General features: G+C 47.8%; 2 protein-coding genes across 3 annotated transcripts in view; both read left to right on the forward strand.

Annotated features, from left to right (window-relative positions):
* Nucleotides 1-12,307: 12,307 nt before the first annotated feature.
* On the forward strand, nucleotides 12,308-52,674 carry FLCN (folliculin). 2 transcript variants are annotated; one of them, XM_068243557.1, is made up of 12 exons: nucleotides 12,308-12,481; nucleotides 14,801-15,096; nucleotides 18,892-19,038; nucleotides 21,081-21,302; nucleotides 24,754-24,914; nucleotides 27,275-27,366; nucleotides 36,892-37,085; nucleotides 39,567-39,680; nucleotides 42,291-42,414; nucleotides 44,086-44,214; nucleotides 46,899-47,004; nucleotides 51,053-52,674. In XM_068243557.1, exons 2-12 carry the CDS (start codon nucleotides 14,848-14,850, stop codon nucleotides 51,252-51,254), a joined length of 1,740 nt encoding a protein of 579 aa, XP_068099658.1. In that variant the 5' UTR covers nucleotides 12,308-12,481; nucleotides 14,801-14,847; the 3' UTR covers nucleotides 51,255-52,674. The 2 variants fall into 2 exon arrangements, with proteins under 2 accessions (XP_068099658.1, XP_068099657.1); XM_068243556.1 differs by having other exon boundaries at nucleotides 14,804-15,096.
* A 15,609-nt stretch (nucleotides 52,675-68,283) lies between these two features.
* Nucleotides 68,284-71,896, forward strand: part of PLD6 (phospholipase D family member 6) — a 15,041-nt gene continuing 11,428 nt past the window's right edge. Inside the window, exon 1 of the mRNA XM_068246428.1 lies at nucleotides 68,284-68,786. Coding sequence (XP_068102529.1) covers nucleotides 68,399-68,786 — 388 coding nt within the window. The 5' untranslated portion in view covers nucleotides 68,284-68,398. The remainder of the gene's footprint in view (nucleotides 68,787-71,896) is intronic.

The following is a 71,896-nucleotide window of genomic DNA, read 5'->3' on the forward strand; positions in this document are numbered from 1 at the left end:
GAATATCTGCTTCAAAACCCTCTAGCGTTTTGCGGATCTGCTAGAGGTTTTTGGTGTGCACTGGCCCTTTAACTTTTATCCTGTGCTATATACATTTGTAAGGAGAACAATAATCTAAAAGCTTGAAACTAGTGTCGTTGCCATTGTGCATCAATTTTTCTTTATATTGGAACTTTACAGTATATTTGGCTGCCTTGAAAACGGGAGTTGGTAAATTTTTTGGTGAATGCTAATAAAGTTTACATGTTTTGAACTGACCTTTTTCTTTTTTCCTTCTGTGTGTCCCCCTCAAAGAATGTTTTGAATTACTTCTGGAGGAAGGCACCGCCTCATCGGTGGCCCAGCCTCCAGCCCTTGGTTGTGAGGGGTGTGGCACATGCGGCAATCACACCCTCCCCTTGTAGCTGATTGGAGGGGTTGTGGTCGTAGCAGGTACTGAAACCACCCACCTATTTTTTTTTTTTTCTTTTTAAATCGGTGAGGTCCATCGCTACCTGGTATTGGAGTAAGGAGCAGCTCTGTCAGATCGTTACCGTTTTCTGGGACATTGCATGGGGGGGGGGGGGGGGGGAATTGGGGGGCATATGGGGTTGTGGGAGGAAGTGGCACTGGAACAGCACGATTCAAGCCAGTGCCGCCAGGAAGATGATTGCATGCCATTGGGGGTGGAGTCTCCTCCAATCATTTCTGAAGTTGACGATCTTTGTAGGCAAGTCTAGAGTTGATTTTGGGGGTGGGGACGGTTGATGACAAGTAAATAATTACGAGTTGGATCAGAATTGTGCAAATCTTTTATGTAGCTTGAAAATGGACCCATGGAATTAACCTGCCTGGCGTTCTATTAAGATCGCCAGGGAGGCTGCGGGAGGGTTTTTTTTTAATTAAAAAAAAACTATTTCATGCAGCCAACTGAAAGTTGGCTGCATGAAAGCCCACTAGAGGGCGCTCCGGAGGCGTTCTTCCGATCGCCTCCGGCGCCCAGAATAAACAAGGAAGGCCGCAATGAGCAGCCTTCCTTGTTTTGCTTACATCGTCGCCATAGCGAAGAGCGGAGTGACGTCATCGACGTCAGCCGACGTCCTGACGTCAGCCGCCTCCGATCCAGCCCTTAGCGCTGGCCGGAACTTTTTGTTCCGGCTACGCTGGGCTCAGGCGGCTGGGGGGACCCTCTTTCAGGCAGCACACGCGGCTGGCAAAGTGCCGGCTGCGTGTGCTGCTTTTTATTTGAGCCAAATCGGCCCAGCAGGGCCTGAGCGGCAGGCTCTGGCGGTACTGGACGAGCTGAGCTCGTCCAGACCGCCCAGCAGGTTAAAGGGATACTGTAGGGGGGTCGGGGGAAAATGAGCTGAACTTACCCGGGGCTTCTAATGGTCCCCCGCAGACATCCTGTGTTGGCGCAGCCACTAATCGATGCTCCGGCCCCGCCTCCGGTTCACTTCTGGAATTTCTGACTTTAAAGTCAGAAAACCACTCCGCCTGCGTTGCCGTGTCCTCGATCCCGCTGATGGCACCAGGAGCATACTGCACAGACACAGACCATACTGGGCTTCTGCTATACACTTCTGGTGACATTGGCGGGAGCGAGGACACGGCAACGCAGGCGCAGTGGTTTTCTGACTTTAAAGTCAGAAATTCCAGAAGTGAACTGGAGGCGGGGCCGGAGCATCGGTGAGTGGCTGCGCCAACACAGGATGTCTGCGGGGGACCGTTAGAAGCCCCGGGTAACTTCAACTCATTTTCCCCCGACCCCCCCCCCCCCCTACAGTATCCCTTTAAGCCGCGGTGGGATTCGATTAGTCCATTTTCAAGCTAGATACTCTGAATAATTTGCATCTCAGTGACCATCCCTAGTGGGCATCACATTGTTAGGTATACACTGAAGGTGCACCTACATCATTTGATATTTTTAATTAGATGTTAGATTTCAATGTGATTTTTTTTTTTTTTTTTTTTTTTTTTTTTAAAGGGGCACTACAGTAATTTAGGCTACTGGGACAACCCTAGTCACATATTTGTAATTGTCAGAGCAACACATATTAGGCAGTGTGTCTGGTTACAGAGGTGGGCAGGATAGGATCATTTATAGCACCTCTTAAGGTAGCCATACAGCTAGCGATTCTGATTCCATCGACAAAGCGATCAACCATACTGAAGTCTATTCCTTAAAGAGAACCCGAGGTGGGTTTGAAGAATTTTATCTGCATATAGAGGCTGGATCTGCCTATACAGCCCAGCCTCTGTTGCTATCCCAAACCCCCATAAGGTCCCCCTGCACTCTGCAATCCCTCATAAATCACAGCCACGCTGCTGACAAACAGCTTGTCAGAGCTGGCTGTGTTTATCTCTAGTGTCAGTCTGCTGCTCTCCCCGCCTCCTGCAGAACTCCAGTCCCTGCCTGCATCCCTTCCCTCCCTGCTGATTGGAGGGAAGGGACGGGGGCAGGGACCGGAGCTATGCAGGAGGCGGGGGAGCAGCTGAGACTGACACTACAGATGTAAACACAGCCTCACAGCATGGCTGTGATTTATGAGGGATTGCAGAGTGCAGGGGGACCTTAGTGGGGTTTGGGATAGCAACAGAGGCTGGGCTGTATAGGCAGATCCAGCCTCTGTATGCAGATAACATTCTTTAAACACACCTCGGGTTCTCTTTAATAAAGTCGATCGGATGGACTAGTAACCCACACACTACCAGCGATAGCCTATACGATTCACCTTCACATTCGATCTGACTGATGATGCTTCTCCATGCTCTAAATGCAAAACTCGATTCAGAGTCAATCGAATGACATATGAACAGTAGCCGATTCCTGTGCGATCAACCGATATCTTGCTTCCTGCTCGATCGACTAAGATGGTCGATTCGACATGAAATCGGCCACTTTTCATCCATTGGGATTTCTGGAACACTCGATTCTCAGTTGATTCTTTAAAATGATTGAATCGAATGGTCTATCATACAGCCAAATCGCTAGATGCATGGCTACCTTTACAGATCCTGGTCGTCACTTAGAGAAAAGCGACGACGTCCTCTGTTGTAAGCTATTTCTCTTCTCTCTGTGTGTAAGATAAAAACCTGTTCTGTAGGCGGCCTCTGTCAGCAGCAAGTAGTATGGATATCTTAGGTTAACAGGAAGCTGCTTGTGTATTTACCTAAGATATCTGTACTTGCTGCTGACTGAGACAGCCGTCACAGATTCCTTCTGTCGTCCGTCGTTTGTACACACGCACTGACCACGTTGTAATCCAAACGACAGTCGGTCAAGTGGATCCGCCTGTTGGATCGTTCAGGAACGACTTTATCGCTCGACCTGTTGTCCACACGCCCGACTGGACGTTCAAACGACCGGTCTGAACGATAATCGGTAGAAAAAAATCAGACGTGTGTATGGGCCTTTACAGAACAGGCTTTTCTCTCACACACGGAGCGGAGAGAAATTACTTACAGCTGAAGAGAGAAGGACGTCGCATTTCTCTATGGCCTGGTGCACACCAGAGGAGTTTTTTTCTGAGCGTTTTGAGTTTTTAAATCTGCTGCTAATGTTATCCTATGTGTCTGTGCACACTGGAGCAATGAGGTTTTGTAAAAAAACCCATAGCATTACATTGGGAAGAGCTTTTGAAACCTCTAAAAGCTCTTCCCAATGTAATGCTATGGGGTTTTTTACAAAACCTCAATGCTCCAGTGTGCACAGACACATAGGATAACATTAGCAGCAGATTTAAAAACTCAAAACGCTCAGAAAAAAACTCCTCTGGTGTGCACCAGGCCTAAGTGACGGCCAGGATCTGTAAGAGGTTTTATAACCATTTACCGACATCCTATCGTATTAAAACGTCATGCTTACCGCTATTAACAGCAACATGACGTTTTAATACGTCGCGCATTCCCGCCGCTGCTACCGCCGTGTGCGCGCCGCTACTGCCGCCATTACCGTCGGGATCCCGTGCTGGGTGATTGGGGAAGAAGACCGAACGGTCCTCTACCCAATCGCAGTGCCTGGAGTGAATGGACGTTACCGCCAACAGCGGCTACGTCCATTCACATAAACAGGAAATGTAACAGTTTAATAAAGTGTAAAAAAAAAAAAAAAGTGAACACGTCCTATGAGTGTTCACTAGCGCCATCTTGTGGCCAAAAAGTATATTACACCTACAAAATACATACATTTTCAAGTATATACACATCATTAATAAAATTACACTTCCAACCCTCCCCCCCAAAAAAAACACTTGTAAAAAAAAAAAATCAGCTTAAAAAAAAATAAATAGTTGCCTTAGGGACTCAGCTTTTTTTATTCTATATTTTATGGGGGAAAATTAATTTTAATTTATTACATAGGGGCTTGTAATTATGGCCAGAACAAACAGAAAAATAACCACTTATATTTCAAGATAATATACTGTCGCCATACATTGTGATAGGGACATAATTTAAACGGTTTAATTATCGGGACCACTGGGCAAATAAAACGTGTTTGTTTTATCCACAGGAGAATGTTTAATTTTAAAACTATAATGGCTGAACACTGAGAAATAATGATTTTTTTTCTGTTTTTCTCATTAAAATGCATTTAGAATAAAAAAATTCTTAGCAAAATGTACTATCCACAGAAAGTCTAATTGGTGGCGAAAAAAACGAGGTATAGATCATTTTCTTGTGATAAGTAGTAATAAAGTTATTAGGGAATAAAAGGGAGGAGCACTGACAACTGAAAATTGCTCTGGTCCGTTAGGATAAAAACCCTTGGGGGGTGAACTGGATAAATTATCTTATCCTGCCCACCTTTGTAACCGGACACTCTAATGTGTGTTGCTCTCACTATTACAAACCTGCGGCTAGGGTTATCCCAGTAGCCTAAATTTCGCTGTAGTGCCCCTTTAAACAATATAGTCCATCTCCTCATGGGGGATTCTCAGGGTTTTCTTCATTTACAAAAGCACTTACTGAACAGCAGTTGCTCAGTCTAGAATAGTGTGCAGCAAATAGGCAGCTGGCTGCCATCTTTCCTATAGAGCCTTACCTGGATTCCTGTTGTAAAGTATAAAGGAAATGCTGAGAATCCTCTGTGTGGAGATGAATTTGTCCAAAACCTGTCAGTTTTACTCCCTTTTTCAAAGCTTGTTACACGCATTCAATTTTGATTGGCCAATCATTGAACAATTTTAGCACCTCCATGTAGTATGAGGGACATCAGATTTTGAATACTATGAACAGATTGTGTAGGTAAGTTTTTTTTGTTTTTTTTTTAATACTCCATGGAAGTGGTAAATTTGGCCAGTCAAAATTGGATGTGTATATGGAACCTAAGCGACAGTAACCTAGGAGAAAAGTAATTTACAGTGCAGTTTACTCTTGGAGAATTGTACTTCTTACAAGTATGTGTACGTGTGTATTTTACAGTTTACAATTATTTGTGATAGTGGCCAATTTAAAGTGTAGCTGAAGCCAACAAAAAATTAATACTTGACCTGACGTAGGCGTGGCTAACGCTGAAACGCGTCGTGACATCAGACTGCTCCACCGCGACCTGGCCCCACCCACCGCTCCACGCTAGCAACATCGCTCCCCGCTGCTCTGGCCAAGCGCTGGTGATAGGAGAGGACTGCCGGCAGGCCTGACAGGCGCATATACCCACATATACACCGTGGGTGTAACTTTTAAAGTGTGTCTATTTTAGTAAAAAGATTTTATTGCACCAGAGGTGCGCTCCTGTTTTCTTTTGAAAAAAATATTTACCTTAGTGGTAGGATACCTCTGGATGGTCCAGTCTTCCCTGACCACCCTGGGATCCACCGGTACCTGTGCAGTGCAGCCGTTGGTACACGGAGGGCAGTGTGGCCAAGCAGACCAGGTCCCAGCAGACCAGGTCCCAGCAAGCATCAGTGGGGTGCTTGAGGATTGGAGAAGTCTCTGGATCACCTTTACTGAGGTAAGTACCTAACTTTTTTTTTTTCTTAAAACACAGGTTTGGCTTGAAGTGAACCTCTGGACTAAAAATCTACTCAGCAGAACTGAAAAGGCCTGGTGTTTCTTTAACACTTTCACAGCATCAGAACTTTGTTTTTCTTACCAAAGCATCATTTTAGCTGCATTTTTAGCTAAGCTCCACCCATCAAAGAAAACTGCCCGGGCTTTTTTCCCCTGATGCTGTGCAAAGCATGATGGGATTTCCTGTTATTCACGTTGCCTAGCAACTGGGAGGGGTGATCAGCACACAGGACAGTTGGAACTGTGTCTCATGCTCCCAGTCGCCTTCTTCCAACCAAAAAGATGGCTGCCCCCATGAAATCAAACATTTGCCTGTTCTTTTAAAACAGGGTAGGTAAGAGTTCCTGAAGTTCCTCTTTAACCCATGTGGGACTAAAGACTGGACTCTTTAAGGACCAGAGGCTTTTTTTTTTTCCTTTATTCATTTACCGATCCCTGTGATTGGCTCACAGTGCTCAGGAGCCAATGAGAACCTGACCGATGCATGGCTGTCTGTAGACAGTGGAGATCAGTTGGTGTGAACGCTCTATTGCATCCTGTGCTGGGGAGGGTAAAACTGCCACATCAGGCTAATTAAGCAGCCACAGGTGCGGTGCGGTTTTAACTACCGGTTGTCCTGAGCCGGTTAAAGTGTAGCTAAGCCACAGCTTGGGTCAAGAGGGAAATACCTAAGGAGATGGGATCCCTGCATCCTGTAGAGGCTTCCACGCCATCCTCTGGTTATTCTGCTGCCGCTTGTGGACCCCCTGAAGATTTGTCGGTTATCTGATCGGGCTGAGCTCCTCGTCAAGCATGAGCACGGCGGTGCAGCGTTGTAAGCCGGAGCCACTTGTGGAGTTCTTTGCTGCTACACAGTTTCAGCCGCGCTGGCGTGTGTGCAGCACAACCGTGCTTGGAGGAACGCGGACCAGATTCTCTAGAGGTTCCTGTCGAGCAGGAGCGAGGAGGACCTGGAAAGCCTCTGTAGCAGTGATCTGCAAACTCGGCTCTCCAGCTGTTAAGGAACTACAAGTCCCACAATGCATTTGCCTTTATGAATCCTGACTGTGGCTGTCAGACTCCTGCAATGCATTGTGGGACTTGTAGCTCCTTAACAGCTGGAGGGCCAAGTTTGCAGATCACTGCGCTATAGGATCGAGCGGATTCTCTCTTCTTAGATATTTCCTTTTTGATCTGAGCTCCTGCTTGGGTTTAGTTAAAGGACAGCTGAATTGAGAGACAAACTGTGGCTGCCATATTTATTTCCTTTTGAGCAATACCAGTTCTATGGCTGTCCTGCTGATCTACTTGGCTGCAGTAGTGTCTGAATTACACCAGAAAAAAAAGCATGCAGCTAATCTCGTCCAATCTGACAATGTCAGAAACACCTGACATGCTGCATGCTTGTTCAGGGGTTATGGTGAAAAGTATTAGAGGCAGAGGATCAGCAGGATAGCCAGGTAACTGGTATTGTTTAAAAGGAAATAAATATGGTGGCTTCCATATCCCTCTCACCTTGGGTTCCTATTAAAAGGCAACTGAGCATCTGTAAGTGAAAATATATAAAAAAAACCTCCGTGTAAGGGAGCTTCATAATAGAGTGGTCCTCTACTCAGCCACGGATTACAGCTCCCAGCATGCATTGTGGCAGTCCTGGACATGGGACTTTGTGAACTTCAAAATTCAGCAGCTGCAGTCTGTGCTGGGGAGGAAGGGGGGCTCAGATGAGCAGCACCCTGTAAGCACTGACAATCAGCCCAACCCCTGCCCCTGTTCCCCCAACTATGCTAGCTACTATGAGCCTCCCTTGTGGGAAGGAGCTGATTATTTCACATGGGCTGTCACATCTAATCCAAATTAGCACACCGGATCAACAGGAAATCCCTGCAATTTGAACCCCTCCCTAACTGGTTTCGGAAACTGATGAATACTTTGTTAGGTGACAGGAGTCCATTGCTGGGCCTGAAAAGTCCACAGACTAATCAGCAGGGGTGTAGCAATAGGGGGTGCAGAGGTTGCGACCACATCGGGGCCAGAGGGGCCCCGAAGGGCCCTCCCTCAATTACAGTAATAGCTCTCCATTGGCCCTGTGCTCATAATAATCACTTCTATAGATACTTTGAATAGTAGTAATCATTAACAAACTGTTCCCCATCCCTTTCTTGCACCTCTGACACTGTAGTTGCCATTGGCAGGGATTGCTATGTATAGAGTGCTTGGGGGTAATCAGTAACAAGCTGCTCCCCATCCCCTTCTTGCACCTCTGACACTGTAGTTGCTATTGGCAGGGATTGCTATGTATAGAGTGCTTGGGGGGTAATCAGTAACAAGCTGTTCCCCATCCCCTTCTTGCACCTCTGACACTGTAGCTGCCATTGGCAGGGATTGCTATGTATAGAGTGCTTGGGGGTAATCAGTAACAAGCTGCTCCCCATCCCCTTCTTGCACCTCTGACACTGTAGTTGCCATTGGCAGGGATTGCTATGTATAGAGAGCTTGGGGGGTAATCAGTAACAAGCTGCTCCCCATCCCCTTCTTGCACCTCTGACACTGTAGTTGCTATTGGCAGGGATTGCTATGTATAGAGTGCTTGGGGGGTAATCAGTAACAAGCTGTTCCCCATCCCCTTCTTGCTCCTCTGACACTGTAGTTGCCATTGGCAGGGATTGCTATGTATAGAGTGCTTGGGGGTAATCAGTAACAAGCTGCTCCCCATCCCCTTCTTGCACCTCTGACACTGTAGTTGCCATTGGCAGGGATTGCTATGTATAGAGTGCTTGGGGGGTAATCAGTAACACACTGTTCCCCAACCCCTTCTTGTACCTCTGACACTGTAGTTGCCATTGGCAGGGATTGCTATGTATAGAGTGCTTGGGGGTAATCAGTAACAAGCTGCTCCCCATCCCCTTCTTGCACCTCTGACACTGTAGTTGCCATTGGTAGGTTTTGGTGCGCCGTATCAATTGTTATGTATAAAGTGCTTGGGGGGCCGCAATTGTAAAAGTTGCATCGGGGCCCATAGCTCCTTAGCTACACCACTGCTAATCAGAGTTTAGTGATACAGTCCTCTCTATAAACCAGTATATAGGAGACAAATTATACTGTCCACCATTTAAAGTGGACCTGAACTCTTGCACAGGACAGAAGAAAAATAGAGAAATGCACCCTGTATGTATTTAGTGCCTGTTCTGACTTGTAAACGCAAAACTCTAGCGATTAGCGCTGGTGATTTTACAGCGATTAATGTGGTAAAATCACTGTACACGCTTGTGATTTTTAAGTGGTCGCGATTTGCGGTTTTTTAGCATTGTAATCTCGATCGCTCGTGAGAAAATGCTGCAGGTACCGTATTTTGCAATCACCACTAATCGCGATTGCAGCAGTGAGATCACTGCCATATAGTTACTATTGCGATAGCACTTTACAAAGCGGTAGTGCTCGCCAGCGATTCGGTGATTAGCAGGAAACGCCTGCTAATTGCCTGAGTGAGAATTGCCTGAGAGAGTTTAGTCTAATTCCCCCTCATTTGTGTCTAATCGCTAGTTGTAATTTCATCTCTCCCCTGTATTATCTGACTGCTGCTGCAGATAAGCTAATTGGAGAGCAGGAAGTAGACACACTGCAGATTTATTGCAGGATTTGAATCACCTGTAACAAATAAATGTTTTTCTTCAAAGGTTATTATGCTGTTGCTTATCTTTTAGAGCAGAGAGGAAATTCTGAGTTCAAGTCAACTTTAAGGGCTCGTTTCCACTATCGCGAATCCGCATGCGTCCAACGCATGCGGATTCGCACATGTAATGCAAGTGGATGGGCCTGTTTCCACTGTAGCGTTGTTGAGGTGCGTTTTTTTCAGCGGTAAAAAAACGCACAAAAGAGCCAACGAATTCGCCTGCGAGTGGAATGCATGCGAATCGCCGCTAATGTATTTAATAGGAAATTCGCATGCGGCTATGGTATGCGAATTTTCATGCGAATTCGCATAGGTACCAATGTAATTCAAACAGGCAGTGACATGGTTAAATTCGCATATACCCTCACCTATGCGAATTCGCGGCAAAAAACGCGCAAAAATTCGCACCCGCATGCTATTTCATGCAATTTCAACAGCGGTGGAATCCAGGCGATTCTGCACCGCAATAGTGGAAACGAGCCCTGAGAATCGTAGACACATCCAACTTTGATTGGCCAGACCATTTGTACCACTCCCATGTGGAATAAGGGCCAACAGATCTTTAAAGGACACACCTGAGCACCTTCAAAAAAAAAAAAATCCACTTACCTGGGGTTTCCTCCAGCCCCTGCCAGCCGTCCTGTGCCCTCACCGCAGCTCCGCTCCCCCCCCCCCCGTGGCCTGGGGTCCCCTCCGGTGCAAGATGCCCACTGTGCCTGCGCGAGCGGCTCTCAGAGTCGTGCTGACGTTATCCGGACTGTACTGTGCAGGCGGAGTAGTTCTGTGCCTGCGCAGTACAGTCTGGATGACGTCAGTGTGACTCAGTGAGCCGCATGGTGAAGTGCAAGCAGAAGCCGACTTGGCGGGGTTGGCATCTGCACCGGAAGGGACCGGGAGCCACTGGAGCTGCGGCGAGTACACAGGACAGCTGCAGGGGGCTGGAGGAAGCCCAGGTAAGTGGATTTTTTTTATTTTTTTTGTGCTCGGACCTTCCCTTGAATACCATGAACAGATGTGTAGGTGAGCTCTCATCCAGTTTTACCAATTCCATGTACTGTATTATGAGAGCTGACCCACACAATTATTATTATTAATTTATATAATGCCAGGCAGCATCTTCCAATCTGTTCATAGTACTGTATTCAAAACCTGTTGGCTCCCACCCATACTACATGGACATACCTCCCAACTTTCTGAGATGAGGAGGAACCTCCCCTGATCATGCCCCTGTCACACCCCTACCACACCCCTAGTCACGCATACCATAAAGATTTCATAAGAAAAATATGTTGTTTTATAATTCAAACCACACTGGTCATTTCTATCCTGGTTCATTTTCCTTCATATTAAAGAGAGTCTGTATTGTTAAAATCGCACAAAAGTAAACATACCAGTGCGTTAGGGGACATCTCCTATTACCCTCTGTCACAATTTCGCCGCACCTCGCCGCATTAAAAGTGGTTAAAAACTGTTTTAAAAAGTTTGTTTATAAACAAACAAAATGGCCACCAAAACAGGAAGTAGGTTGATGTACAGTATGTCCACACATAGAAAATACATTCATACACAAGCAGGCTGTATACACCCTTACTTTTGAATCTCAAGAGATCATTTGTGTGTTTCTTTCTCCCTGCAGTTCTCATGCACAGGCTGCTCTTTTTTCTCCTGCAAACAGCTTTGCCCTTGTCTGTAATTCTTCAGTATGTGAAAGCCCAGCCAGCTCAGAGGACGATTTATCCAGCTTGTAAAAGATAAGAGAGAAGAGAGAAGCTGCTCGAATCTAAATAATACACAGGCAGTGTGCATAGAGGGGCCTGGAAGGGGGAGTTCATAGCAGAACCACAACACTGAAGAACTTGGCAGCCTTCCAGACACAGGCTGACAAGTCTGACAAGGGAAAGATACATTGATTTATTACAGAGACTGTGATAGCAGAAAGTGCTGCAGTAAGCCAGAACACATTAGAATAGCTTTTGGAACTTGTAGGATGATAAAAAACAGGATGCAATTTTTGTTACGGAGTCTCTTTAACACCTTAAAATTAGTAATATATCAGTTTAAAGGATGGGAATAAAGTTTAGAGTCAAACACATTTTTTAGTAGAGAAATACATATATTTACATAGAAAGAGGGACAAAGTCCTGAAAGAGGGACAAATGAGGAGGAAAGAGGGACAGGGCTTCGAAAGAGGGACAGTTGGGAGCTATGCATGGAGGTGCTAAAATCGTCCAATCAAAATTGGATGTGTGTGTGCACCCTAATTAAGTCCAAAGGCTCAGCGGCAGTCTATTTCATGACTGGTATATTATTTCCAAAACTACTATAGCTGCTTTCTCCTGGTATAATTATCTCAGTAATTCAGGCAGATTATTCCCTTTCCTGAAATAATAATAATATAAATGTGAATTAGTTACAGAGGGTATGCCTCCCCCCGCTCAGGGAATGGTACGCTCCGCAGTGAGTGATAAACATAGCTGGATGGTGACACATCGCAGCGTCTGCGGGGGGGAGGGGTTGTCACGCGCTGCATCAGCTGACTCGTCCCGTGCTGCTGAAACCTAAGCTGCGGGTCATACCATTCTCTCCCAGAAGATGAGGGGAGCCGGGATCCGCGCTCTCGTGGGTTATGCCGCCTCCTCCCCCCTCCTGTTTGATCGGAAGGGAAGGGCCATGCCGGGGGATGGAAGCGGGACACGCAGCGGTACGCAGAGCGGTCACATTCCCCTCAGCGGAGCCCGTGTGACGTGTGGCTCCCCCCGCAGTCAGGGGACAGTGGTATCACCCGGTGTGAAGCCAGAATCTGTCATGTGATGTAAACATGGCGGACTGACAGCTGAGGTGAGTGTCTGGGGCGGATGAGGGGAGAGCAGGGGGAGGGTAATGGGGGTCATACCAGTATGAAATGGGGGGTATTGCTGGGTCTTGTAGTTCCACCCCCCTCCACACTGTATCCTGAGGAGGCTGAGAACAGAGCAGAGCTAAAACTAATACAGTCCAGATTACAGTGAGGTCATTTCACCCATTATAGCAACTCCCTATGTCCCTCCCCATAAAGGACAACTGAAGTGAGAGGTATATGGAGGCTGACATTTATTTCATTTTGAGCTATACCAGTTGCCTGGCAGTCCTGATATATTTGGCTGCAGTAGTGTCTGAATCACACCAGAAACCAGCCTGCAGCTAGTCTTGTCTGATCTGACATTAATGTCAGAAACACCTGATCTGCTGCATGCTTGTTCAGGGGCTATGGCTAATAGTATTAGAGGCAGAGGATTAGCAGGACAGCCAGGCAACTGGTATAATAAATATGGCAGCCTCCTTATCCCTCTAACTTCAGTTTTTCTTTAACGCCCTGTTAAAGATTACCTCAAAGGAAAAAAGTGCCCAATTTGGACACTTTCCGTACATCTGACCGGGTGCGTGTCCCTTGTGTGTACAGTGTCGCTAGGACCATCAAGGGTATGTCATATTGTCATGTATGGAAACAATGCCTTTTTGAATAACTTTAAGTACTGTTTGCAATAAACATGAAAGAAGAAATGGCCTTAAAGAGAACCCGAGGTGTGTTTAAAGAATGTTATCTGCATACAGAGGCTGGATCTGCCTATACAGCCCAGCCTCTGTTGCTATCTCAAACCCCACTAAGGTCCCCCTGCACTCTGCAATCCCTCATAAATCACAGCCGTGCTGTGAGGCTGTGTTTACATCTGTAGTGTCAGTCTCAGCTGCTCCCCCGCCTCCTGCATAGCTCCGGTCCCTGCCCCCGTCCCTTCCCTCCAATCAGCAGGGAGGGAAGGGATGCAGGCGGGGACTGGAGTTCTGCAGGAGGCGCAGAGAGCAGCAGACTGACACTATAGAGATAAACACAGCCAGCTCTGACAAGCTGTTTGTCAGCAGCACGGCTGTAATTTATGAGGGATTGCAGAGTGCAGGGGGACCTTAGGGGGGTTTGGGATAGCAACAGAGGGTGTGCTGTATTGGCAGATCCAGCCTCTGTATGCAGATAATATTCTTCAAACCCACCTCGGGTTCTCTTTAAGTTTAGTGCTGGATGAAATTTTCTTCTTGTGATGATATCAACGGACGTTGTTTAGTTAATACCATTAATAAATAACCGTACAAAGCTTACAACACGTTGTTTCTTCAGGCATGTTACAGGACTGGATCAGACCAGACCATGATCCAGTTCTGCATCGTGATTGAGGAAGAGCTTACATGCACGTACAGTGCCAAACATATTCATATCTAGGCTGTTACTTTTTTTTCCTGCTTGAAAGAATTAACCTTGAGGTTGGGTTCACATAGGGCATAGTGTGAGAAAAGTAGCATTTTTCAATTTCGATAGCGTTTTTGGTGTGTTTTGCGTTTGCGTTTTTTTTTTCTTTTTGCAAATGCGTTTTTCATTAGTTTTAATTTGTTTGCGGTTCGCATATGCGTTTTGTATGCGTTTTTTTTATATACATTTATGCAAATCACTAGGAAGAAACAGGAAGCGGAAACGCATCAGAGATCAGAAACGCATGCAAAACGTTATGGATATGCGTTACCATTGACTTTCATTATGTGTGTTTTGGCAGCCAGCCTGCATAATATGCAACACTACCAGCGTTTGAGAAACGCATACTGTAAAAACGAAGTGCAGCACAGCTTCCTCTACGTCCCATAGACTAACATTGCTGCATAAAACGCAGCGTTTTACGCTATGCTAGCGTTTCTGCTATGTGTGCACCCACTCAGGCATGCAAGTGACAGCTTCTCTCTTGTTGGACGCTTGCCTCATTATAGCGTAGTCCTCACCGACAAGGAATTACAGCCATAAAACTTTTTTCTAGCAGAGAAGAGCTTCTGTCTGCAGTGGATAGATAAAAAAGGTCAATAGTTCATGTATTTTAGCTCTGGGACACTTGAAAGAGTGTAATTGAGCAGATCCAATAAAATATTACATCTGCTTGGTAAATGTTTAAATTGAAAAAAATGGGAAATTCGATCAGATTTTATCAAGCGAAAACAAAGAAAAGCTTTCGATTTTTCGTGACAAACAATCAAAATGATGGTGAAAAACTCGATCTTTTAATTGTATGGTGTGTGGCCACCTTTAGTCCTCAAACTTTAGTTGTTTTTGTCTTTGGGTCAGTTTTATCTGTGATCTTATTCCAGCAGACGTGAGGATCTGAACGTGGACTGGGATAACCCCGGGAAGAAGAATGAACGCGATCGTTGGTCTGTGCCACTTCTGTGAGCTCCATGGGCCACGCACGCTTTTCTGCACGGAGGCGCTGCACTCCCCTCTCCCCCAAGGAGCAGGCTGTGGGGACAGCTTGGGTCAGGGGGAGCAGGTGGAGGAGGAAGAAGGGGGGATTCAGATGAGCAGCAGATTCAGACCGCACAGCCCTGCAGATGGAGTAAGCGCAGAATCCAACAGCCCGCGGCTGAGGAAGTCCGACATGTGTGAGGTGGGTAACAGTATATGACCCTTGTGCATCGACGTGCCCGTATCTACAACAAGGACAGCCTCTCTAGGCAACAGTAGACCTGAACTCTTGCATAGGACAGAAGGAAAACATAGATGCACCCTCATCTGTGACTAATTATAAGTTGTTGTTTGATCTCTCAACTATGTCAGCTCAGGAATCTTCTCTGCCGTGACAGAGCAGCTAATTTGTAAACACAGGATGTTAACAATATGTCTGCTTCCATGAAAGCAGGAAGTACACTGCGGATTTATTGTAGGATTGTATCAGATGTAACAAAAAAAATGTTTTTCTTTAAAGGATACCCAAAGTGACATGTGACATGAGGAGATAGACATGTGTATGTACAGTGCCTAGCACACAGATAACTAGGCTGTGTTCCTTGTTTTCTTTCTCTGTCTGAAAGAGTTAAATATCAGGTGGCTGACTAAGTCCTGACTCAGACAGGAAGTGACTACTGTGTGACCCTTACTGACAAGAAATTCCCCTTTTTATCTCCTTCTTGCTCTCAGAAGCCATTTTCTTCTAGGAAAGTGTTTTATAGTTGGAATTTCTTATCAGTGAGGGTCACACTGTAGTCACTTCCTGTCTGAGTCAGGACTGAGTCAGCCACTTACATACCTGATATTTAACTCTTTCAGACAGAGAAAGAAAAAAAGGAATACAGCCGAGTTATTTGTGTGCTTGGCACTGTACATACACAGGTCTGTCACATGTCACTTCAGGTATCCTTTAAAGGTTATTATGCTGTTGCTGTCCGTTTTTAAGGTGGCCATACACACTGATTTTCCCATTTGATTTCCTGCATAATTCATCACTCTGATTGAATGGGATGGAAATCAATTTGTTGAAATGTTTGATTCGACTGATTTTAACAAAAAATGGATCGAAAGTATCGAATGGACAGGACAAAAAATATCGGTCAATTGGTGGCGGGGCGGGAGCAGTGGATGATCAATTGGCCATTGCATCTAACAGTGCGCTGCTGGAGTTCAATCGATTTTCCTGCTGGAATCTATTTAAAATTGATGTGCTTCGTGAATCGATTCCATTCTAAAAAGAATCAAACGTTTTGGAACATTCTGTGGAAATCTACAACTGTACGGCCAGCTTATCCTCCCTGGCGGTAAGATTATTAGGCTCTGAAAGCAGTGCAATTTTTTTCACACCCTTTTAAACACTATAGCCCCATCTACATCATACAATTTTTTTTTTGGTGCGATTCAATTCATCAATTCGACTCAATCCGACATGTCCGATCGGGATTCGATTTGCCATTATTTTGCAATGGCAAATCGAATCAAATCCCGATTGGACATGTCGGATTGAATCGAAATGGATTGAATCGTTTCGCACAAAAATTGTATGGTGTAGGCGGGGCTTAAAAATCATACTGCTAAATAGATTCCGCTCTGAGTAGTGGATTTGCGGCCCGAGCCTGACTCATCTAATGTCCCCCCAGGTGTTGTCAGTGGAGCAAATACTTACCTGTCCGCCAGCGTGTATCCTCCGGGTCTCCCCTCCTGGGGAGTCTGTGGCATGTGAAAAACACTAGAGGGCCAGCATGTGTGCTGCTGAGCCTTGAGTGTTTGGCCACTAGTGTTATGCTGGGAATACACGTTTCGTTTTTGCCTTCGTTTTAGCCTTCGATTCATTCAGTAAACGAATCGAGTGTTGAAAACGTATGTGAAAATAGTCATAATCTCATTATAGTTTCGATTAATAGACCCCAAAAACGAACGACTAGTGATCGAACATGTTTGATATTATCTCTCTTTATCCATCTAATCGAGCCATTGGTAGGCTTGATGGCTGTTCAGATCGATTATATATTCGTTTATGCCGTCGATTCGTTAGTCCGTCCCTGTACTATTTTGCATAAATGTGGGTGTTTGTGGGCCGGCAATCCGATCCCGCTGGAGACCCTGCCAGCGCACCTGGCCTCTGTGTATATGCTATTCGCTCCTCCTAAAAGCCACCCCTATCGCTATCGAAAACGAAGGTATAAACGAAAGGAAAAAAGAGATTTTCGTTTCGTTTCTTTGCAGCCTTCGATCATTGGAAAAACGAAACCATCAGAACCGGAAAAAAAAACGAAACCGTGGGTGGTGATATTAACCGTACGATCGATTATTTCGGGATCGAAAAGGACAAAAGGCACAATCGAAACGAAGGTTTAAACGAAGGCAAAAACGAATCGTGTATTCCCAGCATAAGGGTCCGTTTCCACGCCGAATCTGCAGAGGTTCCCCGCAGGCAAATCGCGCAGGGAACCTCTGCCATAGGAAACAATGGCGCCGCTGGCCGAATCGCTTGCGTGCGTGAGTCTGCGAATCCCGTAGCCGTGCATGTGGAAATGGGCACTAGTGGAAAAGTGCCCTTAGTCACATGACACGGTCACCCCAGGGGAGAAAACGCAGGGAGAGAAGGCACGGGAGAAGGTACACTGGGGGACAGGTGAGAGTTAGCTCTGCAGCCAACACTCGTCAAGTCGTCCCCAAAACCAACGCCGCTACTTTTTTGCTTGCGACCTGCCGCCAATCTAGCAATATCTCCTGTCCGCTGCAATAGATTGATTCGATCGGGCATAGTTTGCGGCATCAATTTCTAGAATAGTCTATCACAATGATCGAATCTGCTGGATATTGTCGGGAAAAATTGATAAGTGTGGGGCTGGCTTTAGTGGCATATTTGTAAAGAAAGGGTGAGCGGATTGCAGATCATCACTTCTTTGAAGCCTGTTTGTGTTTGAAAAATCAGATTGTCTCATCAAAGGCGTCTGAGCTCCATCATTGAAAATCAAACCTCATAATTTTTTTGTATGGGGGGGGGGGGGGAGGGGGCGGGGGCGGGGAAGTATTCTCTTGCCTTTGGGGGTCTTCTCCCTATTCACCCCGTGTATAAGAGGGCCCCCATCTTGTTCCTCCTTGTACTGCAGATGACATCGCTCAGATTGGCTGCTGAGATGTCACGCCTCCCCGGCTACTACAATGCATGCTGGGGGATGTAGTCCTTCAATGTCAGTACATCTCCCAGCATGCATTGTGGCAGGGTGACATCACTGCAGCCAATTGTAACTGGTTTACCTGCAGCCCAGGAAGAAGGGCGATGCAGATACATGATGTTTATCTCATTACTTTGCTTTAGGTTCCCTTTAAAGGAGAACTGTAGTGAGAGGTATATGGAGGCTGCCATATTTATTTCCTTTTAACCAATACCAGTTGCCTGGCAGCCCTGCTGGACTATTTGGCTGAAGTAGTGGCTGAATCACACCAGAAACAAGCATGCAGCTAATCTACACAGAGGTGCCTGGCTCTTCTACTGACCACATATGCTATTGCTCCGTTGTTATTGCCTGATGAAGTGGGATCAAACCTGCGAAACGCGTTGCATATTTGGAGCTCATGAATAAAATCTATTGACTGTCTTTACTACAGTCGTTGTGTGTCTACTTGGAGGAGGTAAGTCCACCACTACCTCCTCTATTTACCAAGAATTTGGTGTTTAAGCTCATTTAGCTTCCTTTTGTCCTTTTGGCGCCTCTGTTCTCCTGCATAATAATGCAACTAATCTTGTCATATCTGTCAAAATTGTCAGAAAACCCTGATCTGCTGCATGCTTGTTCAGGGCCTATGGCTGAAAGTATTAGAGGCAGAGGATCAGCAGGATAGCCAGGTAACTGGTATAGCTTAAATGGAAATAAAATATGGCAGCCTCCATACACCTCTCTCCGCAGTTCTCCTTTAACAAATCCTGTTTTGTTTTTTCCTCATTTAGGGCTGCCGATCGCTGGCTGCCAGTCATCCTGGGTATATCAGCCATGACAAGGAAACATCCATCAAATATGTCAGCCACCAACACCCCAATCACCCGCAGCTGTTCAGCATCGTGCGTCAAGCCTGTGTGCGCAGTCTGAGCTGTGAGGTAATGGCGGGGGGGACACTGTGTCTATTCCAGCTTATACTGCAGGGAGAGGAAAGGGGCAAACACTGATTAAATTATGAATGAATATTGTACAGAAATAGTTATTTTCACTACAGTTCCTCATTAAACATTCATGTTAAATTACAGTGGATGTTCCTGATCAGTGCTGTGTCCAATGACCATTCACAGGGTTCTCCTTTAAAGTGAGCAGCATTTTTAGCCCTCTGGGCATCTAAACAGCACATTAACAATGCATGCTAACAATGTGGCTCAATACCAAAAAATCCATTATAGCTCTTTTTACAGTTAAATGTTTTAGAGGCTTTTATTGTTCTACTTCCATGGCCTACCAACCTCAGAAAGAGGAGGAAGATAAAGACTGCTGTAATTAGGAGTAGCAATGATCAAGCAAAAACTTTCATCAGTGGGGAGGGGGGGGGGGGGGTGCTAGAGAGAGAGAGAGAGAGAGACAGGACACAGTGCCTCAAACAGTTTAGAGACGTCACACTTGATTACCTGCACACCTTCCCAGGATAAATAAGGGCAGACAGAAGGGAGAGGGGAAACGGCTCTTTCAGCTATAAGAAACCAGGACAAACTGTAGAAAAAAAACTGCTTGGAGGTCTTTAGAGGACCTAAAATGAAGATATGGATTTTTCCTTCTCATATAATACCAGTTGCCTGGCTCTCCTGCTGATCCTCTGACTAATACTTTTAGCCGCAGCCCCTCAACAAGCATGCAGATCAGGTGCTCTGACTGAAGTCAGACTGGATTAGCTGCATGCTTGTTTCAGATGTGTGATTCAGCCACTACTGCAGCCAAAGAGATCAGCAGGGCTGCCAGGCAACTGGTATTGTTTAACAGGAAACATTCCTATCCCTCTCAGTTTAGGTTCCCTTTAAAGGAATACTATCGATACCCAAGTGTTCTAAAATGACAGTGTACAAATAATGTCTAAGTAGCTGTGTAAACATTTTCCTACTTTTCATGTTTAATATCAGAGGCAAAAGCTGTAATTTATTGAGGGTAGGATTTAGCTATATTGGGACAAATCAATTGCAGAAGGGGTGTCTGCTTCAATGCACAGCCAGAGTTGCATATCAGACTACAGAAAGCAAATATCAAACATATCAAACTCTGAAAGCAAAAACAGTATGAAAAGCTGTGGCAATTAGTTACATTTCCTCTGCTCTCTTCAGACAGGTCAGTCAGACACACAGGACACAGGAGCTGCAGCTGTTGGGAGCTCTCTTCTCTGTCACACACAGAGTTAAGGCTCATACACACGGGGTACGGCCGTCGCCGCAACCACGTGGCACGCGCGTGTTGCGGCGACGGTTCGCCCGTGTGTATGACGCGCGCGCCCCGGACCGTCGCCCGTCGGAGCTGTCGCCAGGCGATTGACATGTTCAATCGCGGCTACAGCCGTCGCCGCAACCTCGCCGGAACTGTCGCTAGCCCCGCATGTGTATGCGGGCTAGCGACAGCTACCCACACACAGTACACGGAGCATCCGGCGGGGGGGAGGAACCTCGGCGACAGCTTCCGCCGCATCGCTAATCCCTCTGCTGCCGTGTGTATGCAGAGGGACTTGGCGACGAGCTGTCGCCGAACTGTCTCCGAACTGTCGCGCACACGCTCCCGTGTGCAGCGACAGCTACAATTGTCCCCCCGTGAGTACTTAGCTTAACACATAGTTATCTGATCAAGTGTGAGGGGAATTTCCCCTCTCCTCATGGCTCAGTCAGCCGTCAGTTTTGGTGTCAGTAAACTTTCAATGTATTTTGCTAACAGTAAACAAAGAAGTTGCTACTAAAATGTATACACCAGTACTTAGCAGCACTTCCCAAACAATTCCTGTGTCAATTGAAAAAAATATGTGAATCGATAGTATTCCTTTAATGCATTTTAGTCAAATCCAGTCTGTTGTCCTCCAGGTCTAAATAACGGGGTATGCCCTCTTGCAGCCTCCATGTCTCTGTAGCTCTGTGCCCTTTTGCTGCCACCATATTTCTGTAACGCTGTGCTCTCTTGCTGCCAGGTCTGTCCCGGTCGGGAAGGTCCCATCTTCTTTGGCGATGAGCAGCACGGTTTCGTGTTCAGCCACACATTCTTCATCAAGGACAGCCTTGCCCGAGGCTTCCAGCGCTGGTACAGCATCATTGTCATCATGATGGACAGGATCTACCTGATCAACTCCTGGCCGTTCCTGCTGGCCAAGATCCGGGGCGTGATAGACGAGCTGCAGGGGAAGGCACTGAAGGTGAGTATAGATTTAGCGGGAGAATACTGGGCTTTATTCCTGTATTTGTCATCACAGCGACCATGTGATGTGTGTGTACACATATGTATGTCATGTGATGTGTGTGTACATGTATGTTTGTATCGTATATATACTCGAATATAAACCGCCCCCCAACTTTAACCTCAGAAATCAGGAAAAGTGATTGACTCGCATATAAGCCCTGCCCAGTATAAATATTGTGATGTGCTCCCAGCATGAGGTGCCCCCCTCTCCATAACCAAATGTGCACCCAGTAGGCATATACACTCGGATGCGAAAGTTTGGGCAACCTTGTTAATTGTCATGATTTTCCTGTATAAATCATTGGTTGTTACCATAAAAAATGTCAGTTAAATATATCATATAGGAGACACACACAGTGATATTTGAGAAGTGAAATGAAGTTTATTGGATTTACAGAAAGTGAGCAATAATTGTTTAAACAAAATTAGGCAGGTGCATACATTTGGGCACTGTTGTCATTTTATTGATTCCAAAACCTTTAGAACTAATTATTGGAACTCAAATTGGCTTGGTAAGCTCAGTGACCCCTGACCTACATACACAGGTGAATCCAATTACGAGAAAGAGTATATAAGGGGGTCAATTGTAAGTTTCCCTCCTCTGTTAATTTTCTCTTAAGAGTAGAAACATGGGGGTCTCAAAACAACTCTCAAATGACCTGAAGACAAAGATTGTTCACCATCATGGTTTAGGGGAAGGATACAGAAAGATGTCTCAGAGATTTCAGCTTTCTGTTTCCACAGTTAGGAACATACTGAGGAAATGGAAGACCACAGGCTCAGTTCAAGTTAAGGCTTGAAGTGGTCGACCAAGAAAGATCTCGGATAGACAGAAGCGAAGAATGGTGAGAACAGTCAGTCAACCCACAGACCAGCACCAAAGACCTACAATATCATCTTGCTGCAGATGGAGTCACTGTGCATCATTCAACCATTCGGTGCACTTTACACAAGGAGATGCTGTATGCGAGAGTGATGCAGAGGAAGCCTTTTCTCTGCCGACAGCACAAACAAAGGTATGCTAAAGCACATTTGGACAAGCCAGGTTCATTTTGGAATAAGGTGCTGTGGACTGATGAAACTAAAATGTAGTTATTTGGGCATAACAAGGGGCGTTATGCATGGAGGAAAAACAACACAGCATTCCAATAAAAACACCTGCTACCTACAGTAAAATATGGTGGTGGTTCCATCATGCTGTGGGGCTGTGTGGCCAGTGCAGGGACTGGGAATCTTGTCAAAGTTGAGGGAAGCATGGATTCCACTCAGTATCAGCAGATTCTGGAGACCAATGTCCAGTAATCAGTGACAAAGCTGAAGCTGCGCCGGGGCTGGATCTTTCAACAAGACAATGACCCTAAACACTGCTCAAAATCCACTAAGGCATTCATGCAGAGGAACAACTACAATGTTCTGGAATGGCCATCTCAGTCCCCAGACCTGAATATAATTGAAAATCTGTGGTGTGAGTTAATGTTGAGCTGTCCATGCTCGGAAGCCATCAAACCTGAATGAACTGCAGATGTTTTGTAAAGAGGAATGGTCCAAAATACCTTCAATCAGAATCCAGATTCTCATTGGAACCTACAGGAAGCGTTTAGAGGCTGTAATTTCTGCAAAAGGAGGATCTACTAAATATTGATTTCATTTCTATTTTGTGGTGCCCAAATTTATGCACCTGTCCCGCTTTCCCTGCCTGGTGGTGGCCAGAATGTGTTATGGATCCGGGCCTCCGGTGCTGCCAGTGACGTGTCTGGAGTGACCGAGCCCACGCTGAATCACCAGCGCAATGATCAGGGATTCCCTCTTCCGTCCTGCACTTGCTGTCTAAAGACACCACTATATGGCGTCATCAATATGAAACACAGCATGTGCAGGACGGAAGAGGGAATCCCCGATTGTTGCGCTGGTGAAAGCACGGACTCTGTCACTCCAGGCACGTCACTGCCAGCAGCGGATGCCCGAATCCATAACAGATTCTGGCCACCGCCGTGCAGGAAAAGCGGGACACGCGAGTGGCTGAAAGTGGAGGAGCACCTGTCCCTCTTTGTTGGCATCCGGTCCTGTCCTCCGATCCTGCCTTCCACTAATACCAGACACCCCGCTCTGCCCCACATTCTGCTGCAGGCACTCTCCTGCCATCCAGGACGCCAGGATCGCAGCCTGCATCACTGCTGAAAGCAGAGGGGCTCCTGTCTCACATAAAAATGGCCACTCAAAAGTAGGTGACGGACTTTTGAGCATGTTTTTTGTGCTCAAAAATTCGGCTTATATGCGAGTATATACGGTGTGTGTGTGTGTGTGTGTGTGTGTGTACAGTGTGTGTGTGTGTGTGTGTGTGTGTGTGTGTGTACCTACGCGTATGTATGAAATGCCAGACACAAATAAGTGGACAGAAGTTTCTCCGACCCTACTGGTGCCCACCAATGTTTTTTGTGCTCAAAAATTCGGCGTGTGTGTGTGTGTGTGTGTGTGTGTGTGTGTGTGTGTGTGTGTGTGTGTGTGTGTGTGTGTGTGTGTGTGTGTGTGTGTGTGTGTGTGTGTGTGTGTGTGTGTGTGTGTGTGTGTGTGTGTGTGTGTGTGTGTGTGTGTGTGTGTGTGCGCGCGCGTATGTATGAAATGCCAGACACAAATAGGTGGACAGAAGCTTCTCCGACCCTACTGGTGCCCACCACTGCTGCTCTTCCTCTTCGTGGCCACATGTGGGGGTATGGTACATGTTCGTACAGTAGCACAAAGCCTCTCGTACATGCATGAGTTAAAAGCCATCCCCGTGTGGCTGCGTGCTACTATGCAGTGTGGCCACGCTCGTGCAATCGCGGCCACGAAAAAACATGTTTGACAAGCCCTTGGCAAACGTGTTCAGAGGCTCCCAGCACTGGATCAGCGGGGCCGAGGAGGACGGGGAAAGCCTCTAAAGTGAAAAAGAAAAAGGAACACAGCCTAGTAATTTGTATGCCTGGTACTGTACCTACACATCTATCTGTAAGCATGGTGCTTAGGGGTAATATTTCACAGCGAGCTGCTACTCTTGTTACCAACTTCATACTAGCGTTGTTTGCCAGTCCCTGTGGATCACTGGGGAATTGGGAATAGCGACAACCCATCCCTGTTATAGTTATATGGGGTGGTGGTAGGGGATTGACCATGACCTCCCTAATTATCCCCTTTATTGACACAAGTGACACAGGGTTCATAGTGTGTAGGGACACACCTTCCTGTGTATTTACAGTTTTAGAACCAAGTGTTTTATTTTAGATATTGTCAATAGTTCTAGCCTTTATACCATTGTACTGTAGGGCCTGTCCGTTCGGACACAGTGTTGCATGATAAACTTCCCTGTACATTACCTGGATTGTGTGTCAGATTCGCCTTTACGCAGCAGTAACTTGGCTTCTCTCTTCCAGGTGTTTGAAGCAGAGCAGTATGGCTGCCCGCAGCGCACAATCAGGCTGAACACTGCCTTCACCCCGTACATGCACCAGAGGAACGGCAACGCAGCCCGCTCCCTCACCTCCCTCACCAATGATGACAACCTGTGGGCGTGTCTGCACACTTCATTTGCATGGTAGGATGGCTTCCCAGTATTATCAGCGATCGGTGACTGTCCAGCCGCCAAACTATTTAGCCACGCCCCAGCCTGACACCCGCCAATCTAGGGAGCCAAGCCCCACCTTACAGCTACCAATCTAGGGAGCCACACCCCACCTAACAGCTGCCAAACTAGGGAGCCACGCATGGAGTTTGTATGTTCTCCCTGCATTTGTGTACATTTCCTCCGGGCACTTGGTAGGACACTAGATTATGGGTATGGTAGGATTAGATTGTGAGCCCCTCTGAGGACAGTCAGTGACATGACTATGTACTCTGTAATGTGCTGCAGGAGATGTCAGTGCTATATAAATACATAATAATAATATGGTAGGACATTACACTAGGACTATGGTAGGATTAGATTGTGTGCTCCTCTGAGGACAGTCAGTGACATGACTATGTACTTTTTATAGTGCTGCAGGAGATGTCAGTGCTATATAAATACATAATAATAATATGGTAGGACATTAGACTATGACTATGGTAGGATTAGATTGTGATCTCCTCTGAGGACAGTCAGTGACATGACTATGTACTCTGTAATGTGCTGCAGGAGATGTCAGTGCTATATAAATACATAATAATAATATGGTAGTACATTAGACTATAGCTATGGCAGGATTAGATTGTGAGCTCCTCTGAGGACAGTCAGTGACATGACTATGTACTCTGTAATGTGCTGCAGGAGATGTCAGTGCTATATAAATACATAATAATAATATGGTAGGACATTACACTAGGACTATGGTAGGATTAGATTGTGAGCTTCTCTGAGGACAGTCAGTGACATGACTATGTACTCTGTAATGTGCTGCAGGAGATGTCAGTGCTATATAAATACATAATAATAATATGGTAGGACATTAGGCTATGACTATGGTAGGAGTAGATTGTGAGCTCCTCTGAGGACAGTCAGTTACATGACTATGTACTCTGTAATGTGCTGCAGAAGATGTCAGTGCTATATAAATACATAATAATAATAATATGGTAGGATATTACAATATGACTATGGTAGGATTAGCGTGTGAGCTCCTCTGAGGACAGTCAGTGACATGGCTATGTACCCTGTAAAGTGCTGCAGATGGCAGTGCTATAAATACATAATAATAATAATAATAATAATATGGTAGGACATTACACTGACTATGGTAGGATTCGATTGTGACCTCCTCTGAGGACAGTCAGTGACATGACTATGTACTCTGTACAGTGCTGCAAGATTTGTTACTGCCATATACAGTAAGTCCATAAATATTTGGACAGAGACAAGTTTTTTTTTTTCTTATTATTTTGGTTGTGTTTAGTGTTTACTGTCGGATTGAGGGGAAATGTAATATGAAAAAGAAATTAATGTTTCTGCTGGTTTCCATCTTTACTGTTTCTCTGTGATGCCAAAAGGGACATTACTTCTGCCACCCTCAAACCCAGCATAGTGTTAATTTCTCCTCCCTACTGTCACAGCTTGCTGTCACTCCCACAGCAAACATCACCTAGAGATAACAGTCTGACAACACTGTGTAAACTCTTGAAAAGGAGGAGGGATGATTTCTTGTCATAGTGTCCTTATCTTATCTGACATAGGAAACGTTCTCTTATTTGCATGCTGAGATAAGCTTGTTATTGTAGCTAAGGAAAAACTTACCACAATCTCCCTGGCACTGCACAGTTCCTGTAATTAGGCAAAGGCGCCCAGACCAGGTAAAAATAAAAACAAATTGGGGGACATACAGAATATTAGAAAAAAAACGGGGGTTTATGTATATTTTCGGGGGCATTATTTTTTTGGCAGTTTTTTTTATTTCTGGATGCAGCAGCCCCCTTCAAAGTGCACCAGAGAGGGTACACTAGACTTAATTTATACTTACCGGGGCTTCCTCCAGCCTCACGAGGAAACCCCTGATTCTCTCATCATCCTCCTCAGGCCCCTCCGTTCTGACACTACCACTGCCGATAATCCGGTCAGTCGCCACCAGTTGAGGTCTTCTGCACATGCGTGGCTTGGTCGCGCACCCATCCCCTGGAGTGTTCTGCACCTGGGCAATCGCACTGCGCAGGCACAGAATGCACCAGGGGACAGGAGAGCGACGAGGGGTGCGTGCGAGGCCAAGCCGCACATGCGCAGAAGGCCGCGACTGCCTGAATTTCCAGGAGTCATAGCGGCCTAACGGAGGGGCCGAGGAGGACGGCAAGGGACTCGGTGCTGCTCATGGGGCTGGAGGAAACCCCGGGGTAAGTATAAATACGCCAGTGAATCATCTCCGGTTCACTATAACACACTATTGGGGCATCATAGCTGTCGGTGTAGCACTGAGCCTCCTTGTTGTTTTGCAGGTTGCTGAAGGCCTGCGGGTGCCGCCTGACTGAGAAGCTTCTGGAAGGAGCCCCCACGGAGGACACGCTGGTGCAGATGGAGAAGCAGGCTGGTATGTGTGACGCTCTCAGGTCCAGAGATGTCACTGCTGGGGTAACAGACTGTGGGGGAGAGGCGGAGGCCACTTTTTAAAAAACAAAACAAAAGCATGTCGATTTTGCGCTTTCAAGCTGTGCGCAGATCCTTAAACTAAAATTGCCAAAATAACCAAGAAAACCTTTGGAGACCGCTCTTCGAATGTAAGTGGCAGATGAAACGGTTGCCACAGGCTATGAAGTCCGCGCAGCAAGACGAGAAGTTGCACGAGGTGGAGAGGAGACATTGTTGGATGAGTTTTTAGTACGGTCTATTGCTGTGGCAATGATGACAGAGGAGAATAGGTCTTATCTCCTATCCCAAAACAAGCAATCCCAGCTCCGGTCTTAAAGGACAACTGTAGAGGGAAGAATATGTAGGCTGCCATATTTATTTTCTTTTAAAGAGTAACTGTCGGGCATAAAATCAAAAATCAATTCTTTATTTTTATCTGGTAAACAAGTAATAAGGATGCTAATCAGGCAATCCAAAAGTTACACATCACTATTACTTTTCTTGTTGATAAATGATCATTCCCCAGTTTCCATGACTCTTATTTGGTACACAAAAGAGAAGTTGCAGGGCGTGCTGGGTTGTCCTTTTTTGCTTCTATACTTCCCCTCAGACTTAAAGCGGATCCGAGATGAAAAACTAAATATAACAAGTGACTTGTCTATATATCTTATCTAAAGTTTAGATAGTTTACACAGCAAATCTATCTTCAAACAGCTTCAACAGTATATTAATATTTTTTCCTGTGATACAATGGGAGCAGACATGTTTTCTGCTTGTCACTATTACACAATTACACACACAGGCAAGCTCATCTGTATCTAGGCATGCTAATCTGCATATTCTGTGAAAACTCCACTCTTATCTCCTCCATTACACAGGCAACTGATCTGTATCTCCACTGCAGCTCTCAGATTGTGAAAACGCTGCCTCTGAAATCTATAGCTAGTAACACCTTTTTCACCTGCCCAGACTGAAATCCCACAATCCTTTGCAAGTGCCAAGGCACTCTGGAGAAGCTGTGGGTGTGGTTTGTTTAGTTTATAGGAAATTAGGGTATTAAAACAAAACAAAACAAGTATTTGGCTTGAGGAATGCCCTATAAACTATATGTAAGGAAAACAATTATGCAAGGAGTAAAAGTTCATCTCGGATCCACTTTAACTAATGCAGCCTGATTGGCTGAAGCCTCTTTCCCTCCCGTTTTCCCCTCCCACATCTCTGTTCCTCTCTGATTGGCCAAAATTTCTCAGGCTGAAACAATGCGCTTTCTATAGTGAAGGGCGGGCAAATCTGGCAGAGGAGAGTAAGGGAGGAAATTACATCACGTCTGGCTTCAAAATAGCCACAGTAAATATGGAAACTGTCTAGAATTGGATTCTCTACTTTTTCCCTTATAAAATTCACAGGAATCATAACGGGGACAGTGAAATACATTTGTTATGTAAGTAGAGAAAATATTTATCTACTTATATATTTGTTTTTTTTCCTGAGATAGTATATCTGACAGCTCCTCTTTAACGCAGATGCGTTTAATGCATTTTGCGTGCGTTTTAAATTTACATTTATGCAAATCACTAGGATGACGACAGGAAATATTTCAGAAATTATTTTTTTTTAAAGGTATAAAAAACACAATCCATTGTGTTTCCATTGACTTTAACCTATTTTGGTTTCTGGACGTAGAAACTACGTCCAGAAACCATGTGCGCTACCGTGCGCCCCCGCTGCCGATCGCGCGCGTGCACGCGCACTCCCGGCCGCGGATTCGGTAGTCAGGGAATCAATATATCGGGCTATGAAGCCCGATCACTGATTCCTCTCCCCCGCTGAAAAAGCGACAGCTTCTCTCGGAAGCTGCGCCTTTTCTGGCCGTTCCCTTCCTGATGCGCCACTCTAAGCGTGTGTTACGCTTAGAGTGACGTCATGTAAACAAACTCATGGCCGCCATCTTGTGGCCAAAAAGTAAAACTACACCTGAAAATGAAAATAAATTAAAATCAACACACATTTACATTATAAATCTATTGTTTACCCCCCACCCTCCCAAAACTACCCAAATAAAATGTTTACTATAAATAAAAAAAAACCATTACAATAAAAAAAAAAAAAACATGTAAATATTTACCTAAGGGTCTAAACGTAAATGTAAAGATGAAATATTTCTATATTTTTTTTATTTTAAACTTGTTAATAGTGATAGATGCAAAATGGAAAAAATGCACCTTTATTTCCAAATAAAATATTGTCGCCATACATTGTGATAGGGACATAATTTTAACGGTGTAATAACCGGGACATATGGGCATATACAATACGTGAGTTTTAATTATGGAGAAGGGGCGTAACTAGAAATCACTGGGCCCCCCTGCGAATATTTGGATGGCCCCCCCCCCCCCCCATAGGTGCCAAATAATCGTAATGGGGCAGCGTTTCACTGTAAATTAATTGTAAAGTGGGCAGCATTTTACCAGACAATCGTAATGTGGGCCAGAAAATCGTAATGTGGGCAGAGTTCACCAGAAAATCGTAATGTGGGCCTTTAGAAAATCATAATGTGGGCAGAGTTCACCAGAAAATCGTAATGTGGGCACCAGTCACCAGAAAATTGTAACGTGGACAGCATTCACCAGACAATCGTAATGTGGGCAGCGTTCACCAGAAAATCATAATGTGGGCAGAGTTCACCAGAAAATCATAATGTGGGCAGAGTTCACCAGAAAATCGTAATGTGGGCACCAGTCACCAGAAAATCGTAACGTGAGCAGCAGTCACCAGAAAATTGTAACGTGGACAGCATTCACCAGACAATTGTAATGTGGGCAGCGTTCACCAGAATATCATAATGTGGGACAGAAAATCGTAATGTGGGCAGAGTTCACCAGAAAATCGCAATGTGGGCAGCAGTCACCAGAAAATCGCAATGTGGGCAGCAGTCACCAGAAAATCGCCATGTGGGCAGCAGTCACCAGAAAATCGCCATGTGGGCAGCAGTCACCAGAAAATCGCCATGTGGGCAGCAGTCACCAGAAAATCGCCATGTGAGCAGCAGTCACCAGAAAATCGCAATGTGGGCATCAGTCACCAGAATATCGTAATGTGGGCAGCAGTCACCAGAATATCGTAATGTGGGCAGCAGTCACCAGAAAATCGCCATGTGGGCAGCAGTCACCAGAAAATCGCAATGTGGGCATCAGTCACCAGAAAATCCTAATGTGGGCAGCAGTCACCAGAATATCGTAATGTGGGCAGCAGTCACCAGAAAATCCTAATGTGGGCAGCAGTCAGTCACCAGAATATCATAATGTGGGCAGCACACACCAGAAAATCCTAATGCAGCGCTGGGTCCCTGGTTCGAATCCCAGCCAGGGCACTATCTGCAAAGAGTTTGTATGTTCTCTCCGTGTCTGCGTGGGTTTCCTCCGGGCACTCCGGTTTCCTCCCACATTCCAAAAACATACAAATAAGTTAATTGGCTCCCCCTAAAAAAAAAAATTGGCCCTAGACTACAGTACTTACACTGCATAATATAGATATATGGCAATGGTAGGGATTAGATTGTGAGCTCCTTTGAGGGACAGTTAGTGACAAGATATATATATATATACACTGTACAGCGCTGCGTAATATGTCGGCGCTATAGAAATACTAATTAATAATAATACTAATTAATAATAATAATAATGTGGGCAGCAGTCACCAGAAAATCCTTATGTGGGCAGCAGTCACCAGAAAATCGCAATGTGGGCAGCAGTCACCAGAAAATCGCAATGTGGGCAACAGTCACCAGAAAATCGCAATGTGGGCAGCAGTCACCAGAAAATTCTAATGTGGGCAGCATACACCAGAAAATCGTAATGTGGGCAGCAGACACCTGAAAATCGTAATGTGGGCAGCAGACACCTGAAAATCGTAATGTGGGCAGCAGACACCTGAAAATCGTAATGTGGGCAGCAGACACCTGAAAATCGTAATGTGGGCAGCAGACACCTGAAAATCGTAATGTGGGCAGCAGGCACCTGAAAATCGCAATGTGGGCAGCAGACACCTGAAAATCGTAATGTGGGCAGCAGACACCAGAAAATCGCAATGTGGGCAGCAGTGACCAGAAAATCGTAATGTGGGCAGCAGACACCAGAAAATCCTAATGTGGGCAGCAGTCACCAGAAAATCGCAATGTGGGCAGCAGTGACCAGAAAATCGTAATGTGGGCAGCAGACACCAGAAAATCGCAATGTGGGCAGCAGACACCAGAAAATCGCAATGTGGGCAGCAGACACCAGAAAATCGCAATGTGGGCAGCAGACACCAGAAAATCGCAATGTGGGCAGCAGACACCTGAAAATCGCAATGTGGGCAGCAGACACCTGAAAATCGTAATGTGGGCAGCAGACACCTGAAAATCACAATGTGGGCAGCAGACACCTGAAAATCGTAATGTGGGCAGCAGACACCTGAAAATCGCAATGTGGGCAGCAGACACCTGAAAATCGCAATGTGGGCAGCAGACACCTGAAAATCGTAATGTGGGCAGCAGACACCTGAAAATCGTAATGTGGGCAGCAGACACCTGAAAATCGTAATGTGGGCAGCAGACACCAGAAAATCGCAATGTGGGCAGCAGTGACCAGAAAATCGTAATGTGGGCAGCAGACACCAGAAAATCCTAATGTGGGCAGCAGTCACCAGAAAATCGCAATGTGGGCAGCAGTGACCAGAAAATCGTAATGTGGGCAGCAGACACCAGAAAATCGCAATGTGGGCAGCAGACACCTGAAAATCGCAATGTGGGCAGCAGACACCTGAAAATCGTAATGTGGGCAGCAGACACCTGAAAATCACAATGTGGGCAGCAGACACCTGAAAATCGCAATGTGGGCAGCAGACACCTGAAAATCGCAATGTGGGCAGCAGACACCTGAAAATCGTAATGTGGGCAGCAGACACCTGAAAATCGTAATGTGGGCAGCAGACACCTGAAAATCGTAATGTGGGCAGCAGTGACCAGAAAATCGTAATGTGGGCAGCAGGCACCAGAAAATCGTAATGTGGGCAGCAGACACCTGAAAATCGCAATGTGGGCAGCAGACACCAGAAAATCGTAATGTGGGCAGCAGACACCAGAAAATCGTAATGTGGGCAGCAGACACCAGAAAATCGTAATGTGGGCAGCAGGCACCAGAAAATCGCAATGTGGGCAGCAGACACCAGAAAATCGTAATGTGGGCAGCAGACACCAGAAAATCGTAATGTGGGCAGCAGACACCAGAAAATCGCAATGTGGGCAGCAGACACCAGAAAATCGTAATGTGGGCAGCAGTGACCAGAAAATCGCAATGTGGGCAGCAGTCACCAGAAAATCGTAATGTGGGCAGCAGACACCAGAAAATCGTAATGTGGGCAGCAGTGACCAGAAAATCGCAATGTGGGCAGCAGACACCTGAAAATCGCAATGTGGGCAGCAGACACCTGAAAATCGCAATGTGGGCAGCAGACACCAGAAAATCGTAATGTGGGCAGCAGACACCTGAAAATCCCCCTGCAGAATTTCAGAGCGCCCCCCCCCCCCCCCCCCCCCTAAGAGCCACTTTACTGTAAATGCATTTTAACAGGAAGAATAAGAAAAAAATGGAAAAATTCATTATTTCTCAGTTTTCAGCCATTATAGTTTTAAAATAATACATGCCTCCATAACAGGGGCGTAGCAATAGGCCCTGCAGCGCCTGCGCCCGCGGGGGGGGCCCGGCCCCCCCCCTGGGGCCCGCTCGTGGCCCGGTTTTTGGGGGCTGGAGGGGTGGCAGCATGAGGGGAAAGCCTTGCCCACAGTCGGCGGGGAGAGGGGAAGTTCCCCCCTCTCACTCACCTCGGGGCTCTCCCCTCTGCGCCCCCCTCCAGCTAGTTACCGTCTGTGGGCAGCGGGCCGGGCAGCAGCGGCGGCGGGATACATACCTTCTTCCTTGCGTTCCATCGCCGCCTTCTCGCTCTAGCGGCTGACGTCACTTCCGCTTCCGGAAGTGACGTCAGCCGCTAGAGCGAGAAGGCGGCGATGGAACGCAAGGAAGAAGGTATGTATCCCGCCGCCGCTGCCCGCTGCCCACACACATTCACTAGCTGGAGGGGGGCGCAGAGGGGAGAGCCCCGAGGTGAGGGAGACAGGGGAACTTCCCCTCTCCCCGCCGACTGTGGGCAAGGCTTTCCCCTCATGCTGCCACCCCTCCAGCCCCCAAAAAACGGCCCCGAGCGGGCCCCAGGGGGGGGGCCGGGCCCCCCCCCGCGGGCGCAGGCGCTGCAGGGCCTATTGCTACGCCCCTGTTATGGAGGCATGTATTATTTTAAAACTATAATGGCTGAAAACTGAGAAATAATGAATTTTTCCATTTTTTTCTTATTCTTCCTGTTAAAATGCATTTACAGTAAAGTGGCTCTTAGCAAAATGTACCCCCCAAAGAAAGCCTAATTGGTGGCGGAAAAAAACAAGATATAGATCAGTTCATTGTGATAAGTAGTGATAAAGTTATAGGCTAATGAATGGGAGGTGAACATTTCTCTCGTGAAAACCACGGAACCTGAATGGGTTAATTATGTGCATTTTGGCAGCTATCCTGCATAATATGCAACAAAACCAGCATTTGCAAAACGCATACTGTAAACCGCAGGTCTCCGCGTCTTTTTCTGCATCCCATTGACTAACATTGCTGCATAAAACGCAGCGTTTTACGCAATGCTAGCGTTTCTGCTATGTGTGCACCCGGCCTGAGGAATGTCCTAATTGGGTTTCCCCTGTGAACGGACTTGAGAGACCACCTCTTACCCTCCCAGCTACACATGTCACCTCCGACCATGCAAAGATGCAGAGGAAAGCAGTTATCAGGGTCAGCGTTACCATAGCTGCAACCTGGACCATTGCCTTGCGGTCCTATTCTCGCTAGAACTGGCTCTAGCTGTGTGCCCACCATATACAGTCCCACTTCTCACTTACGCCTCACTCCACTAGCAGCTTCATTCTCCTGGCTGCACAGAAACGTCACTGCGGGAGATGGAGATGTGCGGATGAGGCAGCCGCCTGGATAGGGAGAAGACTGGCTACAGCAAGATGTAAAGTTCTGACCCAAACTGAAGAACTTAGGATTAAAGTGTACCAGAGACGTTCAATGGTTAAAGTGAACCTCCAAACTAGAAATCTACTCAGCAGCACTGAAAAGGCTTGGTGTTTCTTTAAAAGTTTCACAGCATCAGAACTTTGTTTTTCATACACAAGCCTCATTTTTAGCGGCACGGAAGCTAAGCTCCGCCCCAACAAAGAAAACAGCCCGGGCATTTTTTCCCTGATGCTGGGGAAAGCATGATGGGATTTCTGATGTTGTTGTTCTCGTTACCTTAGGGCTCATTCACTCTATGTGCTGCGCTGTCAGTTTTGATGCAACGCACATAGTGTACGATCTACATGGCAACAGGAAAGTCCATAGACTTTCATATTACCATTCACACTACAGGTGTGCGTTCCCATGCGTTACGATGTAATGCTTCTGGGGACACAAAATCGCACGACGCACGCGTTTATCGACGGGTACAGGCTGCCGGCGTCTGCGCTCTAGCGCTCCCCGACGTGCATTCTGTGCGTTGACCATGCGATGGCAACGCAAGCACAAAATCGTGTTTGTGCTTGCGTTGTGTAGTGTGAATGAGCCCTAACAACTGGGAGGGGTGATCTGGACAGTTGTAACTGTGTCTCCTGCTCCCTGTCACCTCCTTTTCAACCAAAAAGATGGCTGCCATCATGAAATCACAAACATTTGCTTGTTCTTTTAAAACTGGGTGGGTAAGAGATTATATTACCCATCTATCTTAACATAACTAATGTAATTTAATGACAGTATGTTTGTTTAGGCTGACTTTCCTTTTTCAAATTTGACACTTCCCAGGGCTTCTTCGAGCCCCATAAACACAGCTTAGTCCCTCGCCGTCCTCCCGCGATCTGCCGTTCAGCCGCGATCAGCCCCGGTAACTGGCTCACAAAACACCCAAACAAGGAAGGATCCCAATATATACCGCATTACACCAATATGGAGTATAAATAGATAAGCTTTATTGATATACAATGCTACAAAATCTAAAAACAGTTAAAACCATATCTTGCTCTGCCTGTTGTATTACTTCTGCTGCATCATTTGGGGGTGAGGGAGCTATGGGATATAGTATGGAATTATCCTTTGATTACTGTACTTATTACACCCTAGCATGATATGGTTTTGTTTTTAGATTTTGTAACATTGTATATCAATAAAGCTTATCTATTTATACTCCATATTGGTGTGGTGCGGTATATTGGGATCCTTCCTTGTTTGGGTGTTTTGTATGCATAGTTATGGATTCATTCTGCACACACCTGCTTTGATGTAAACTAAAAACGTAAGTCCAGGAGCACCAATCACTACCTGCATTGATGTAGATTCATTGTTATGATAAGCTGTTACTTTTTCATGAGATGGTGCTTGCCCATTTGTGGTCCGGTAACTGGCTCAGTCGGGTCCAGTCTGGGTCTTCTGTGCATGCCCGGACCTCCCACACATGCGCAGAAGACCCAGACTGGACGCAACTGAGCTAGAGCAGATGCAAAACGTCCACAGTAAGCGCATCCGCTAGGTAGATGTGTTTCGTCTATTTTGCTTCCTCTTGCAGCAATCGTCTCTGTCCGCTCCGATCACGTGTTCTGCATCGATCACGCCCGCCTGTACACATCGCCACTCACATGTCCCGCCGCCGCTCGGCCTCTCAGTACACAGCCTGGTAGGTGCTTGGGGTTCCCCATAGGAGACAATAGACCATTCCTCTCAAGGAACAGGGAGAATTGTCATTGGTCCACCATGAACCAATGAGAATCCTTCCTGTTACTGAGGATTCCCATTGGTCTTTTGCAACCCTATAGAAATCCTGATGCTTTTGCCCGGCCCCCCGATTTGTGTCCCGGGACTTAGCGGAGGAGTCAGCGGCATGGAGTCAGGTGAGTATTTAGTCATGGCGGCGGTCGAGCAAAGCGGCCACAGCAACTAGCCTAGTGAGAACGGACATTGTCTCATAGGCTTTCGTTGCATACATTTTCTCGGCTGGTCCAGGAAAATCTGCAAAGTTCCTATTTCTAACATTAGGATCTGCTTCCTGCACTAAGCGGAGCTTAACAAGGTTTCAAATGGGTACTTTTTTTTAAGCAAGTGTGAACTTGCTTAAAGGATGCCTGAAGAGAGGCTGCCATATTTGCAGTGTGTGGGCAGCAATAGATCCCCGTGATCAGATTACATCAGAGCAGGATTTATCCAGTGGTGGATCTGGACGTACATTGGTCTTGATTCACAAAGCTGTGATAACACTTATTAGCCAAGGTTTCTGCAGGACAGGTACTCTTGAATGTAGCTAGCGAGTTTTCCATCTCTCCTCTGATTCTGTGCATTATCTCTGCCCTTCTCTCATTCTCTCTCTTCTGCTCTGCTTGCAGACTTTGAGGAAGAGTGTGCAGAGTGGGAGGGCCACGAGGAGGAAGAGGAGGGGCTGGCACAAACCAAGTCTGGCGTCACGGAAGGGAGAGAATTGTCAAAGTGCCCCACGGAGTCCTCCGTGCTGTCAGATTGTAGTTGGAACATCTCGGCCCGCAGGACGGCTGTCTTCAGATCGCTCCGCCACATGAGACAGGTAACATTTTCCCAGTCTTTAAAGGAATTTGTTGTGAGATTTTTTATGGTATTTGTTTTATTTATTGGTGTTTAGCTCTATGAGGTAAGAATTATAAACATTTTCTTGATTCGCATGAAATATTACAAATAAACGTTACAAGTTTTTGGTGCTCCATCTACAATTTTATTGTGAATACTTCAGTGTATGGCAGATTTTCAGGGTTTATGCGCACCATATCTCCTGCTAAAGGGAATCTGACGTGAAAATAAACTTGTGATAGAATGATGTGTATGTGCAGTACTGCTAAGTAATAAAATATTATTAGCACAGATAGGAGTGTCATATTGTTTCCAGTACAGGAAGAGTTAATGCTGGGAATACACAATGAGATGTTTCAGCAGATTTACTGTCCGATTGATTTACCGATCGTTTTTCTAAGCGATTTCCATTCACTTCTATGAGAAATCATTTAGAAAAATGAGCGAAAATAAGATCGGCCTGTCGGAAATTATCTATCAAATCATCTATCTGGCAAAAAATCTCACGGTGTATTCCCAGCATTCAGGCCACGTACACACGCCTGATTTCTTCAAACGACGCGGCCGTTCTGACGACCGTATCCTCGTGTGTACAGTCTGCTGGCAGACTGATAAGGCTGGTTTTGATCAATCCACTCGGCGGATCGGTCAAAACCAGCCTCATCAGCCTGCCGACAGAATGTACACACGAGGATACTTTCGTCAGAACGGCCGCGTCGTTTGAAGAAATCAGGCGTGTGTACGTGCCTTAAGAAACTTCAGTTGTTATCTATGCAAAAGAGCTTCTGTGATTTCTGCCACTTTATAAAGCCGTGGACAGCACTGTCTATTGAAGCTCTTCTCTCAACTGTCTCTCATTGTTTCTTCTTTTTGTTTTTTTGTGCAGAGAAAAGTTCAAAAGGTCATTGGCCTGCTCTGTGAAATCATTTCCCTAAAATGAGGTTTTTATTTTAAAAACCTCATTAACATTATTGTCCGACCTAAAACGCCGCATTGCCGTGGCTGAAAACCCCCTCAATCAGCCCCAAACTCACGGGGGTACACAGGCAACTTCCGCATAGAGGCAGCGCAGCTCTGCCTCTGCGCGTCAATCAGCGCCGATCGCCGCCTCTCCCCCGCCCCTCTGTCTTTCTTCACTGAGAGGGGCGGGGGAGAGGCGGAGATACGCGCTGATCGACACGCATAGAGGCGGCAGCAAAATCCACGACCAAGAAAGTCGTGGATTGTGCCTGCCGTGTACCCCCGTGAGTTTGGGATGATCGAGGGGGTTTTCAGCCGTGGGGATGCGGCGTTTTAGGTCTGACAATAATGGTAATGAGGTTTTTAAAATAAAAACCTCATTTTAGGGACACTTCTGAGTCTCTGTAAAATGCTGAGTGTATTGTGATAACTGCAATTATTAGAGAATGATGCAATGTTATAAAAAAAAAAAAAGCTATATATACACCTGAAAATAAAAATATAACACTATTTTCTTCGCTACTAATGTTCTATTAATTATCCGTATTACACAACCAATTCATTATACCATAAGTTTTTTTCGCTTCAGTGTCACTTTAAAGATAACCTGTAACTAAAAAAAAATTCCCTGGGGGGTACTCACCTCGGTAGGGGAAGCCTCCGGATCCTTTCGAGGCTTCCCCCGTCCTCCTGTGTCCCACAGCGGTCTCTCTGTGCTTCTCCGAACGGCGGGGATGTAAATATTTACCTTCCCGGCTCCAGCGCAGGCGCAGTATCAGCTCTCCGCTCGGAGATAGGCGGAAATAGCTGATCGCTGTCGGGCCGCTCTACTGCGCAGGAGACCAAGTCTCCTGTGCCTGCAAGTCTTCTGCACCTGTGTATGTGTAGTAGAGCTGACCCGACTGAGATCGGCTATTTCCGCCTATCTCCGTGCTGAGAGCCACAACAGCGCCCCCGCTGGAGCCAGGGAAGGTAAATAAATCAGCGCTCGTCAGGCTTGTCGGGGGAGGATTACCGGGAGACTTCGGGAGAGCCAGTGCTGGACTGCCTGCAGCTACAGGGGAGGGGGAAGCTTCATTGGGACCCTGAGGCTTCCCCTTACCAAGGTGAGTACCCCCCAGGGGACTCTTTTTATACAGGGTCTCTTTAACATTTCACCAAACTTTGTTTGAATGACGGTTACTATGGCAGCAGTCATTCACCATTGAATGTGTACTTGTTCATGGTGGTTTTTAGTGCTGGGCGTGATCCTTACATCCAGGAATCTTTAGAGTAGGTAATTTGGATGTGAATCTCACATCATAGAACAGGAAGTAGTGAATAAATACAAACCCTCCTGTGTTTATTGAAGGCATGTTGTTGCTGTGTTGTGCACATGAATGCAGTAATTCTCACTGGATCTGGATATGACCCAGGCGATGCTTCCAGGCCTAATGCAGACACTTTGTGAATCGCACCCCTTTGTTGCGGCTTCTAACGTTTCCTTGATGTTTGCGGTCAGGTGCTCGGACCCTCGGCTTTCCGTATGCTGGCCTGGCACGTCCTGATGGGGAACCAAGTCATCTGGAAGGGGCAGGACCGAGAGCTCATCCAATCAGCATTCGATATCCTCCAGGTCTGTCTCTTGTTATTTCCCAGAATTATAACCGCTCACTGCAAAGCTTTTCATGTCGTTATTGTTGTTATATCTGTCACATCTACAGCCGAATGCGGCCCTCCTTGCTATATTATGTGGCCCTGCAGAGCGTCAAGCATGCATCATTGTAAGCAGTAATAGGACAATAGCACACGGCCTTCCTGTCCAGAGGAGCGCACCGGTGACGTCGCGTCTGACTGAAACATTGTCAGGTTGAGCTGGGAAGCAGGAACAACCCACAGGAACTCCCCAGTGAAATTAGCATGGGACCCCTCCTGGGATCCGAACCCCCCTCCTTCCCCCGACACCCACTTCTCACATTGCAGAACAGTGCAGAAGTGTAATATTTACCTGCTCCAGAGCAGTGTTGCTCAAATCCGATCCGGATGAAATCTGGATAGTAGCTATCCGGATATCTCCCAGTAAACCTGTGCGGGGTGGGCGGGGGTTTAATCTTACCTATCATGACATCTTCTTCGTCCGTCCCTCGGTGCCTCCCATGATGCGGTCCAAGCTGCATCATGTGACTAAAAACAATTCCTCCTTCCGGGTTGAAGGAGGAAGTGTATAGTCACGTGACGCCGGATTGGAGCGCAGCGTGGGAGGCGCCGAGGGACGGATGAAGAAGACGTCATGATAGGTAAGATTAAAACCTCCGCCCACCCTGCACAGGTGATTTTAGTTTACCCTGATGAAATCCGAATAGCTACTATCTGGATTTCCTCCGGATCCGATTTGAGCAACACTGCTCCAGCGATGCATCATACCTCTTCTGTTCTTCCTGGCAGTCCTCCTCTCAATCACATGACATGCCTCAGGAGCCAGAGGTATGCCGCAATCTCATGACATGCCTCAGGAGCCAGAGGTATGCCGCAATCTCATGACATGCCTCAGGAGCCAGAGGTATGCCGCAATCTCATGACATGCCTCAGGATTCAGAGGTATGCCGCAATCACATGACATGCCTCAGGAGCCAGAGGTATGCTGCAATCACATGACATGCCTCAGGAGCCAGAGGTATGCCGCAATCTCATGACATGCCTCAGGAGCCAGAGGTATGCCGCAATCTCATGACATGCCTTAGGATTCAGAGGTATGCCGCAATCACATGACATGCCTCAGGAGCCAGAGGTATGCCGCAATCACATGACATGCCTCAGGAGCCAGAGGTATGCCGCAATCACATGACATGCCTCAGGAGCCAGAGGTATGCCGCAATCACATGACATGCCTCTGGAGCCAGAGGTATGCCGCAATCACATGACATGCCTCAGGAGCCAGAGGTATGCCGCAATCAAATGACATGCCTCAGGAGCCAGAGATATGCCGCAATCTCATGACATGCCTCAGGAGCCAGAGATATGCCGCAATCTCATGACATGCCTCAGGAGCCAGAGGTATGCCGCAATCACATGACATGCCTCTGGAGCCAGAGGTATGCCGCAATCTCATGACATGCCTCAGGAGCCAGAGATATGCCGCAATCTCATGACATGCCTCAGGAGCCAGAGATATGCCGCAATCTCATGACATGCCTCAGGAGCCAGAGATATGCCGCAATCACATGACATGCCTCAGGAGCCAGAGGTATATGCTGCAATCACATGACGTGCCTCAGGAGCCAGAGGTATGCCGCAATCACATGACATGCCTCAGGAGCCAGAGGTATGCCGCAATCACATGACATGCCTCAGGAGCCAGAGGTATGCCGCAATCACATGACATGCCTCAGGAGCCAGATGTATGCTGCATAGGGGGTGTGGCTTTTGGGTAGATCAGAGGAGACTCGAAGCAGCACTGTAGCAGGCAAGTATTAAACTGCTCCACTGTGCTACTCTGCAGAAGAGGGGAGGAGCTTGCCCCAAATGGTCACTATGCTTACACCACTAGGTTGATAAATGATTTAGCCCGTGACTTAGACTAGGTTTTAGCCCCTTACATGATTTAATTTTACACCCCTAATCTGGAGGAAGGAGAATCCAGTCTAAAGAGTAGGGTTGATGTGAATTTAGCATAGCTGAATCTGAACACCCTAATGCTCCCAACTGGCGCTGTTCAGCAGCGGACAGGAGGATCTCGCTGCCTAGCGTATCATGTGATGCTGGTGCTGCCTCTTTCCAAACCAGGAGGAGGTATCTGTCATGTGACCTGCAAGGCCGTGAGCTCGTCCTGACCATGTCTTGGGGACTTCAGTGAGACCCAGTAGTGATTTGGAAGGAACAATGGGGCATTTAGTAACCCATTAAAGGACCACTATTGTGAAACATTTTTAAAATTTTAAGTACATGTAAACATGTTTGTTCCATGTTTCTATCCAGAGTAAAATGACCCATACATTACTTTTCTCCTATGTTGCTGTCACAGTAGGGAGTAGAAATCTGACGGAACTGACAGTTTTTTGACTAGTCCATCTCTTCATGGGGGAGTCTCGGTATTTAATGTATTCTTTACAAAAATACTCCCTGAAGAAGATGTATATAAAAATGCAGGCAGCCCCCTCTACCTGTGTTCACACTATTCTGGCAGTTGTTTGGAATTATAATAAACTTATGAATCTGACAACAGAACTCTCCCTCTTCTTGTTCTCAGGCCATGCTCCCTGTCGGCTGTGTTCGTGTGATTCCATACAGTGAGAAATACGAGGAAGCCTATTGCTGCAACTTCCTTGGATTGACCCCACATGCTGAGATCCCCCCATACGTACAATCGTCTGGTGAGTGGGCCTTCCTATGCTACACAGGACGTCTTGGTAAATGGGACTTCCATGCATGTATTATGATGATTCCTGAGGTGAGGGAGATATGGAGGCTGCCATATCGATTTCCTCTTAAACAATACCTGTTGCCTGGAAGTCCTGCTGAGCTCTTTGGCTGCAGTAGTGTCTGAATCACACATCTGAAATAAGCATGCAGCTATTCCAGTCACACTTCAGTCAGAGCACCTTATCTGCTGCATGCTTGTTCAGGGGCAGACTTCTCTTGGTATGATCAGCACCCATGGCATCCAAAAAAAATATTATAGGAGTGCTATGACCTTCCGTCCGTCAGTACCACTTGGACGGCAGTCAAAACTCCCAGGAAAGTGGTCAGCACCTCCAAAAAGTATAAGCTTATACTTTTTGGAGGTGCTGACCACTTTCCTGATGCTTGTTCAGGGGCTATGGCTAATTATATTAGAGTCAGAGGATCAGCAGGACAACCAGGCAACTTGTATTGTTTAAAAGGAAATAAATATGTAATTGAAGGCATTGAAGACTCTCCAATCTTGCCCGATCACCCTTTCTTATTGATCAATAACCCCAAATCTGTGAAAATCTAATTGTTGGGAGAAATAGATTTCTGGCCGATTCCATCAAAGTGATATAATTTCTCAGGACAATCAGTATGCCCAGCCTATAGGTAGCCATACACTGATAGATTTGCAGCAGATTCGACCATCAGATAAATTTCTGTCAAGTCGAATCTGCCAGGAATCTATCTGATGTGTGCCACACACTAGGAACAGATTTCCAACAGATTTCAGAATGAAATCTATAGGAAATCTATCTAAATTCTATAGAATCGATCAATGGCTGAAATCGACCCATGTATGAGCCCCTTAAGGAAGCGTTACACACACAAACAGTTACTGCATCCCGCAGAGAACAGGATAGTGGGGACGCACTATTGCATCCCATACACGGGATCGGACGGTGTTAAAACTGCCACATCAGGCTTAGGCACGCTGTCCTGAACTGGTTAAAGAGAACCTGTAACGAAAAAAAAGTTCCCTTGGGGGGGGGGTACTCACCTCGGGAGGGGGAAGCCTCAGGGTCCCAATGAGGATTCCCCCTCCCCTGTAGCTGCAGCCAGTCCAGCGTTGGCTCCCCCGATGAGTTCCGGAATCCTCCCTCAACAAGCCTGACAAGCGCTGATATATTTACCTTCCCTGGCTCCAGCGGGGGCGCTGTTGCGGCTCTCAGCACAGAGATAGGCGGAAATAGCCGATCTCTGTCGGATCCGCTCTACTGAGCAGGCGCAGAAGACTTGCGCCTGCACAGTAGAGCGGCCCGACAGCGATCGGCTATTTCCGCCTATATCTGAGTGGAGAGCGGATACTGCGCCTGCTCTGGAGCCGGGAAGGTAAATATTTACATCCCCGCTGTTCGGGGAGCTTTATCTCCGCTGTCGCCGGGGACACAGGAGGACGGGGGAAGCCTCAATAGGATCCGGAGGCTTCCCCTACCCAAGGTAAGTACCCCCCAGGGGAGGTTTTTCTCAGTACAGGTTTTCTTTAAAGCCCCTAACCCAGCTCTTTCTCTACTTTAATAAGGGATGTAGGTCAGCTTATTATTTCCATACAGTCTTGGACTCTATTACCTTATTACTGTTTCTTGTGCCTCCAGAATTTGCTGTCATGATAGATGTCCGGACCGCTCCACGCAGCAACCTTTACCCTGTTCTGTTTGATGAAGAACCTCTGAGCAAATATGAGTTCCGGGTGGAGAGTTGCAGCACGGTGGCAACAGACAGAGGTGAGTATAGAGAGTGGACTATCCTCACTGCTGATGGTACATAACCGACCGAATATACCCCTTGGGTAATAAGAAGGCTGCGTGGTCCCGGCCGTGTCTTCGTGTGCAGGGTTCCTGGAAGCCACGCGTTCATGCACGAAAATACGCTGGCGAGTTCAGTTCAATTCTGTGCGTGAAAATGTGCAGCCTCCGGAGGGGGGGGACAACTTGCAGTTCGGGCCTTTTTCCACTGCACAGCTGAATCGTAAATCTCTAGTCATTATTAAATCGCCAGGGTTGATACTTTATCATAGATATCATGAGAAGTGTTTTCCACTACAGTGATTCGACTTGCAAATCACAATCGCTTTCTGGAGCGATTTTAAGAGAGAGAATGCAATGCAAATGAAAAATCGCAATCGCATAATTAATTAGAAATTGCAATCGCTGCCGTTTGTGATTGCTGGTGGAAAAGGGCCCTGATTTTTTTTTTTTTTTTGCGTACAAAAAAATTGTATAGCATGGAATCGGCACATTGATTTTACACGGCCTTCTAGTTGTATTTTTAAAGGCGGAATATGCTGGCAGCCAACTCAGTCTAAACGGGCCCTAAACCAGAGCGACTCCTGGCCTCATCTGGTGTTCGGTGTCATTGTGGGACCCTGCACCATGTATCTCGGCACGTATAGGGATGTCACAACATGCATCATTGTCACGTGAAGCAGTCGCAGGGATGGTAGAAGTAGTGTTCTTTCCAGCCGGGTGGCATGAAATAGTAGCCGGGTGGGGCAAGATTAGAGAATGCAGGGCCAGTGCTTCTCTGCACAACTCTAGTTACAGCATAGGTGAGCTGATGACAGCCGGGCGCTCACTATAACTAGCCAAGTGGAGCGCCCGGCTAAAAGGGCCTGGAGAGAACACTGGAGAACAAACAAGTCGCATGCTTTTCAATGCATACTTTTTACAGACCTGTTTTTGCTCACTTGGTACTTCAGATCTGATTTGATTGCCGTGGGGTTCTGAGTCTTCCTCTGCATTGCACTACTTTACATTAAAGCGGACCTGAACTTCCTCTCTGCTCTACAAGATGAGCAACAGCATAATAACCTTTACAGAAAAACATTTCTTTTTTTTACAGCTGAAACAAATCCTACACTAAACCTGCAGTGTGTCTACTTCCTGCTTTCATGGAAGCAGACATGGGGTTAACATCCTGCGTTTACACATTAGCTGCTCTGCGGAGGCAGCCAGCTGGCACAGCTGAGAGATCAAATTACACTTGTGATTAGACACAAATGAAGGAGAATTAGACAGGCTAAACGCTCTAAATACATACAGGGTGCATTTCTCTGTTTTCCTTCTGTCCTGCACAAGAGTTCAGGTCCACTTTAAAAGTCTGAGCCCATTCAGGAGGATGAGGTGCAAGTGCACAACAAATGGTAGGTGATGACAGGTGTCAGGTTTTTCGGCACAGCTGCACCCCGAAAGCTTTCTAATCCTTCTGGTAGCCACCAGGGCCGGCCTGAGGTTTCACAGCACCCTGAGCAAAACCTAATTTGTGCCCCCCCTTTTCATCCTCTTCGCGCTTGCGCACGCACGCATCCGCACATACACGCAGGCCCATATGCAGTTATTTTACCTTTTCTCCTGAGTTACCTCCTAGGACAGCGGTTCCCAAGTTGTGACACATCACACCAAACGCTCAGATCTCCGGGACACGTCACATTTGTATAATAGAAAAATACTATTAATAACCACAAATGGATGGAAAGGGTACATTATCCTGAATAAACTTAAAAATGAAGGCTAGAACCTTTGAGGAATATCAATAAACAGGGGGACAGTTAGCCCCCCCCTCCATTTGGAATCATAGCACAGCACCAACAATTTGCACCACGTGTTATAGCCACAGTGCCGCCCCCCCCCCCCAAAAAAAAAACACCCTCACTTAGTATAGGTAGTTAGCCTGGCATAGGTGCCCTCAGTATAGGATCTCATGTGTCGATTCCCTCAATATAGGTAGCCAAGCATAGGTGCCCCAGTATAGGAAGTCAGTTGGAGGTCTCCATCCCCCCCATAGGTAGCCAGGCGTAGGTGCCTCCAGTATAGGTAGTGATGTGTTGGAGCCCTCAGTAAAGGTAGCCAGCTATAGGTACCCTCAGTATAGGAAATCAGGTGTAGGTGCCCTCAATATAGGTAGCCAAGCATAGGTGCCCCCAGAATAGGAAGTGAGTTGAAGGTCTCCCCCTCCCCATAGGTAGCCAGGCGTAGTTTCCTCCAGTATAGGTAACCAGGTGTTGGTGTCCTCAGTAAAGTTAGCCAGCTATAGGTGCCCTCAGTATAGGCAATCAGCTATAGGCGCCCCCTTGGAAGCCGGCGCCCTGAGTGACCGCTCCAGTCGCTCAGGTCAAAGGCCGGCTATGGTAGCCACACGTGCTTCAAATGCAGCCACTCAATGGTGCTTTCGATATGCTAAAAACAAACCCAACTGTGTAAAAACTGCACTTGAATGAAAATGACTTTTTGAGCGCTCTCAACTTTTTTCAATTATTTTTTTTGAACGGGAGAGCGGGAAAACGTTGATTGGATCAATTGTTTTGTGTGTTCTGGAAACACGACTACCTGGTGGGTAATAAGAATGTGACCTTAGATAGGTGTAATAGGAGTAGAGACCCGCTTTAAGTGTTTGTATTTCCTTCCACCAGTGGGGCTGACCATCCTGAACAAGATTGAGGCGGCGCTGAGCAATGAGAACCTGTCTATGGACGTGGTGGAGCAGTGCCTGGTGTGTCTGAAGGAGGAGTGGATGAAGTAAGGACGTTATTGCGCTAATCTTCGGAGAAGGGGGGGGGGGGGGGGGGAGTAATCTGGGGAGTTTCACCTGGAAGAATTATACAAGTCCTTTCAACTTTCAAAAAAAAGAAACATACATACTACCTGATCTGGGGGGCTAGCTGGATCAAGTACAGCTCCTTACCGCCACTCCTGTATCCTGTTTTCCTGAAGTTTCATTTTCAGCTAAGGGCTGGTTCAGACGGGCGTCTGCGGAGCGTTTACTGCCAGCGTTCGGGACTTGGCGTTAAACGCTCCCATTCAAGTGAATGGGAGCGTTTGTACCAGGCTGTTACCAGCGTTTCCGCTAACGCGGTGTTCGGGTCCCGATTTTCCCTGGCGCTCAAGGTGCCAGGGGGGGGGATACAGTGAAGGGGCGGGGAGAGCCAGGGAGATGGCTCTGAGAGATAGGGAACGGGCGTTACGCAGGAGGGCCTCTCCTGCTAAGGGTGCCCCTTCTAATCTTGCTCTCTACAAGTAGCTAATCAAAATTGAAATTAGAAAGTGCTGCGCACTGCAGTAGGGGAGGGGGTTAACTTAAAGCAGTTTAAAACTCTGACAAAATATTCCACAAAAATGTGTTTTCCTACTTTTTATAACCCATACAATTATCATATTTGCTTATGTGCACAAGTATTATAGTTCATTTAGAAATTATAACTTCCCAAAGTTCAGTTTATTTACTTTGAAAGCTGCTGTTGCATTTTATTCATAACTGTTGTCATTCTGTTTTAAATGCTGCCACCAGTGATTTCTGACCAGTCTTTTATATCCAGGACTCATTAGCATAAGTTTCTGCACAGCCAGAGAATGTTTACTTAATTGTATCAAGTAAAGAATGTATACAGAAGATAAGCTAATCACCAGTTCGGATGCGGGCTGCAAAGTCAGTCCTGTGATGTAACCCTTTAAATTTAAATTTTGATTCCGAGTAACTTCGTATGGGGTAATACTGGGGAGCAGGAAACAAAGAGTGGCGCCAAACCCCCATAAACACCCCCACCACCATCTTAACCACTTAAAAGGAACCTGAAGCGAGGAAAGTTATTTAAAATAAACACATGATGTAGCTGCAAATGAATATTACATACTTACCTCACCGTCAGTTCCTCTCAGAAGCTCACCATTTTCTGCTTACAGTGATCCCTCCCAGTTCTGACAATATTTTGTCAGAACTGAAATATACCAGTTGCTGTCAGTTACAACTGAATGTGCAAGGTAATGTCCATGTTTCCCTATGGCTCAAGTGGGTAATAGTACAGTTTAACAGTGTGCTGACCAGGAAGCTGTTAGGGGGTATTGGCCATTTTCAAATTGGAGGCCGGAGAAACCCATTGATCTCAGTGGACAATCAGGACGCAGGACAGGAGAAAGAGATTGAGTAGTAGACTACACAGGAGGTAAGTATGACCTGTGTATGGTTATTTTGACTTTATTTTCAGTTCAGGTTCACTTTAAGGACCACTGTCTTAAACCCCCCCAGTGACCAGGCCATTTTTTACAAAAGTAAGCTACTGCAGCATTAAGGCCTCAGTGCAGGGCCGCACAACTCAGCACACAAGTGATTCCCCCCCCCCCCCCTTTCTGCCCACCAACAGAGATTTCTGTTCGTGGGCTGTGATCCCTGACTGTATGTTTATTTATTTTTATATAAATTATTTTTTTTTTAAATAAAAAAGGCTATTTATTTAATTTTTTTAAATAATCCCTGCCCTCCCTCCCTGCCAGCCAATCAGCTCCATCAGCTGTCATGACAGCGGATTACTTCCCTGCCTCCGCTGTCATTCAAGCAGGGACGCATCGGCGCACGCGATCCCCAGCAAAACACGCCCCCAGGACTGCACGCCGATCGGCGTTAGGCGGTCCTAGGGCTGCCGCTCCGCTCACGCCCATTGGAGTGAGGCGGACGTATAGTAGTTAAATGAGGCCTCCGCATGTTGAGGAATCTCGCAATTATTATATGTTTACTGATGGTGACCTCCAGTGTTTCTAAGTTCATAAGCTGCAGAAGTTTCCCTCGAAGGTCTTGAATATTTGGCATAGTGAGATAAATCCATCTTTTGGAAATGATTGCTATAAGGCCGCGTTCGACTGACACAAACAGAACGAATCCTATGCAAAGCAATGGAATCTGGTTGCATCAGTCCACTAGGAACTGATCTGTTCGGTCCGTTCCGACAAGCACAATGCAGCGGCATACAGATCCGAGAGCCCCAGCAGGAGAATCAGGCTACAGATGGTTTGGGACAGCTCAATAAGAATGCTCCCTCACCAGGAAAGATTCTCATTGGTTCATAGAGTAGAGGACCAATGAAAATCTTTACTGGTGCTCTGGGAGGATTCCTATTGGTGTTTTACAAACCAATGGGAGTCTGGTGCCTCTGATGGGGCTCTGGGATCGGTATACGGGTGTTTCTCACATGGACCCGAGGGGCGGAATACAAATGTGATGGCAACTGGAAATGGAACAGAAACGGATGCCATTCTAACAAAACTGATTCGTTTAAAGTTGGATTGTACTACCAAAATTAAAATTTCATTAAAGCTAATGTAACCCGTTTAACAAAAAAAAAGTCAGATACTCACCTAAGGAGAGGGAAGGCTCGGTCCTAATGAGCCTTCCCTCTCCTCTCCCGGTGCCCCCAGTGCTACGCTGGCTCCTCCACTCACATCCCACGCCGAGGGGACTTCGGAAGTCTTCGGGAGCCGAGTCCTCCTGAAGACAGGCGGCGCAAAGGCGAATGCGTCATAGAGGGCGCATGCGCAGTGTAGAGCGGCCCGTCTTCAGAAGCACTCGGACTCCCGAAGCATTTCCGAAGCCTCACTTCGGCCGGGAGACAGCGGTATTTGACCGAAACGGTCGAATACCGCTACGGGGGAGCCAGGACAGCAGCGGGCACCGGGAGAAGAGAGGGAGTGCTCTATGGGACCCAGAGCCTTCCTCTCCTTAGGTGAGTATCTTTTTTTTTTTTTTTAAACCCAGTTCCCATTAGCTTTAACTACTCTTGGTTACATACCAAAAAATTTGAAAGCATTCCCAAGTATTCCATGTGTGAAATCCACTGCAGAGAGCACTAGAAGCTTGCTTATCTCTGGTCATTGGCAAAGGCAAGAATCTCACTCTGCTTGTTTCTTCACTCCACCCCCCTTCTTCTGCTGACTAGACACAAAAGTAGGGGGGCAGAGTGAAGGCCCAGGGAGATTCTACAGGATCAGATGTATGAAACACTGCATTTCTTCTTTGTTAGATTTAAAGCATAAAGCAGTGATGGCTAACCTTATGGTATGGTTCGGATCCAGTTCTGAAACATGCCTGAAGAAGAAACTTAAAGTTTTGAAAGCTTGCAAAGGAATTGTGTACAGTTAGCCATTAAAGGTATCACCTAAACGACCTTTATGTCTTCGGATGGCTAACCTTGGCACTCCAGCTGTGGTGGAACTACAAGTCCCATGACGCATTGCAACACTGACAGCTCTAAGCATAATTTGGGGAGGCAGAGGCATGAAGGGATTTGTAGTTTTGTCACAGCTGGAGTGTTTATTAGCCATCACTGGCATAAAGCATTTTCAGCACAAAAAAAAGTTATCAGAAAAACATTCAAACAGTTAAACACAGCACTCTTCAGTAGATAGCGCTCTGCCCGCATCTGAACTGGTGATATTATCTTTGTTCACATTCCTTTGTCAGCTACAATTCGTATACAACCAGCAGCTTGCTGAAACTTAGCTGTACAAATTGAAGGATAACTATGAAGTGATCACTGGATACATTATTATAAATAAATACAGCAGCTATGCAGTAAAATGCAATGGCAGCTTTAAGAGCAGATAAACTGTACTTTGGAAACTTGTAATTTGTAAACAAACAATATTACTTGTGCACAAAAGCAAATGCGATAACTTTATGGGTAATAAAAAGTAGGAAGACACATTTTATTGAAGGTTATGTCTGAGTTTTATCCTACTTTAAATGCCTTTGAAGCTGCCATTGCTGTAGTTTTATAATGGTGTTTCCTTCTCCCCGCAGCAAAGTGAAGGTCCTCTTCAAGTTCACCAAAGTGGACAGCCGTCCCAAAGAGGACACCCAGAAGCTGCTGGTCATACTGGGAGCTGCGGAGGAGGACAATGTAAAGCTTCTGAAGTTCTGGATGACGGGACTCAGCAAGACCTACAAATCCCACCTGATGTCCAGCGTGCGCAGCCCAACGTCCTCCGAGTGCCGGAACTGAACTGTACAGACCGCGGACAGTCGTGGCGAGCCTCTAAAGGTCGCACTTTCACATGCGGCCAGCAGAGGGCAGAGTATTGTTACAAAAACACAGCGTGTGTCCCTGTGCTCAGAGGAGGAAACACAGGATTTTATTTATTTATGAATCAATGAGTGGCCAACTCGTTATGCCATCGCCATGTTCCAGGGTGGCGGGGGCCGCATCGAGGACTTGGGGGCGGCCTGAGCATTTGATTATACACAATCCTGGCTTCTTTTACGCTTCTAAAATTTCACATAACTTTGGAAGCAGCACTTTTGAGAATGTTTATGTACTGAAGTCGAATTTTTTGTGATCTACCCCAAGGGAGACTATTTATCGAAACCAGCGCAAAGAACACGGGCGCAAAAAGGGGCTGGATGTCCGGAACAACAAATCCAATGCTGTTAAACCTCCTTAGCCGTAACCCCCGAGTTAGGCTCGGGGCTGGAAATCCACAGCTCAGAGCGGTAACCCCGAACCTCACTTGTGGCAACCACCCCAAGGGCTATGCAAAGCAAGCGGTTCAACTCGGGATCCAGACACTATCAGCCATTCTTCTTCCGGGCCGCGGAGGCTCTGCATCCCTCGGTGAGATCGTAGTCTGTTGTCATGACGAAAGCAGGCGATCTCCCTATAGGGTTACAGCACCACCTGGAGGACGGAGGGAGAACTGCAGCGCTGGATCTGTGGGAGGCGAGTATGTGCAGGGCTGCTGCAGGATCTCTGGCGGCATGATTGTTTCACGGTTTTAGCGTCTAAAAGCATGCAAAAAATGTCACCACTTTTAGGCCCTAAAATCTGGAAATACTCGTACCGGCAGGGAAGTTAAAGATGTCCACACTACTAGATTTTCCATCAAGCGATAGACTTTATTGGGTGATCAACAACAGTGTGGTGGTTTGTAAGTCGATTTACTGGTAGCCCACACACTGCAAGCGAGATCCTGGAGATTGTCTACTGATCGAGCTGAATGTTGTGGCAACCAAAAATCGATTCTGTGACAGATGAAATAGTGAACATCAGCCGACTCCTCTACGATCGACCAATGATTTCCATCCTGCCTGATCGAGTGAATCGGTCGATTCACTATTGGCCAGTTTCCATTGATCGAGCAGAATGGTACATAATCGATTCTCCGTTGATCCAGTAAAATCAAACCGAAAATCGTGTAACGTATTGGCACCTTTAAAAGACAGATTCTGATTGGTCCTCCTGGGCAGTCGCCAGACCTAAACGTCTTGATAAGTCAGCCCCGGACTATGTGAGACAACTCAGAGATACCGTTTTCTATTACACTCTGTAGCTCTACATTTTAACAATATGTTCCAGAAACTGAAGTATTTTTTTTAACAAATACTTGTGTTATAAAAATAAATTGGTCTTTATGTAATAATCTAAACTATAACTATTAGTGTTCATATATGGGGAGGCAGGAGATTCTAGGGGGTGAGAAGGTGCCCCGCCCCCTTTCCTATGGTGGATATAAAGTCTGGCCTTCAGAGTGGCAATTCCTGAAGCAGCCTGTGGCAGGAACAAGTATGAATGGTCTGAGAAGTTCCCTGAGGACGCTGCTAACCAAGCACTTTCAGGGTTAGTAGATGTCTCTCTGGTCAATGGTAGAGATGGTCGTTGCAGCTAGCTTGCAGTCATGCTTAAAGGATACCCGAAGTGACATGATGTGATAGGCATGTGTATGTACAGTGCCTAGCACACAAATAACTAGGCTGTGTTCCTTTTTTTTCTTTCTCTGCCTGAAAGAGTTACATATCAGGTATGTAAGTGGCTGACTCAGTCCTGACTCAGACAGGAAGTGACTACAGTGTGACCCTTACTGATAAGAAATTCCAACTAGAAAACACTTTCCTAGCAGAAAATGGCTTCTGAGAGCAGGAAAGATAAAAAGGGGAATGTCTTATCAGTAAGGGTCACACTGTAGTCACTTCCTGTCTGAGTTAGGACTGAGTCAGCCACTTACATACCTGATATTTAACTCTTTCAAGCAGAGAAAGAAAAAAAGGAACACAGCCTAGTTATTTGTGTGATAGGCACTGTACATACACATGTCTATGTCATCATGTCACTTCGGGTATCCTTTAAATGGTATGAAACTAAGAATTACATTTTTGCTCTAAAACATTAAAACGCATCAAAAGAAAAGGCAGATTCGCCGCCGATCGACAGCAGATTCGATCACTGGGATCGAATCTGCTGTCATATCATTAAAGCTAAATTTCTATCTATTTCGTCCCGAAATAGATCGGTCCCGTCAATCGCTCCGTGTGGGAAATTACCGTCGATCGCCCGCGGGTAGGGAGCACGTCGCTAGCGGCGTTCGAGTGCCCGACGACCGACGCAATACAGCTGCAATACATTACCTGCTCCGCCGGCGCGACTCCCCAGGTCTCCGCTGTCTTCTTCTCCGCTCTGGTCTCCGGGTCCGGCAGGCTTCACTTCTTCCTGTCCCGGCAGGAAGTTTAAACAGTAGAGGGCGCTCTACTGTTTAAACTTCCCCCAGACAGGAAGTGAAGCCTGCCGGACTTGGAGACCAGACCAGAGCGGAGAAGAAGACAGCAGAGACCGGGGGAGTCGCGCCGGATGAGCAGGTAATGTATGTGGGAGGGAGGGAGGGGGGAGCGGCGGCAGCACCACCACAGATTGTGAACGGTTTCAGGCTGAAATCGATTCACAATCTGTTTGCAGTAAAAGCAGACATACGATCCCTCTCTGATCAGATTCGATCAGAGAGGGATCTATCTGTTGGTTGAATCTGATGGCAAATCGACCAGTGTATGGCTACCTTTACTCTTCCCTGAAGCTATCAACATTACTGATTTGCAGGACAAATTATCAGATTGTCTTGTAATTAACTAATTGTTGTGCAAACAAAGCACAGAAAGTTTTCTGCTCCACTCTCCCCCACTTTGAATATAGATTTTCTGCATTGTTTACATTGCATCAGCTGGTAACTGGAATCAAAGTGAAGTAACTTGGAAAACAATATGTTTTTCCTGTTAGTGTTATGCTGTGTTCAATGCTTCAGACTGTAGATGAAATTTGAGTTTCACCCTACTTTAACCTCTTGAGGACCACAAGCTTACACCACCCCAGTGACAATGCGATTTTTTTTTTTTTTTTTTTTTACAATTGCGCACGCTACAGCTTTACCAGTTTATTGCTCGGCCATAAAACTTACCACCCAAATTAATTTTACCTTCTTTTCTTTTCACCAACTGAGCTTTCTGTTGGTGGGATCTGATAGCTGCTGCGATTTTTCTTGAATTCCCTCCCTCCCCCCGACATCCACCATTACGATCAACTCTCATAGGCATCAGCCTATGAGAGGGATCAGATTGTGAGTCACTCCAGGGGACAGCTAAGTGACAGAGCTGTCCCCATACAGCGTTGCGCTAGATGACATCGCTGTACGAAAGAAAAAAATGGCGGTTTCTTTTCCTTATAGCTTGCCAGCTCTGATTGCGGCTGGCAGGCTGTTTACTGTACGAAGCTCCGTTACTCAGCGTGGAATGTGCACGCATCCACGCACGCATTCCCTGCTAATCTCCGCCAATCGGTGTTAGGCGCAGGGCTGTGGAGTTGATACAAAAATCATCCGACTCCAGGTACCCAGAATTTCTCCGACTCCTCAACTCCTTAGTCTAATACTTACCAGGGCTGTGGATTTGGTACATCTTACTCCAACTCCTCCGTTTATAAACCACTGACTCCAGGTACCCAAATTGCTCCGACTCCACAGCCCTGGTTAGGCGGTCCTGTAGCTGCCACTCTCCCACCGCCAATCGGCATTAGGCGGCCGGCAGGGGTTTAAAGAACCTGAGGCGAAACATTAAAGGTGCCCATAGACCTGACGATTATGGGCAGATTAGACAAACAGACAAATTCATCTCTAATCGAATCTGATTAGAGATAAATTTGTCTCTTGTCGAAGCTGTCCATACACTACAGGCCGATTCCTGTCCAATTTCAGCATGAAATCATCAGGGAATCTGCTGAGCCCGTCGCGTCCGCACTGCCCCCCTAATGTATGAGCCACCCCCCCAGTGTGCGCATTATACATTACCTGTACTGTAGCAGCCTCCACGCGCTGTCCGTCCATATCGCCGGGTTACGCATACACAGGTACACGCTAGCGGCGCATAGCATTTGACGTCAGGCGCTATGCGCCGATAGCCTGTATGTGTGTATGCGGACCCCCACGAGATGGACGGACGCTGCAGGGAGGCTGCTACAGGACAGGTACCGTAATGTATAATGCACACATTGGAGGTTTCGTCATTCATTCTCGTACTGCCGCACACTCGACCAACCCACCTTGGCCCGACATCTTGCAGCATGCGCGATTGATCGCGCAACCAATTTCCATCCCGAAATTGGTCTCTTTGTCGGTCATGCACTTGGCGGTATTGATTTTCATCCAATTTGATAATATTCGAATTGGATGGTCGATCGGCCGCCAAGTCGCCTGATGTATTGAGTAATCATACACAATGCCAAGCCGCTGCAGTTAAAGCTAACACAATTTTGGGATGCATTAAAAGGGAAATAAAAACTGTAGATGCTAGCATAATATTGCCCCTGTTTAACTCTCTAGTAAGGCCACATCTGGAATATGGAATTCAGTTCTGGGCACCATATTACAGGGAAGATATTGCAGTCTTAGAGCAGGTGCAGAGATGAGCTACAAAATTGATACGTGGGATGGAAGGTCTCGCTTACCAAGAAAGGTTAGATAAACTGGGTTTATTTAGTCTAGAGAAAAGACGCCTTAGGCCACATACACACATCAGACCATAGTCTTTTGAAAATGAAAGATCACAGACCAATTTTACCACCCTTCCATGTAGTATGAGAGCTATTCCTTCACAGTCTATTCTATGGAGCTGAACTCCCCATCAGATAGAAATCTTTGCAAGATGCTGCACACACAGATGCTGTACAGACACAAAAGATCAGTATCTGCAAAAGATCTGTTCCTGCCAAAGATCCATTCCTGCAAAATGCATTCATGGGCCTCGATTCATAAAAGTGCTGTCGGTAAGGTAAATCCGTGCGGGGAAACACTTCTGTCGGTATTTCAGCCTTCTGGGTGGTCATTCATAAAAATGTTTCTAGTTGCGATAGGAGTGCGGAGATATTCCGCTGTAGGCAGGCGTTAGGCTGTCGTACGCATGCGGAAACAGGAGAAGCTGGCCGAGTCGCTCCGTGCGGTGTTCTCTCTGCAGCTGCTTGGGAGGTCTGTACCATTCACTGCAATGTATTCCGCACGCTTCTCGCCACATCTGAGGTAGCGGTAATCCCCGTCTGCATACCGCTTCCTCTAATCTTTATGAATTGACATTTTGTTACTTTTGTTAAGATAATCACCGCACAAGGCGGTGATTTATCGCTCTTCTCAGATGAATGTCTGTTAAACAAGGTGTGTATGAGGATCTGCAGATATCAGACTATGAATGCATTTTGCAGGAACGGATCTTTTGCAGGTACTGATCTTTTGCAGATACTGATCTTTTGAATGTCTACAGCATCTTGCAAAGATTTCTGTCTGATGTGGCGTTCAGCTCCATAGAATAGACTGTGTAGGAATGGCTCTCATACTACATGGAAGGGGGTAAGATTTCTATCTGATGGGGAGTGCAGCTCCATAGAATAGACTGTGTAGGAATGGCTCTCATACTACATGGAAGGGGGTAAGATTTCTATCTGATGGGGAGTGCAGCTCCATAGAATAGACTGTGTAGGAATGGCTCTCATACTACATGGAAGGGGGTAAGATTGGTCTGTGATCTTTCATTTTCAAAAGACTGATGTGTGTATGAGCCTTTAGAGGGGATCTAATTAACATGTATAAATACATCAGAGGGCAATATAATAGCTTGGCGGATGAGCTTTTTGTCCCTAGGCCTTCTCAAAGGACTAGAGGACATGATCTGCGCATGAAGGAAAAACGTTTTAGCCATCTAGAATCAGAATCATGTTTATTTCGCCAAGTACAACGGGGTTGTACCCGGAATTATTTTTGGCACAAACAGGGTCGGAGATGGTACAAACACATGCATGCAATCCAACATACACAGTCAGGTACAGTAGTACAAAGTAGCATATACCTATATATACAGCACATAACTATAATGAAGGACGCGTGGGGGAGTTTGGAGAGCTGTGTGAGCAGGGCCGGATTTCTGGCAAGGCCACATAGGCCATGGCCTAGGGCACCAGAACTTTAGGGGCGGCTCAGTGAGGGGCAGTAAAGCTGTTATATGCAGCCAGCCTTATCTGCAAGTACAGCTTTAAGCTTTGAACTCTGTGTCCTGTACTTGTGTCGTCCCTGCAAGACCTGTAAGCTCTATCCTGCAGGTACACATCAGCCTAACTCTCATGGTGACACAATGGGTCCATCATTAACGAGATGGCAAACATAACGGTTCTTAAGGAAAATAATTTATAATTTATACGCGTATTACTAAAATAGTTATTGTCTGTGACATCCAATGATGGAGAGTAGGGAGAATTCCCATTGGGGCACACAGACATAACAACCATACAGATGGTATAGTTGGCCTTGGGTGGTAAAAAGTACAAATCCGGCCCTGTGTGTGAGGGGAGCAGCCGGTGGCCATCTGCCGGTGGCGCTCGCTCATCTCCGCAGCAGCTTCAGACGCCCTGCAGTGTGTCCTGGAAAGAGTGGACAGCGGAAGAGAGAGAGAAAGAGAAGGGATAGCCAAAGAGAGACAGAAAAGAAAGAAAAAGAACAAGAACCAGGGCAAGAGAGAGAAGCAGAGGCAGAGTCCCCCCCAGGGCTGCAGGTTAAAAGCACCCCAGGGTCCGACAATCAGTCCGGACAGGGTCCATATCCTGTGGCAAGTCGCCAGGTGGAAAAACGCCAGATGGGCCACTGATCTTCAAGGCTGCTGGGTGGTGGTGCAGGCTGACCGCTGATCCTCCAGGCTGGGTGGTGCAGACATGGATCTCGGCAGTGGCAGAAGTGGACCCTGGGCAGTCTGGAGGCTGCGGCTGGTGAAGACCCTCGACAGAGTTCAGCCTGAGGATCCCTTTCACGTGGGTGGCCCGGCAGGAAGCAGCGGTGGTCAGGCCTCCTGTGCGCATAGAGTGACCTACATGCTCAGGGCTGGTATCCTGGAGTCCTAGGCACCGACGCAGCGGCTTCGTGGAGGAGGGGGGGATCTTGCAGCCTCATTGATCCCGGGCTGCGGAGGCCGAGGGCTCCTGCAGAGCTGGTGCATAGGACCCGCACCACGTGGACGCCCGAGCCTAGGGTCAGCAGCTTCCCGTGGGCCCGCCCAGGTGTTGGAGCTGTCGTGGCGGTGGCTGTGGGGCTGGCTCGGGGCAGCAGCCGGGCTGCAACAAAAGTGCCAGTGCGTAGAAGACCGAACAGCTGATCAGCCGTTGGCCCCAGGTGGTGTGTGAAGTCGTGCGCACCCGACCCGCCGGTGGCCTGCATCCTGGCCAGTCCTCCGTGACTGGAAGCGAGCCTCCCTGCTGGGAGCCATCCTGGGCACAATGCCGCCGTGGGGTCGGCGTGGATGGTGGCGCTGATGGTCCGGGGGCAGCAGCGGCAGCAGATCCCCGTGCTGCCTCTCCTGCGCGCAATCCTTCACCGGCAGATCTCCGTGCTGCCGCTCCTGTGCGCTGCACGTGGGCTGATCCTCTTCGTCGGCCATCCCATCCCACACCGCGGTCCGTGACCAGACAGACCGATTCTGCCGATGACCTCCACCTCCTACCCCAGCAAGAGGCAAGCACAGAGGTGAGTGGAGGGAGAGACCTCCATCAAAAAAGCAGAAAAAGCCGGAGCCCTGTAGCCGAGGCGTCCAAGTTTATTTAGGAAAGGGTTCTTTACAGTAAGAGTGATTAAGATGTGGAATGCATTGCCACAGGAAGTAGTTATGGCAAACTCTATACCTGCATTTAAAGGGGGCTTAGATGCTTTCCTTGCGTTGAAAGACATCCATGGCTACAATTACTAGGTTATGCCTAATGATGTTGATCCAGGGATTTTATCTGAGTCGGGAAGGTTTTTTTTTTCCTTTTGGGGCTAATTGGACCATGCCTTGTAAGGGTTTTTCGCCTTCCTCTGGATCAACAGGGATATGTGAGGGAGCAGGCTGGTGTTGTGCCTTCCTCTGGATCAGCAGGGATATGTGAGGGAGCAGGCTGGTGTTGTGCCTTCCTCTGGATCAGCAGGGATATGTGATGGAGCAGGCTGGTGTTGTACCTTCCTCTGGATCAGCAGGGATATGTGAGGGAGCAGGCTGGTGTTGTACCTTCCTCTGGATCAGCAGGGATATGTGAGGGAGCAGGCTGGTGTTGTACCTTCCTCTGGATCAACAGGGATATGTGAGGGAGCAGGCTGGTGTTGTGCCTTCCTCTGGATCAGCAGGGATATGTGAGGGTGCAGGCTGGTGTTGTACCTTCCTCTGGATCAGCAGGGATATGTGAGTGTGCAGGCTGGTGTTGTACCTTCCTCTGGATCAGCAGGGATAAGTGAGGGAGCAGGCTGGTGTTGTACCTTCCTCTGGATCAGCAGGGATATGTGATGGAGCAGGCTGGTGTTGTGCCTTCCTCTGGCTCAGCAGAGATATGTGAGGGTGCAGGCTGGTGTTGTGGCTTCCTCTGGATCAGCAGGGATATGTGAGGGAGCAGGCTGGTGTTGTGCCTTCCTCTGGATTAGCAGGGATATGTGAGGGAGCAGGCTGGTGTTGTGCCTTCCTCTGGATCAGCAGGGATATGTGAGGCTGCAGGCTGGTGTTGCCCCTTCCTCTGGATCATCAGGGATATGTGAGGGTACAGGCTGGTGTTGTGCCTTCCTCTGGATCAGCAGGGATATGTGAGAGTGCAGGCTGGTGATGTACCTTCCTCTGGATCAGCAGAGATATGTGAGGGAGCAGGCTGGTGTTGTACGTTCCTCTGGATCAGCAGGGATATGTGAGGATGCAGGCTGGTGTTGTGCCTTCCTCTGGATCAGCAGGGATATGTGATGTGAGGGAGCAGGCTGGTGTTGTGCCTTCCTCTGGATCAGCAGGGATATGTGAGGGAGCAGGCTGGTGTTGTACCTTCCTCTGGATCAGCAGGGATATGTGAGGGAGCAGGCTGGTGTTGTGCCTTCCTCTAGATCAGCAGGGATATGTGAGGGTGCAGGCTGGTGTTGTACCTTCCTCTGGATCAGCAGGGATATGTGATGTGAGGGTGCAGGCTGGTGTTGTGCCTTCCTCTGGATCAGCAGGGATATGTGAGGGAGCAGGCTGGTGTTGTACCTTCCACTGGATCAGCAGGGATATGTGAGGGAGCAGGCTGGTGTTGTACCTTCCTCTGGATCAGCAGGGATATGTGAGGGTGCAGGCTGGTGTTGTGCCTTCCTCTGGATCAGCAGGGATATGTGAGGGTGCAGGCTGGTGTTGTACCTTCCTCTGGATCAGCAGGTATATGTGAGGGTGCAGGCTGGTGTTGTGCCTTCCTCTGGATCAGCAGGGATATGTGAGGGTGCAGGCTGGTGTTGTACCTTCCTCTGGATCAGCAGGGATATGTGAGGGAGCAGGCTGGTGTTGTGCCTTCCACTGGATCAGCAGGGATATGTGAGGGTGCAGGCTGGTGTTGTGCCTTCCTCTGGATCAGCAGGGATATGTGAGGGAGCAGGCTGGTGTTGTACCTTCCTCTGGATCAGCAGGGATATGTGAGGGTGCAGGCTGGTGTTGTGCCTTCCTCTGGATCAGCAGGGATATGAGAGGGAGCAGGCTGGTGTTGTGCCTTCCTCTGGATCAGCAGGGATATGTGAGGGTGCAGCCTGGTGTTGTGCCTTCCTCTGGATCAGCAGGGATATGTGATGTGAGGGAGCAGGCTGGTGTTGTGCCTTCCTCTGGATCAGCAGGGATATGTGAGGGAGCAGGCTGGTGTTGTGCCTTCCTCTGGATCAGCAGGGATATGTGAGGGAGCAGGCTGGTGTTGTGCCTTCCTCTGGATCAGTAGGTATATGTGAGGGTGCAGGCTGGTGTTGTACCTTCCTCTGGGTCAGCAGGGATATGTGAGGGAGCAGGCTGGTGTTGTGCCTTCCTCTGGATCATCAGGGATATGTGAGGGAGCAGGCTGGTGTTGTGCCTTCCTCTGGATCAGCAGGGATATGTGAGGGAGCAGGCTGGTGTTGTACCTTCCTCTGGATCAGCAGGGATATGTGATGTGAGGGTGCAGGCTGGTGTTGTGCCTTCCTCTGGATCAGCAGGGATATGTGAGGGAGCAGGCTGGTGTTGTACCTTCCACTGGATCAGCAGGGATATGTGAGGGAGCAGGCTGGTGTTGTACCTTCCTCTGGATCAGCAGGGATATGTGAGGGTGCAGGCTGGTGTTGTGCCTTCCTCTGGATCAGCAGGGATATGTGAGGGTGCAGGCTGGTGTTGTACCTTCCTCTGGATCAGCAGGTATATGTGAGGGTGCAGGCTGGTGTTGTGCCTTCCTCTGGATCAGCAGGGATATGTGAGGGTGCAGGCTGGTGTTGTACCTTCCTCTGGATCAGCAGGGATATGTGAGGGTGCAGGCTGGTGTTGTGCCTTCCTCTGGATCAGCAGGGATATGAGAGGGAGCAGGCTGGTGTTGTGCCTTCCTCTGGATCAGCAGGGATATGTGAGGGTGCAGGCTGGTGTTGTGCCTTCCTCTGGATCAGCAGGGATATGTGAGGGTGCAGGCTGGTGTTGTGCCTTCCTCTGGCTCAGCAGGGATATGTGAGGGAACAGGCTGATGTTGTACCTTCCTCTGGATCAGCAGGGATATGTGAGGGAGCAGGCTGGTGTTGTGCCTTCCTCTGGATCAGCAGGGATATGTGAGGGAGCAGGCTGGTGTTGTGCTTCCTCTGGATCAGCAGGGATATGTGAGGGAGCAGGCTGGTGTTGTGCCTTCCTCTGGATCAGCAGGGATATGTGAGGGAGCAGGCTGGTGTTGTGCCTTCCTCTGGATCAGCAGGGATATGTGAGGGTGCAGGCCGGTGTTGTGCCTTCCTCTGGATAAGCAGGGATATGTGAGGGTGCAGGCCGGTGTTGTACCTTCCTCTGGATCAGCAGGGATATGTGAGGGAGCAGGCTGGTGTTGTACCTTCCTCTGGATCAGCAGGGATATGTGAGGGTGCAGGCTGGTGTTGTACCTTCCTCTGGATCAGCAGGGATATGTGAGGGAGCAGGCTGGTGTTGTACCTTCCTCTGGATCAGCAGGGATATGTGAGGGAGCAGGCTGGTGTTGTACCTTCCTCTGGATCAGCAGGGATATGTGAGGGTGCAGGCTGGTGTTGTGCCTTCCTCTGGATCAGCAGGGATATGTGAGGGAGCAGGCTGGTGTTGTACCTTCCTCTGGATCAGTAGGGATATGTGAGGGAGCAGGCTGGTGTTGTGCCTTCCTCTGGATCAGCAGGGATATGTGAGGGTGCAGGCTGGTGCTGTACCTTCCTCTGGATCAGCAGGGATATGTGAGGGAGCAGGCTGGTGTTGTGCCTTCCTCTGGATCAGCAGGGATATGTGAGGGTGCAGGCTGGTGTTGTGCCTTCCTCTGGATCAGCAGGGATATGTGAGGGAGCAGGCTGGTGTTGTGCCTTCCTCTGGATCAGCAGGGATATGTGAGGGTGCAGGCTGGTGTTGTGCCTTCCTCTGGATCAGCAGGGATATGTGAGGGTGCAGGCTGGTGTTGTGCCTTCCTCTGGATCAGCAGGGATATGTGAGGGAGCAGGCTGGTGTTGTACTTTGTTCTCTGGTTGAACTCGATGGACGTATGTCTTTTTTCAACCCAAATAACTGTAACTATGTATGGCCACCTTAAAGTAAAATAAACATACCAGAAGCAGCATTCCTTCCTGAGAATATTGAGCCGCCTCTTGATGTCCCACGACGCTCCGTTCGTCCACCAGCAACTACTTTCACTTCTGTGACCTTTGGGGTCACAACGCTGCACACACAACTCTCTGCTCTCCTCTGGAGGAAAAATAATCAGACATGGAGCAAAAACTGTGACGTGGGTGTTCCTCCAGTGTAGCCAAGGTGACCTGAAAAAAAAAGTTAGATAATACCTACATAGTCCAGAGGCCTCCCTTGTCCTCCCCTCCCCCAATGTTGGCACCCTCGGAACACATTCCACAAGAGCTTGCGAAAGATGTCCTACTGCTCGCACATGGTGGGGAGCGCAGCGGTACTCCTGGAGGTGCATTACAAGCGCCATTGCGTTCCTCCCGAGCAGCAGCCGTGGTCTAGAGGAGGATGTGGAGAGGCTCTGCAGAATCCAGAGGCTTGTGCATAGAACGCTTAGTAATGAACATTCCGTACAGATCACCTGGCAGAACTAAAGATGTCACCAGCAGAGATATATTTCAGAACGTAAATTAGACAAGAGAGCGTTAATGTGCAAACACTGACTAAATAATCTATAAAATATTCTAAGCAGTTCCTCTTAACATCTTGCTGACCATCCCTGCTAGAGATAAGGTTGACTTCATTCAAGCGCACCTTTAGTGTACGTTTTTTAATCTATTTCCCCTAATCCCTCCCTCCCTCCGCCAGCCAATCACAGCATTCCTCGCTCCTAGGCAGCAGCCTATGAGAGAGGATCGCTCTCTGTGCCTCTCTAGGGGACAGCGGAGTGACACGGCTGTCCCCAGTACAGCGCTGCAGTAGATCAAAGCTGTATATAGACGGCAGTTTTGCCCTCTAACAGTCTGCTAGCAGTGATCGCCGCTTGTAGACTGATGAGGGAGCAGAGCACTCAAGCAGGGATGTGTGCGCGATCCCCTGCAAACCACTCCCCCAGGACTTGGCGCTGATCTGCGTTATGCGGTCCTGAGGGAGCCATCTTGCGGCCGCCTTACGGTGTTAGGCAGTGGTAAGGTGGTTAAACAATAGCAATTGCCTGGCAGTCCTGCTGATCTTAGGCCTTCTTCACACTAGAGGCGGTTTTTGCTTTTTTTAGGTGCTGGCGATCTTTTTAAATCACCCTGAAAGCGCTTACACCATTATTCTCTATGAGACAGTTCACATCTGAGCGGTTCATTTCCGATCCGCTCAGAAAAGCAATGCCTGTACCATTTTTGAGGCGATTTTGCTTCAATGGAAGGTATAGGAAAAACCGCAAACTCTTACAAAATTGTTTTGTGGGGCAATTGCACTAAGAATAAATGCATTGCATTTATTCTTTTCCCGATCAAAGAGTTCACTTCCCGACGTGTAAAAAGGCAATCGCTCGGCAACATCGCTTATAAAAACCGGTTCCCAAAAAAAAACAAACAGCATGCAGGTAATCGCCGGGAATCGGAAATAAAAATCGCCTCAAAAAACGCCAAATGCGGACGGACACGCCAACGGAACGCAACGTGAACAAGGCCTTAGGCCTCATTCACACTGGAGCGTTTTTACTAGCTATTTCAGTCTGTAAATTGCTAGCGCTTGAAAAAAAGCTGCATGGCAATGTACATCAATGGTAGTGTTCACACCGCAGCGATTGCCAGTGATTTGCTAACATCGCAAACATGGTGGATGCAGCATTTTTCTGCAATTTGAGTATTTGCATCAAGGTGTTAAAGATCACAAAATGCAATTTCTAAAATATCGTTCCTGTACAGTAAAAAAAAAAAAAAATCAAAGAAAAATCACTTTTCAAAACACTGTTGATTTTGTTAGCATTGTGCGATTCCCATTGTGAATGGGGCCTTTTGCTGCAGTAGTGTCTGAATCAAACACCAGAAACAAGCATGCAGCTAATCCAGTCTTACTTCAGTCACCTGATCTGCTGCATGCTTGTTCAGGGGTTATGGCTAAATATATTAGAGGCTGAGGATCAACAGGACAGCCAGGTAATCTGCAATATTTAAAAGGAAATAACTATGTCCTTGGTGACATTTTTAAATTTGTCAATAAAATGCCTTTAAGCCACCAGCAAGCAAGAAAACTCTGAAGCGAGAATAAATCTCGCTTCAGAGCTCATAGTTAGCAGGGGCATGTGTGCCCCTGCTAAACCGCCGCTATCCCGCGGCTAAACGGGGGTCCCTTCACCCCCCCCCCCCCCCGCAAGACTTGGTCGTAGTCTTTGTCGTAAATCTTCCCTTCCTGGAGGCAGGGCTAACGGCTGCAGCCCTGCCTCCAGTCGCGTCTATCAGCGGCGCATCGCCGCCTCTCCCCCGCCCCTCTCAGTGAAGGAAGACTGAGAGGGGCGGGGGAGAGGCGGAGCTACGCGCTGACAGACGAGCGTGGGGCAGGGCTGCGGCGGCTAGCCTGCCCCAATGCGCTCCCCCGCTGCACGGAGGGGATTTGGGGGTGAAGGGACCCATGTTAAGCAGCGGGATAGCGGCGGTTTAGCAGGGGCATGTGTGCCACTATCTATGAGGTCTGAAGCGAGATTTATTCTCGCTTCAGACTCTCTTTAAAATAATTATTGTACTTTTTCACCTACTTTTTGGGACAATTTTAAGTAGAAAAGTGTTGGAAAGTTATTTTAAACTGAAGATGAAATATAATCTCCCAGGTGAAAAAGTGAATTGCATATGGGCCCAGGTGTGCGTTATAAATGCCATTGCCTGGAGTGAATTGCAGCTGGAAGGCACACGAGGCTGGCTAATGGAACAAGCACGTATATCCGCCTCCTGAGTGAGGCCTCAAGTAGCGGAAAGCGTGATTGGTCGGTTGTCCTGGCACTGTAAAGTCAGACACGTTGCACTGATCAGACCCAGAACACAGAGTGAGGCCTTGTTCACATTAGAGGCGTTTTTGTTAAATTTTAAGCGCAGGCGATTTTCAAAATCACCCTGAAAGTGCTTGTGCAACGATTCTCTCTGAGAGAGTTCATATCAAAATGGTTAGTTTGCGATCTGCTTTGAAAAGCGGTGCTTGGGCCATTTTTTAAGCGATTTGCCTCAATGGAAGGTATAGGAAAAACGCAAAACGCTCACAAAATCGCTTTGGCAAGTGATCGCGTGAGCAGTTTAAAACACAAAAAAAAAATTGTATTTATTTTTTCTGAATCAAAAGACGGAAGTGCTCTGCAAAAGCGCTTACAAAAACGCCCACAAAAAACGAGCAAACAGGCAGAAAATCGCCAGAAACCGCTTAAAAAAAAACACAGTAAAAAAGCCCACTGCAGACGGATACGCGAGCCGAACGCAATGGGATCTATTCTCAAAGACTTCCCGCATGCGGTAAAGCACATGCGGGAAGTTTGCGACCAAAATACCGTCAAGTTGAAATTCTCAAAATGTTCTGAATGTTTTTTCCGCTTGCGGAAAAAGTGCGGGATTCATGCGGAAAAAATTCCGCAAAAGTCGGTATTTTCCGCAATAAACAATCAATACTCAAAAATGTTCAGGCGCATCATTTCGTCGTTATTTACCGATTTTTTTCTCAGCTACAAATAGTAGGTGATATATTCCGCATCCCATTGACTTTAATGAAGTCTGGAGGCTTAAGGGCTGTGCTTGCTGGACTTTACATTTTTTTTTTAAACACTTTTTCATGCGACCTTTTTACCGCATGAATAATGGCTGTTTCCGCATCTTTTTTCCTGCATGCTGAAAATATAAGTGAATGTGGAAAAAATGCAGTTTAACGCTGGCGGAAATATAGCGGTAAAATTTTGTGGTGTTTTTGCCTGTTTGTGAATAGAGCCCAATGTGAACAAGGCCTGATTGCTAACGGCTTTTCAACCTGATTAGGCCATATTTCTGGCTCTCCATCCCAACTAGTGTTGTCCGGATCATGAACGATTCGGATCTTTGATCCGAATCTATTTTATGAGTCGATCATCCGAATCATCAAAATGAACGATTCGGATCGCAAAAGGGGCGGGGCCAGGAGCGACACGCCCCCTCTCAGCGGGCAGCGGGGTCCTGGAAGCAGGGATCGCTCTGTTGGATGGGAGGCAGCCTTGCAGGGACAGCAGGTAGATGAGAGAGAGGGGACATGGGTGCCACTGCCAGATATGTGTAGAGCCCACATACTGGCTATAACGTGCTGCTCATTATAGGCTGTCTGTTCCGTAGTTGTGCACAGTGAGTGAACACATGGGAAGCTTTTGGCTCAGCACAGCTCAGTAACTTTGCAGACAGTGTGATTGAAAGGCAATATAATCCTCCTGCACTCGGCACTAAACAGCTGCACTTTACTTCTGGGAATGCTTTCTTTCACTGTGCGACCTTTTCTTTCAAGGTATACAGATGAACATATAGGTGAAATATATGTAAAGCATATGACTTCAGCATGTGGGTATTGTGTGCAAACATTTCTGCTCTCTGCTCGTCCCTCCTCCCTTCTCTGTCCACTCCCTGCCCTCTGTCCATCTTCTCCCCTTCTCTGTGTGTCCACCCCCCTCTCCTTCTCCTGTCCACAGACCTGTCCTGCTGTTCATTTCACCCCCGAATGCTTCCGGTAGTAAAATGATCCGAGATTCGGATCAAAGATCCGGATCTCTTCAATGATCCGATTCGAATCATCCGGATCATTGAAAAGATCCGAACTTCCCATCTCTAATCCCAACTCTAACAAGAGGCATAAAACACACATTTCACCTTTTCCCGCCTAAACCTCATCCCCGCCTCTCCTCGGAGTCCCGCCCCTCTTGCACTATAGGCCACGCTCACCTCTATTTGCTCGCACCGGTCTGTCTTTCTGTCGATGCTCTTCTACCCTTAGCCACGCCCTTCATAGTAGAGCACTACTACCACAGCCTGCTTCTCTCCAGACCACACCCTTTCACCTCAGCCTGAGCTTACCACTTCTGGTTCCGCCTCCCAGCCTGGATAGCTTTTTTTTTTTCAGACCCCGCCTCCATGTCACAGTAGACCGCGCTATCACATCAGCCTGGCATTTCATCCACGCCCCCTCGCCTCACAGTAACCACCTCAGTCTGACATTTCAACTCTTCAGCCCCGCCCCCTCGACAACCAGTAGACCGCGCCTTACCACCTCAGTCTGGCATTTCGTCTGATCCCGCTTCTCTTCAGCTCCACCCCTCACAGTAGACCACACCTTCTCACTATAGTCCCTCCCCTATGACCACTCCTCGCAGCCGACCACACCCTCTCACCTCAGCTCCTCTCCTGTGACTCCGCCCCATCTCGCCTGGCCCCGCCCTCTCCTCTGATGGCCCGGCTGGCGGTGTGGCGCGGGTTGCTGGGCGCGGCGGGGCTTCTCCTCGCGCTGGAGGGCGTGTTCCGGTACTGGAGGAGGAGGCGGCCGGTGCGGGAGGCGCTGTTCTTCCCGGTGCAGCTGACGTGCACGGAGGAGCTGCTGAGCCCCGGGCTGCGGTGCTGCTGCCCCCTCCCGCACACAGACAGCGCGCTGCTCCGCCTCATGAGGAGGCTGCTGGGGGCCCGGAGCAGCCTGGAGCTCTGCCTCTTCACCTTCTCCTCCCCGCCGCTCGCCAGAGCCGTGCTGCTGCTGCACCGCCGCGGGGTGCCGGTCCGCGTCATCACCGACTCCGACTACATGGCGGCCTCCGGGTCACAGATCGGCGCGCTGCGCAGGGAAGGTGAGGAGCGTGGGGGCGGGGCCTGGGGAGCGCGGGGGCGGGAACTCACCGCATGCTCATCACCTGGACTGCTGGAAACAGAACCTGCAGTTTCAAAGACACCAACTACTATTCCAGGCCCTCTCACAAAGAAAACTTGTAACAAGAAAAAGTTCCCCTGGGGGGTAATCACAGGGCTGGCGCTACCATAGAGGCAAAAGGGGCATTTGCCCCGGGGCCCTGACCTCTGCTTGGGCCCCAGCAGCGATGACCCTGCGATATGCCCCCCCCTCCTCCTGGTTGCACTGCTCCCCGGGGCCCTGCTACAAGTATATTAGCAGCCATAATCACCTTATCCGCATCGGGTGAGCAAGCGGCTGCACTCTCCCACTCTATGACTCGGTGTGTGGTTACACATGACGCGCCGGGTCACAGAGAAGGAGGGAGACAGCGTGTCTCCGAGTGCAGCCGCTGCCCGCCCGCTCACCCAACTGAGATAAGGTGATTTTGGCTGCTAATATACTTGCAGCAGGGCCCCGGGGAGCAGAGGGGTAATGGGGGGGGGGCGCGCGACGAAGTTTGCCACAGGGCCCAATAGACAATCACTGTCGGGCCGCTCTACTGCACAGGCACAAGTCGCCTGTGTAGTAGAGCGGACCCAACAGAGATCGGCTATTTTCACCTATCTCTGTGTGGAGAGCCGCAACAGCGCCACCCGCTGGAGCCAGGAAAGGTAAATCAGCGCTTGTCAGGGGAGGATTCCGAGACGCTTCGGGGGAGCCAGCTCTGGACTGCCTGCAGCTACAGGGGCTGCGACCGTGTGAGCCGCATGCTGGAGCGCAGAAGAAGCTGACTGCACAGGAAGAGACCGGGAGCCATCAGGGCTGCGGCGAGGGCACAAGACGGCTGGAGGAAGCCCCAGGTAAGCGGATCTTTATTGTGTTTCCAGCCTGGACTTATCCTTTAAAGGACTTACGAGGTGAAAATGCTAAAAAAAAAAGTAAAGGTACTTATCCGTTAGCCGGGCGCATCCGGCAGGTGGCGCTAATTACTATTCCCCCTCCAGGGCGACATGGATAGTAGGGAAAGATGTAACTCTGGTGGAGTTTTGTCGCCACCTAGAGGATGCGCCCGGCTAACGGATAAGTACCAAAGTAAATTACCTGCCTCATCTTATATGGCACGGAGGACGCCCTCCGTGCCGATCCGCCGGGTCCCTCCGCTCATTAGCCCCCCCGGGCTGGCTGCCGACCCCACGGCCCAGGTCGGGCTCTCCTGCCTCTCGCAACATGGCCGCTTCCTTTGGCTGCGGCTACGCAGCTCTAGGGCCAACCCCCCTGATCCACGCTACGTAGACCCAGCAGATCGGCGCGGACGGCGTCCTCCGTGCCATAAAAGATGAGGCAGGTAATTTACTTTTTTTTAGCATTTTCACCTCGTAAGTCCTTTAAAGGAAGCCCAAGATGGTTAATACTGCAGTATTTCCTATTCTTAGCTGGGGCTTCCTCCAAGCATATATGCTCCTCCATTGCCCTCTGGTCACCTCAGGAAATTTCAGCAGTCGCGCTCTTCTGTGCATGCCCGCGGCCGGCCACGCATATTCTCTCGGAACCAAGTAGATGCAACTGGAGCGCGATTGCCAAAATTACCAGAGGTGGCATTGGAGCAACCGGCAACAGAGCCCACGGACCACAGAGATGGAGGAAGTCCCTGGTAAGTATAGATAGTGCAGTATGATTCATTTCAGCTACACTGGTACATGATACAGGGGGACGGGTCCTGATCCACTGTTCAGGCAGCTGAGCTCTGCCCCCTGTGGGCGGGCCATGGCAACAGAGGCAGAGTTTTCTGAAGAGCTTTGGAAACATTTCCGCAGCTGGGTTCCCTAGGACTGGGGCAGATCGTCACTTACATCCAAATTATAGCGGATCAGATAATTAACCCTGAGATCTCCCCCCAATACTGCAACTTTAAAGGTGCGTACACACGCACTACTAAGGAGAACGACGGGTCCTTCAGACCCTCCCGCTGGGCGGTCGTTCTCCCGACAGTAGTGCGTGTGTACAGTCTATATGCAGACTGGTAAGGCTGTGTCTGAATGATCCGCTCAGCGGATCGTTCGGCAACAGCCTTATCAGCCTGCAGACAGATTGTACACACGTACTACTGTCTGGAGAACGACCGCCCAGCGGGAGGGTCCGACGGACCCGTCCTCTTTAGTAGTGCGTGTGTACGCACCTTAAAGTGAACCTTAAGTCAGAAAAAATGAGTTTTACTCACCTGGGGCTTCTACCAGCCCCCTGCAGCAGTCCTGTGCCCTCGCAGTCTCTCACTAATCCTCTGCTCCCCCGCTGCCAGCTAGTTTTGTTTTTGCCGACAGGCCCGTCAGGACTGGCCACGCGTAGCTTTTTCCGCATTCCCGACTGTAATTAGCGCTATTGCGGGCCGCAACGCGTACAAAAATATGCGTTGCCGCATATCTATGCGTTCATAATGCGGCAACACGTATTTTTGTACGCGTTGGGGTCCGCAATAGCGCTAATTTTTTTTGGGTGTGACTTAAGTGTCTCTTTAAGTCGTCACAGGCTCTCTTTTTATAGCTGAGGTGCTCTTTAAAGAGAACCTGAGGCGAGAGAGATGTGGAACTGCCCTGAACAAGCATGCAGCAGATCAGAAACTCTGACTCTGCTGTCTCAGGTTTTACTGAATTGGCCACATGCTTGTTCCAGGGTTTTGACTCAGACACTATTTATGCCAGAAGATGAACAGGGCTGCCACGCAACTGGCATTGTTTACAAGGAAATTAATATGGCAGCTTCCATATCTCTCTCACCTCAGGTATCCTTTAAGGCAGGGCTTTTCAACCTGTGGTACGCGTACCACCAGTGGTACTTTGCTGTTGGCCTGGTGGTACTCTCCAGGTTTACCTGCCACTTAATTACCAATCTGCCTCTTGTCCTGGTCCCGTCCAGCTTCCACAAAGTTCAGCTCCCCCTTGCTCTCTCCTCGCTGTGCTGCCCTGCGGCATACTTCAGACCTCAGAGCAGCGGTGAGGAGACAGCCAGGCGAATAGCGCACAGTGACTGCAGGTATACTTCAAATACAGAAAGTGACATCACTCCACCAATGCC

Source organism: Hyperolius riggenbachi, chromosome 7 (assembly GCF_040937935.1).
Source record: "Hyperolius riggenbachi isolate aHypRig1 chromosome 7, aHypRig1.pri, whole genome shotgun sequence".
NCBI classification, from domain to species: domain Eukaryota; kingdom Metazoa; phylum Chordata; class Amphibia; order Anura; family Hyperoliidae; genus Hyperolius; species Hyperolius riggenbachi.

Coding starts and splice junctions, on each gene's coding strand:
- FLCN (XM_068243557.1), top strand. CDS start 14,848: ATGAACGCGATCGTTGGTCTGTGCCACTTCTGTGAGCTCCATGGGCCA. Junction 39,681..42,290: donor CAGCATTCGATATCCTCCAG/GTCTGTCTCTTG, acceptor TCTTGTTCTCAG/GCCATGCTCCCTGTCGGCTG. Junction 44,215..46,898: donor CACGGTGGCAACAGACAGAG/GTGAGTATAGAG, acceptor TCCTTCCACCAG/TGGGGCTGACCATCCTGAAC.